The sequence below is a fragment of the Lagopus muta genome, chromosome Z, assembly GCF_023343835.1.
Source record: "Lagopus muta isolate bLagMut1 chromosome Z, bLagMut1 primary, whole genome shotgun sequence".
Taxonomy (NCBI): Eukaryota; Metazoa; Chordata; class Aves; order Galliformes; family Phasianidae; genus Lagopus; species Lagopus muta.
Window position 1 is genome coordinate 18,005,894 of NC_064472.1, and position 72,089 is coordinate 18,077,982.

The following is a 72,089-nucleotide window of genomic DNA, read 5'->3' on the forward strand; positions in this document are numbered from 1 at the left end:
TGTGGAAAAAAACAGACACTTTAACAGGAAAGGCCAAGCACAAAAATATTTTTAAAGTTTCAAGTACTAAATTCTCAAGATCATCCAAGGCTTTTCTGATAAATATCCTACACAGGATGTCTTGGATACATAGCAGGAGGGTGAATGAACATTTAAGAAGCTCCAGATTCCCAGACCAGAACAAAGTACAGCTATGTACTTTGTTCAGGTGTTAGGAGTGGGACAGAATGGGAAACAGAATCCCCTTATGGATTAATTCATCATTTTAAGAATTTAGTGTAGTTGTTCTCAGTCACAAATCTCTGCCTTGTTTCCCAGAGCCTACTATGAATAGTCACAGAAATAGAACATGACTGGCAAATTTTAGAAATAGAAAATGTTATCCATACTACTCTATACTTAGTAGGTTTAGCATTTCTTATTATTACAATTTATATTTCTAAAATTTGGTGTTTGGAAGGTCACGTCCAAGTATCTTTATAGAACCACTAATAGTGACATGTGGAATGAGAAATCAGCAGAAGGCTGTGCCAGGTAGGTGTCTGCAGAGACTAGACTCAGTAGCAGTAGCTTCAGAAGACAGACCTTGACAGCATTGGCTAGAAAGAAGGGAACGCTTTCTGGATGGACTTAGACTTTACTTCTTGGCTAATGGCTGCTGCTTCACATCAAGTAGCTCCCAGTGCTTTTGGTTAGAATTGGCTTTGATGTTGAATACCTTACAATTTTAACTGGTTTGCTGGTAATCTTGAGCTTTTCCACCAACAGAGATAACACAAGAAAATCTCTATTTACTCTGAAACCTAAACCAAGGAACATAGGAAAATCTTATGAATGTTATGAGAGAAAAAAAACCTTCCAAAATACAAGTCACAATAACATGCTATTGCAATATTTCTGTCTTCTTCAAAATTGTTACTATAGAGCAGATGTAGTGTAAGAGGTTTAATGAGAGAGTATGATCAAATTATGGAGAAGATTATTATAGTTATCAAAAAACATTTGAAAGACTGCACAGTCACTTGTCACAGCCAACACAGGTTCACAAGGGAGAAGTCTTGTTAAATTCAGTTTCCTTTTATGACAGGGCTAATCATCTAGTTGACCGAGAGAAGTTAGTTGACGTAATGTTTTCAGATTTCAGGAAAGCTTTTGATACTGTTCCTCACAGTATCCTTCTGGACAAAATGTTCAGCATACAGCTAGACAAATACAAAATGGGATGGGTGAGCAATTGGCTGATGAGGTTACATCAGCCTGGCAGTCAGTCATTAGTGGGGTTCTGTATTTCAGGGCCAGTTCTCTTTAACATTCTCATAACTGACTTAGTTAGGCTATTATATTAGACTAGAAAGTACAGTAAATAAATTTTAACATGATGCTAAATTGGGATGAGCTGTTGATTCCCTCAAGGGGCAGAGTGGCCTTGCAGAGGTCTTGAATAATTAGAGGGCTAGGAAAAAATCAACCCCATGAGTTTCAACAAAAGCAAGTGTCAGATTCTGTACCTGGGGCAGGACAATCTGGATGTATATACAGACTGGAGAATAAGAGGCTGGAGAGCAGCCTGATAGAAATGGATCTGCAGGCACTGGTTGATGGCAAATTGAACATGAGGCAGCAGTGTGCCCTGGCAGCCCAAAGGGCCAACCGTACCCTGGGGTGCCCCAGGCCCAGCACTGCCAGCGGGTGAGGGGAGCGGCTGTCCTGTCTGCTCTGTACTGTGTGGCTTCTCCTACAGCACTGGGTGTGGTTCGGGTGCCACAATATAAGGAGTACGTAAAGCAATGATAGAGTGTCCAAAGGAGAGCTACAAAGCTGGTGAAGGATCTAGAGGACAAGGCGTGTGAGGAGTGGCTGAGTCGCCTGGGTTTGTTCAGCGCAGAGCAGAGGAGCTGCGAGGAGGCCTGATGGCAGCTGCAGCTCCTGAGAGGGAGCGGAGGGCAGCGCTGAGCTCTGCTGTGTGTGACAGCGACAGGGCCCAGGGCACGGCATGGAGCTGTGCCAGGGGAGGGCAGCTGGGGGGTGGGGACAGGGTCTGCACCAGAGGGTGGTCGGACCCTGGAACAGGCTGTGCAGGGCAGTGGTCGCAGCCCCGAGCTGCTGGAGTTTAAGGAGCGTTTGGACTGCGCTCTCAGAGGTGGGGTTTGGATTTTGGGTGGAGCTGTGTGGAGCCTGCAATTGGGCTCAGGGGTACCTGTGGGTCCCTTCCAACTGGGGATATGCTGTGATTCTATAATTCCATGATTAGATGAGCTCTACAGCCTTTTTTAGAATTGTCTGAAAAGTGGCTGTTCTTTTTTGCTTGAAAGTGGTAATTATGCTCTTGATGCTTTGCAGTAAAAGTGTATAGATTGTGTAGATTTTCCTTTGGTGATAAATGAGTACAGGTCTCCAGTTGTGGGAGGAGCAGAGGTTTTTAAAATACTTACTAGAACGGAGTTTTAGATGAAATAGCTTACAGTTCAGGTTACTTATACTGAAAGATTGGCCTTTTCATCACATACCCTGTTCATTGGCAGAATAGATTTGAAAGATCCCCATAATATTGTACATTTTTTTGTTTTACCTTTATTTTGAAATAATGAAACAGTGTAAACCTCCTTCACAATTTTCTGGAAGGGTGCAACTCTGCATTCAGTATTAATCTATACGTAAATTATCCACTGGGATAATGTCAGTGCTGTTTTCAAAATCATTTTCCAGTTTTACTCATATTAACGATATGTGGTAGGTGCAACATGTTCCAGTAAGGAAGTGTATTATGTTTTGGTCAGAAAATGTATGCTGTATATTTATGATATGTACGTATATGTAAGATGTATATTTATTTTCATAACTCTGTGCCAAGCCAAACTCCCCAGACGACTGAGTACTGCAACACTATGAATTAACATTCAACTAGTGCTACAAGAGAGTGTGTTAGAGATGCTTAATCTCTTGGGAAAACATCTCTGCTATTACCTACTGACCGGATATTTCTTGGTAATTGCTAATCAGCTTTGTTTTCTTTTTATCTACCCTGCAATTATTGTTCAGGAAAATAGCCAAGAGGTCAATATGGCTTAAGTAGGTATTGGTTCATTTGTTATCTTTTGTGCAGTGTACTGCAGTGAACACATTCCTCTGGAGGTGAAAGACTTAACACTGTTTGACAAGTTTATTTACCATGGAACTTGGAACTTGGTTACCCAAGCACAAAGACAAACACAGCTGATGGTGGGAACATTTTGGAGAATAACTTTCAGTGCTTTCTTAAAGCATTATTTTTTAAAAGGATCTATATTTGGTAAACTGTGAACCACCATTTTACTAATGCTTTAGAGAAGAAATGCTTTAGAAAAGTGACCTGGATCTTGGTTCAAATTACTACATATTTAAGATTGTTCAGGGAAATACAGCAGTCTACAGGCAATTAGTTTTTCATTCCTTTCCTGAAAAAAAAATTTATTTTGTGTGTTAATGACCCAGGGGAAAACATTACTTCTTCCCAGAAAAGAAGTGGGATATGATAGAAAAAAAAACCAAACAGCTAGCAGGTATCTCTTACTATCTGTTCACACAAGTTGATTGTATAGATAGGAGGCAGTGCTGCTGTATTTCTTGATTCAAGTGATTGCATCTGAGGTTCTCATTTTTTAAGGAATTTCTTTTGAAAGATAGCATTAACCTTGATCAAAAATAGTTCCTTATTCAGGTTTGTCCACACACGTTGCATTAACAATAATGTGTGTATTGCCTACAGTGACATTTAGGATTAATACAGAGGTTACTTGCTGTCATTCAGTGCTGAATGAACAATCTTTTCCTTCTTATCATTTCAGTCTTCACCAAAACCATCTTCTCTGTGCCACTGATTTTTCAGCTTTGACAGTGCCCTAAGAATTGCACTGAAATTTGAGTATTCTACAATGTTTTAATGTGACTTATGGACCACTTGCCTCTCATGTGAGGTGCCAGAGGGATGTATAAAGAGGTTGGAGCCAGAATGGAGAATTTGGGGGAAGCAGCCGATGGGCTTCCCAGGCAGAGAAATTTAGGGGCACTGGAGAGGAGTGCAGCTCAGGTAGAGGCCCTGTGGAAAGGGCACCAGTCTGCACTAGCAGCTCTGGATTTTCCAGTGAAGTTGGACTAAGGCTGGTCATGTGAAAACACGCCAGATTTTTCCTTTGACAGGGCATGCTTTTGCCATGCAGTATTTTTTCCATCTAGCCTCGGGTACTGGGTTGCCTGTCAGGCACAAACACACAAGCTTTTTACTCCTATGGATTTCAGCAAGAAGCTAGATGCGTACGTCACTTTGCTACTTTAATTTGATGTTTAGAAATAAATAAAACACCACATTATTTTTAAGTAAAAGTTCTCTTTTCTCTTTTTGTTGCTTCATAACAGCTGTTATACTTTTTGCTTTCTGGCCCATGATAACCACCAGCCATTCTGCTTACACTCATTACCTGAAGGCATTTGAAAACTGTAGCTAGAGAGACATGATTATCTCCTCGTTCATGCTAGGCTTGTCTTTTACAGTGACACAGCAAAAGAAACATTTGCACAGATAATAAAATGTTTATCTAGAGACAGACAGAAACACCACATTCTGGTTGGAGCTCTTGATACAGGACAGATTTACTAGCAACACTGATACAGAATGGGTGATAAAAGGGAACTGCCCTCCCCCTTGTGCAGCCCACACTATTCTTTCCCCAGTGGTATTTGGTTGGTCCTAACAACCTCCTTCGTAATCAGAAGTGGAGAAGCCTCCTGGGTAATAGCAGCAATATTTAGATAAGAATTCTGAGGCAAGAGAAGGCGGGTGTCTTTGCTGGCCTTTAGGACAAGACAAGCTTGTGAAATGTTTAATCAAAGACTCTTGCCATAGCTCTTGAACTAAACAGCTGCCTATTTAGATTTCCTTCAGTTTGGGGGATCAAAGCACTAAAGGGATGCCTAATAACGCAGTACCATATAATCTTTGTTTCAAGAAAACAACAGTGAGCAACTGCATTTTTGTAACCGAGGAACATTAAATATTAAAAGAAAGATGTGTCAATCTGTCAGTGCAAAGTACAGTTTTGAATAGAATGTGCTTTAGCCCTGTCTATCCCACAAGGATTTGTGTTTCATTGTACTTCTCTGGCTTGAAGAAGTCACAAACTTGAAATGTAGAAGAATGTGAATATAGAATAGTAGAATGTGAGAAATAAAGACTCAAAAAAAGTTTGTTAAAACTTCCTTTTATTTTGAGATTATTGTTTTAATCTTAAAATGCTAATTTTGATAGCACACAGCTTTGGAATCAGCATCTTTACAAAATGTAGAGAATCCCCATCAATTTGTGTTTCTTTAATTCTGAAATGTAAATCACACAGAAAATCTTATTCTTTCTTCCATTTTTCAATGGAGGGTTTAACAGTGAAGTGCTGCAACAAGATTGCATGTTATAAGGATTCCATTCACAAAATAGATTTATGGCACATTAAATACTTAGTATTCCCATAGAAATGAAAAGTATAATGAGAATGCCTATATAAATACACTGTGCAGCATTTATTATGTGCAAAGAAACATCTTTGCTATTGTTCATTTATACGCCAGCTTACAAGAGCATCATTAGCACAAATTAATGAGTTTTTACTATATACTTATCTTGTAACAAGCTGAGATATATTTCAGCTGATGTGTTTGAGGCCAATGCAATGAGTTAACTTTCAGCGTCTGGGTTGGTGAGGAATTTTTCAAGCTGTTCTGCAGGGTTGGATCTCTTTTGGCTTGGGATTGCAGGTAGGACAAGGCTTGGTTTCAGAGGCTCTCCTGATAGATTAGGCAAGAAAGAATACAGCAAATGATTGTGAGAATGTCCCCTTTTCTGAGGTCTGGAGGGTGGCACTGGTGGGAGAACAACTGCTCCAGTCCTTAGGGAATTTAAAGGCAGGGATATAAACTTCTTAGCACCCTGAGGTGGTAGATGAGCTATAGAAAAAAAAAGAAAAGAAAAAAAAAAAAAAAGAAAAAGAAAAAGAAAAGAAAAAAAGAGAACGAGAGCAGAGAAAGTGAGAAGTGGGACATTTTTACAAATAGTAGGTTTGCTTTTTCTTGTGTATATACTTAGACCTGCTTGTCTTGTGTATACTTAGACCCTGCTTTTGAAAGAAGTGATAAAAATGGATTAAAAATGCCTACGGCCTTTCAGGTCTAATCGTCAGCTGTAAAAAAGAATTCTAATATCAGGAGATTTAGTTATAAATAAGACCAAAAAAGTTCTACTGTTTACTTTTGATTAACATGGAATTCACTGTTTGAAGGATATTTGTTGTGTTCAGAGAGACGAGATATCTTTTCTTCAGAAAACAGGCTGCATGAAACAGAACTCTTTTATGGTAATATATTAGTTTTAACAAAGCTTTTGTGGGAGAATGCTTTATTTTTTTCAAGAGAAATTGCAGAAAAAAATTGTAGGGGGATGAAATGGACACTTGGGATGCTGTGTGGGTTTCTTAGGTACAGTCAGCCATGAACGTAGGACCAAATAAATATATGCTCTGCATGTCACAGGCCACAAAAGCAGCTAGTACCCTCAGCACACTTAAGACTCATACTGAAACATGAGAGCCACAGCTATTGTGTGTTTTGTGTATTACAGGAGTCATGGAAGAGGATGTGGATAAAGCATGTGTAACTTTCAACTTGCAATCAGCACTCTAACAGTGCTGTGTTTTGAACTTAACACAGTTTTATGCCTTCCCTAAATTCATGTCCTCAAGCTGCTTCATTCAGGCAACTTCTTATTTCACAAGTTCTTAAAAGGAGAATTCAAGACCTTAATAACAGACCTATTTTTCTCTACATTTGACTTTATTTTATTCTTAAGCATTTAATTTAAACATTCATTGCACCTTTGTTTTTCATTCTGACCATGTAATGAGTTTCCAACAGGAGTTAATACCATCCCTATTTTGGCTACAGTTTCTTCCTTGCTATTCTTTACATTAATATTTTCCTGATCACTGTCTCAATCCATCAGCATTTTCCTTCCATCTTCATCTGTCATACAGAGGTTATTAATGTTTGCATCTGAGATGTTCTATTTTTTGTTTCATCCTAATAGTCATAGCAGCTTCCAGGAAGTTACGGTGTTTCTCTATCTTTTTTGGTGACTTCATCCTTTGAAATAAGCCACAAATGTTTCCTAGAAGTCAGGTACTCACAGCCATTCTGTGATTGGTATCCACTGGTGTCCTGATTCTTAACATGCAGAAAGAATTTCATTATTAAGCAAAAAATGACTTTTTCAGCCTTCTTCAAAAAGATAATTTTCCTGGTGCAAGTAGAAGGAGATTCTACAGAAGTTTCATAACAATCTTGTGTAATTCCAGAGAAACTTCTGAAGTTAATAGTGATTTAAAATGTTTTAAAAGAGGTTTAAATGAACAAATTTTTATTAGAAATTACAGTCCACGTCATCAATTGGTGTGAAATGGGTAACTACTGCAGTCAGTGCACCTATGGTAAGATGGACCTTACAAGTTAATTTTAATCTTAAAATTCTTCCTAAGCAAATTAAACCTTTAATACACTTGATGAACTTACAGACAGAATAATGGATGGAGTGTCTTATGTGCTGTAAATTAAAAAGACAAGAAAACAGGACATAAGAGATTACAGATAAGCTGATGTAACTTTCCTACCTAAAAAATTTCCATGCTAGATGTTTCTCAGAAGTAAGTCTTTGAACATATGAAGTCAAACTTCTCACTGCTCATCAAGAAACGTTATAAAGATTCACTGGGACACTGGCACAGAGGTTGCAGGAGAAGTGAGAAATTATGTAATTTTAACAAGGAAGAAACACTGACTTTGCCACAAATTTTCAGAATAAGAAAAAGATGCATCCTTTCGACCTGTTGAAAAAGGCTCTTGAGGTGAGAACAGGTTTACAATGTAAAATTGCCTGGATAAATTGGAAAAATGGCAAGAAATTCAGGTAATGAAATTCAGCAAAGGAATATGCAAAACACTTTAGATAGGACATTTAAGACAAATAAATGAAAAAAAAAAAGAATCCTAAACCACCAAATCAGCAAGAAAAATGGAAATAATTAGCTAGGTAAGTAGCAGTAGCACAGCTAACAGGATGCAGTCTGTGCTCAAGTGAAAAAAATACACTGCGATATTTCAAACAGAAACTCTGAACCTTCCACGCCTCAGTAAAGAGGAAGCACAAAAGTCTTGTCATGCAAGCACTTCTGTATCTGTAGATTTATCAAGTATATAGTTAAGAAATCAGAAATTTACCTCATTGAAGATATGTCTTCAGTGGGCACTGGAAAAATTTTGCATCTACCCATTTTTGTGCTGTACACCTAGGTCACCCTGAAAGTAATGCCTCCTATTTATTTCCATATAAACTACAATGGATATAAACAGCACGATAATGCCATTTGATAGAGCATGTTTTTAGCTTCAAAACACTCATTTTCAACATAGTAACTACCATTAGCTATGCATTGTCACCTGAGATGAAAAGGAGCCTGCATGGAATGCTTGTAAAATAGATACCAGTGGAGATGCCACTGTTTCACAACTGCTGCAATCTCATCGTTGCTAGGACAATGCTGCACATGCAGCTGTTTTTCACTGGCCTGAAAAGATGGAGCTCAGAAGGCACCAAATCTGGACTATAGAGTGGGTGTGGTAGGGCAGTTCAACCAAGACTGGAAATGTGATCCACAGTCTTTACACTCGTATGGGGCCTGGCATTATCATCTTGCAAAGAAAAGTTGTCTTCTTTGGCTTGATTCTGAAAGTTCAAGCCTTCAGCTCAGTCAACTTCATGATGTAGCAATCAGAGTTGGTGTTTGTCTGAGTTTTCCAGGAAATCCAGAAGGCCCAGCCCTTTCCTAGCCCAAAAGGCAAGGCACATCTCACATCTTACATGCTGAGGCCTGTGTCTTTCTTTTCAATGGGGTATTCGTATCTTCTCACTCCTTCGACTGCTATCTTCAGTCTGGCTTGTAGTGGTGACACCACACCTCATCACTGGTAATGATGAGATCTAGGAGCCTTCAACCTTGTGTTTGTTCAATACGTACTGGCAAACTTGCATGCAGTGTTCTTTGTATTCCTGTGTAAGCATTGTCTGACCCACCACATGCAAACTTTGTGATATTCTACCACTGCCACCATCATTTCCAATGCACTGAAGCAGATATTCAGCTCCACATACAGTTCCCCAATTGTAATCTGCCGCTTTGTGTGGAGGAGCTGATCAGGATGGCTGTCAGGAATGTGGCCTTTCACACTGCTGTTGTCACTGCTATGCACAGCCCACCACCTCACTGTGCTCACATCCACTGTTTGGACTCCATAAATGTTGAGCAAATGTCAATGAATGTCAGTGGCTGCCATTTTTTTCTACATAGAGGAATTCAATGGCACTTCCATGTCAGATGCCATTCCGCTGCCATCACCCACTTGGCAACAAAATGGAATGGAATGCTGGTGAGAAAGTTCCACTGCTACTGCCACAACACCAACATCTGCCTTTGGTGTTGAGGGCCAACATAGTAAGATAGGAATTACTTTTGGAGCATTCCTTGTACACTGTAAAAGACTAAAGTTCTTACCATCTTCCCTTGTACTGTGTGCCATATGATCATGTCAGTATTTGTTATTTATTTATCAAGACTCATCAGGTATTTAATTGTGGCAAAGCAGAATCTTCACCGAGAGGATTTAATAATTTGGAAGATATTTTTCCATTTCAGACTATTTTCAGTACAGTTCAAATTTTGATTCCTTGGCAGGCAACATTGTATGTGACTTGACTGGATCTTGGCAGTTTACTTTAATTCACTGACCATATTCAAGGTTCATTCATGTTCAGAAGTTCAGAAAATGGCTTAGTTCCCCTTTATTAGAGAAAAAAAACAAAAAAGCTTTGCTTTAGTTTATATTGAATTTGCATGAGTCAGAGGTTAACACAAGATGCAAGACCATATGCTGTGTGACACATGGTAGAGTACTTTGTATTCATTGACGTTTTGGCATGAAAGCCAAATGCATAGTGAGAGGATCAGTTGTTTCCCTATGTTCAAGTATTCAATGTTTACATCTGTGTGAAAAATCTCTGGAAAGCTTTATGAACTTGATAAGCCTGTAATGGTAGGGTTAAGTAGGGTGAAAGCTTTATCTTAATTTTACCCCTATGCACTGGGTAGCCATCACAAACCCGTCTTCCTTCAATGAAGGGAAAACCAGCATCTAAACATCCATACTGCCCACCTCGTTCTACATACTACACTCAGGACCTTTGGCTTAGGATGTGCTATAGGAATTTCAGGACTAGGTCACTGATGATTTTGAAACAGTACATATTATGAGAAGTATTATTATTTGTACTGAAACACAGGCTACTGAACCCAGCACTGGAGTCCCTGAGATACAGAACCATTTAGTTGAGTCACCACACTTCCTGAAGTTATATAGAGCAAAAGCACTGGTAATTATTTGTGTTCAGAAGGCAGTCAGCTACCCAGGAATGAATGATACTAAAAGAGCTACTAATTCAGAAAGCCTTTTTCACACGGAAGACACTCTGGACCAGCTGTTGCAAATTGCAGAGACCAGAATAGCACTGTCAGGAAGGCACTGCTGAAGGATTATATGCTATCCAGAAGAAGGGATGCTCTTTGACTCTTTCCCTTTACAAACAGTGAAACATGGTGACCCTCTGTAGGGAGAAAAATGCTTCATGGAATGCTTTGCTGTTAACTTGGGAAAGAAGAAATTTCAAATAATGAAATATAAAAGTAAAAGCAGCTACTAATCCTCAGATAACATTGTTAAATGACCTGCACAAATAGATCTTCCTTTTTTTTTCTTTTGTTTTTTTTTTGCTCAACAAGTAATAACCTCACAATGGTTTCAGACCTTTCTTGCCACATGAAGAAGTGAGAGAAACAGAGAGTTCTTTTGAAATATTTCCGTATTTGCTTGGAAAATGGTTCTGGCATGGTGTGAGCAATGTGTAACTGCTTTTAAATGTGTTGTTCAGGGTCCTAGGGAGGGGTGTGTGATGAGGTAGGAAGGATGTTTGGGTGCAAAGTAAGAGATGTCAGTTCATGACAAGGCTACTCAGAAAGATATTTGAAATAACTCTTCGGCCCTGAGAACATCTGCAGTATAGGAGCTTATGGCTTAAAGTCACTGAAATCCACTGCTAATATTGTCCTACTAACTTAAATTTTAAGATGTATTTACTTAAAGGTTAAAACATCTCTTTTGTTTTCATTGTCCTTCCTTTTCTAGGAGATGTTTCTTCTTTTTATTTATTTTTGACAAGTTTCAGTTCTCTTTCTAATTTTTGCTTGCTTTATCTTTTCAGTTCCCTGGTTGTTTTTTTGTTTGTTTTTTTTTTTTTCCTCTCCACTGGTTTTGTTGCATGCTTTTAGCACACATCTACTGCAATGAAACTAGTAGAAAAACACAAATGTTTGTACTCAAACTTCATTGCTGGAGCCATTTGCCTGAATAATGTCTGTGACTGGAAAAGTAATATTTTTAGGACTGGACGGAGGGTGACTAAAATTTTGGCTCTGACATAGATATTTGGAAAGCTCCAGGATCAAATAGGTCGTTTATGTTAACAAAGAAGAAACTTAATCTATTTGAAAATAGAATCATAGAATCATGAAATCATAGAAAGGTTTGGGTTGGAAGGGACATTTAAGGTCACCTAGTTCCAACCCCCCTGCTATAGGCAGGGACACTTCCCTCTAAATCAGGTTGGTTAAAGCCCCATCCAGCTTGGCTTTGAATGCTTCCAGGGAGGGGGCATTGACAGCCTTGCTGGGCAACCTGTTCCATTGTCTTACCATCCTCTCAGTAGAATTTCTTCCTAATATCTAGTCTGAATCTACCCTCTTCCAATTTAAACCCTTTTCCCCTTGTCCTGTCTCTATATGCTCTTACAGAAAATCCCTCCCCAGCTTTCCTATAGGTTCCCCTAATCCTAATCCGTAGTACTGGAAGGCAGCTGTAAGGTCTCCTTGGAGTCTTCTCTTCTCCAGGCTCAAGAATCCCAGCTGTCTCAGCTTGTTCTCACAGGGGAAGTGCTCCAGCAACCTGATAATCTTCATGGCCCTCCTCTGGACGTGCTCCAACAGCTCAGTGTCCTTTTTGTATTGCGGGGCTATGTAACTGGATGCAGCACTCCAGGTGAGGTCTCATGAGAGCAGAATAGATGGGCTGAATCACCTCCCTCAACCTTCTGGTCATGTTTCTCCTGATGCAACCCAGGATAAGGTTGCCTTCTGCACTGCAAGCTCACACTGCTGCTCATGATGAATCTTTCATCAATCACCACTCCCAAATCCTTCTCCTCAGAGCTGCTCTCAAGCCATACTCCGCCCAGCCTGTGTCAGTACTTGAGATTGCCCTGATCTGGATGTGGGACCTTACAGCTTGCCTTGTTGAACTTCATGAGCTTGGCAGGGGGGCCCGTCTCTCCAACCTGTCCAGGTTCCTTTGGATGGCATCTCCAGTGTGTCAACTGCACCACTCAGCTTGATGTCATCTGCAAACTTGCTGAGAGTTCACCCAATCCCACTGTCCAAGTTGAAAGCAAAGGTGTTAAATAACACCAATACCAACTTTGATCCCTCAGGAATACAACTCATCACCCATTCCACTTGGACACTGAGCCATTGACAACAACTCTCTGAATGCGACCATCCAGCCAATTCCTTATCCAGAAAGTGGTCCATCCATCAAATCCATTTTTCTCCAATTTGGCAACAAGAATGTCATATGGGACAATGTGAAATGCTTTGCACAAATCCAGGCACAACTTAAATAACTTTTCTTTTATTATCTTGAATTGTTGTTTGGGCAACAGTGACACTTGTATAAATGTACTTTGTTAGTTCACTATGTGATGATTATTAACTCTAATAAGCAAATCTTATTCGCAGACCATGTTTTCTGGCACGAGACTATAACTAAAATCCCAGTTGTTTGTGTGAGTTTCTACAAAAATACCAGTGATTCCAAAACATTTTTTTAGAATTTTGCTTACAACAATATTTTGAGTAGAAGACAGAGAATGTCAGTAGAAAGCTTGAAAACAGAAAGAAAGCTTGGAGCTCAAGTTTCTGAAGCAGTTGAAAGATTTTCTTTCTACCAACGAGGCAGAAATACCACCTCAGTATTCCACAGCCTTTCTCATTTACTGTGCAGCAGCATGGGAGGATTCTGTATTTCCTGTACACAATCTGATGTTCTCTGTAAAGTTACCTCTGCTGTTTCATTTTTAGTAATGTTGTCATAATGCAGTATTGCTTCATAAGCTCAGATCACGAGAGGGAAAGGATTTTATATTTAGCTCTGAAGACTAAATGCTTTAGAATCTGGCTAATCTACAGAATGACAAATAGTAAACTACAAATCCTTATTCAAAATACACTGAGGGATTTGAACACAAGAAAGTGAGGACGTGGAGTAGTGTTTGCATGCAAAGGACATCCCAGTCCCTGGCTAGGTCCAGACTGAGACGCTCACTGAGTTTTGACACTCTGCGTGGGCTGTGGGAGCGGGGTGAGGCATTCCTTGGCCTTTGGGTAGGAGCTGGCTTCTAACTGTATTAGGAATGAGGAGCTGGCTGACACTGCAGAGGAAAAAAGGCTGCTGCTCTCTCTACTCATTTTTTTTTTTCCAATCTTTTTCTCTCCAGTGTTACAGAAGCTTTCCTGAAACCACAGTTTTTAGAATGAGAGAACTGAATGATTCCCACTCTCAAGTAAGAACTAGTCTAGTGTTCAGGACAGAGTGGGATCTGTCTTGGAAATTAAGAAGGAACTTCTATTTTGGAAACTTGATTGTCTTGATCTAATCCTCTTCTCTCAAACTTTCAATAGCAAAAGGACACAAGTGCCCATTATGATATTTTTCACACTATCTGTAGAAGGGTCACTGCTTATTTTGGCTTCTGTCTAACATTGCTAACCTTCCTATGGTGTGCGTTTATTAGGGTGTTGTCATCCATCTCTAGTGACTCTTCGCATATTGCAAATCACCTCGTTACATCATGTCCTTCCCTGGTTAAATGCTACCATAGACCAACAGGCAAATGCAACCTTTTCTGATAGTGAAAAATCCCACATTTATGAGATTTGCAGTCTCCTCTGCTCTGGAAAGCAAAGGTAGCACCCAAACTCTCCTTTCTGTTGGTACAGATCACTTCTGTTAGATGAGAACTACAAAATGAAGAGGAGAAAAGAATTGTGATCAACAGTATAAAGTCCATCTGGAAGTGAGCCAGTCAATAGTGAAATAGCCTTGGAGCTGATACAGGGGCCAGCACCGCATAAGATCTTCATTAATGGCTTGGACAATGACACAGAGTGCATCCTCAGCATGTTTGCAAGCAATAAAAAGCCCTGAGGAATGGCTGATACAGCGGGTGGAAGTGCTGCCATTCAGAGAGCCTAGATAAGCTGGAGATGTGGACTGAGAAGTGTCTTGTGATGTTCAGCAAAGTGAAATGCAAAATCCTGCCCTTGGAGATGAATGGCATCCTGCATGCAATACATGCTGGGTGGGATCAGCTGCATGGAAAGCAGCTTGTCAGAAAGGAACATGGTGTCCTGATAGACATCTAGCTGAACAAGAGCCAGCAATATGCCATTCTGGCAAAGACAGGCAACAACAACCCAGGATGTGTTAGGAATTGTAGCCTGCGGGTTGAGGGAGGTGGGGCATCCACAGCTGGAGTACACAGCTCAGTACTGGGGCTCTTGCCACCACAGAGACACAGACAAACTAGATCAAGTCCAGTGAAGGGTAATAGGGATTAAGGGACTGGAGCATCTGATATCAGAGAACAATCTGAAAGAGTGACTTTTTAGCTTTGAGAAGAGAAGGCAGCTCAGAGGAATCTTATGTAAAAGCCTGGCAGGGGGAGGTAAGGAAACGGAGCCAAACTCAGTGACATCCATGACAGGAAAAGACTCAGGGAGCACAGATTTAAATACAGGAAACTCTATTTAAACAGAAGAAGAAACTTCTTCTGGGGTGGTGAAACACTTGAAAAAGTTACCCAGAGAGATTGTGCAGTCCCATCACTGGAGATAATCAAAACCTAACTCTGTGGTCCAGAGCAATCTACTGTAGGTAACACTGCTGTGAGCAGGGGCATTGGAGTAGGGATCATCCAGTAGTGCCCTTGAGACCACCCATTCTGTATTGCTGTGAAGAAGGGGAACATGTGAGCTCCCTCAAACCCTCAGGTGCCACTTATGGAGTGAGGGTGATACTGTAGTGATACTGATCACGCAGGGTGATACTGTAGTGAAGGTTTGCATGTACTTACATCTGTGAGCACAGTGGTTGGGTATAGGAGCCAGACTGCTCCTCACAGGAGTAAGTTCTTTTATTTTGGGTTGGTCTATGGATATCTTCTGAAAATTTTTACCTGTGGAAGAAAAATATAATCTGTTATTATGTGAAAATAATTGTAAGCAATAAGATGCACAGCAGATCTCTGGTTTCTGGAAAAAAAACCAAACTTCTAGTAATTCTCAAAAACATGTAATAATAAGAAATCACCAGCAGAAAATAACTCTTTACACATTTAAATTATGACTGATTTTTTTTATAAGCTTTTCCCTTGCTCTTCTATAGTACAGTAATTGCTGTTCAAACATCCAAATTCCAGTAGCCAGATCTACATTAAGGATATTGGGAAAATAGATAAAGTGATTTTTTACACAGGCAGATAGAGATTGAATAAGGGGGAGTGTTTTTAAACAAAAGGAGAGGAGATTTAGATTAGGTGTTAGGAGGAATTTTTTTATTCATACCATGATGAGGCCCTGGCACAGGCTGCCAAGAGATGCTGTGGGTGCCCCATCCCTGGAGGTGCTCAAAGACAGGCTGGATGGGTCCCTGGGCAGCCTGAGGTGGTGGTGGGGCAGCCCTGCCTGCAGCAGGGGGCTGAAACTAGAAAATCTTTGAAGTCCTTTCCAACCCAACCAGTTCTATACAAATGGAGTTCAACTCCTAGTTGGAAAGTCAGGCTAGTGGTAGTCTACCAGCAGTAAAGATGAGCTTTGAGAGGGTTTTGCTGCAGGCGAAATATAGCAGAACTGACATAAATGGATACAGATTCTTATTAAACAATGCTTTATAGCAATTTGTTTTTATCAAGAAAAATAGATGCTGGGAAATGGAAATGTCTAGTTGTGTTTTTTTTTACTGGCTATGATTACAATGAACTCTGGTGTTGTACAAAAAGAAAATACAATGTATTAAGTGATATGGTGCATTTCACTTTATAAATGCCACATCAAATATAATAAAAAAAAAGAAGTAGGAAATCAACCTCCAAGTCAACATTTTTCCCACATCCTTTCCCTGTCTTGATCATATTCTGTGATGTCTGAGTCTCTCAAAATTTTACTTTTTGTTATTCCTAAATCTGAAGTGAGTCTTGTGAGGAGTCTCAAGCTGTCTTGGTATGCTCCTTGCCCAGCATAGCATTGCATCACAGCTCTCTGCAGAACAAGCATATGCTCTGTTGGCATGCAGAGATAAGGGAAGACAGAGAGTGGACAAGATTCTGGTCCAAAGTGGCAGCTGATAAACGTTGGATCACTCCATTGGCTCCTATGTTTAAAGTTAATGTATGCTGGGCTAATGCATGAAGAAAGTAAGTGTTAGAGATTACCTGTGTCTAACACGCTTTGTTCTCCTTTTCTCATGTTTTATTCTTTAGTTACACTTTAATACCTCTCCAAGATAATCGCCGTGTATGTAAAATTAGTAAATGTCTTTTATACAAATTGAGTCCTCTGTGCACAAATAAATAAATACATAGATAGCAGAAACTCAAGTCAGCTGCTCCCACTGGAAATTCAAGTTATATTGGTTTTATTGTGATGCTTACTCTGAGAACTAATAGCTTTTTATATATGTACTGTAACTGCCTTGATAAAGGGGAAGTTGTTTTTTCCTGTAACGGAATATGTTTATTTCATAAACAGGGATATCTGGCAGGAAAACAAAAGTACAAAGCGTAATTATGTTTTCAAAACTAATAAAGAAACCCTGTATACAAGTTCTGGCACCAATAGGAACTATTCTTCTGCTCTTCCTTCCTATATGTTCTACATGATATCTGAGAACAAAAGCTTTTCCTTCTTCAGACATCGTCTTTGTCACTGTAAGTGCATATTTATGATGGCATTTGAAATGGAAAAGAGGTTATCTCTTGATTACAAAATGCAAAATTCTTCACAGGTTGTTCTTCAATTTTAATTTTTGTTTGGATAAATTAACTACATTATCCTCTGGTTTTTTTGTTTGTTTGTTTGTTTGTTTTTTGTTTTTAAGATGCCTTCTTTTGCCCCTGTCACTTGGAATATCTTCATTTATAAATTTTTCCAATAAAAAGCAGGTGCTAGTTTTGCAAAAAGGGATAATTGCAATCCTCGCAAGTACAAAATGCTTCAGGTAGTGGATGCCAGCTCAGCCATCTGACTCATAATGTCCTCTTCCAATATTGGCAGTAGTTTTTGGTAGAATTCGTCCTTGTTCTCCTCAGCAGATAATAAGACAAACCACAATAGGTAAGTCTCACTCCTAGTCACAACAGCCGCTCCTTTGAATAAGTGTCAGGACTCAGCTACTCAGCTAGTAAATTGACTCATCTTTCATTTCCAGCAGCACAGAAAACAGAAAAAAAAGGCCTCTAGAAATTCCCATCTGTGTGTCAAGTGCCTTAGTAGCAATATGCACAAGAAAGAGCTCTGACTTTATGGCATGGTCATGCAAGACAGTTAACACTGTGTGTCAGCTGAAAAAATAATTTTTAAATTGAGTTCCCTTAGATTATTGATGCCCATGATCCTCTTCTGGATACTCCATGATTAGAAGATGATGTGGAGCCACCACAGTCTTGAGAAACAGAGTATCAAGAGTTCAGGGTCCATCAAAGACCAGATGTTGTTTTTCCCTTCAGCTAGGCCTCCTGCAGTAAAAAAGCAATGAGGAAATGTCTTTCTGGGAGAGCTGCCTGCGCAGCACTGCAGGCTGGGTGGGAGCCAGGCTTACTCTATTCCTGGTCTCTGCAATCCATATAGGCACAGCACTTACGGGTACGCTGGAGACCTGGAGGCCCTGAAGCTCATAAAAGCCCTTGTAGCTCTAATTCACAGTGAGGGAGGTAGTTTTAATTACAGGGGCAAATAGATTTAAACCACACACGAGCATGAAAAAGGGTAAGCTGTTCTTTTTATTATGAAAAAAATTTAGCCAGTATCTCAGCTGTGCAATGCACACCTGCCAAACGTTCTCTTGTTGCACTTGCTTCAGCGGAAGTCCTTCATGCTGTCTGTAGGAATCTTCATTGTTAGAAAGTTTTGTTGAAGAGAGCAGGTTACACACAGTACTAAGGTTGCAGCAGTCTCAGGCTTTTTTTCTTCAGAGGCAGATAATAAACTGCCAGAGGCCTGTTCTTTCTTTGGACATAGAAAAACAACTCCCATTGTAATAATTAGAAGGTAATTGATAGGTTTTTGCTCTCATTCATGCATACAGACTGCTCTTCCTCTATTGAATCATAGTGCAAAGCATGAAGCCCTGAGTGTTTTCTCAGTCATTTGCCTGGCTGTGTTTTTTTTGTCATAGCATGTTCATAGAAAATCATCTTTCCTTCTGTCCACTACAAGCAAGGATTTAATCATATGATATTCTACAGTCATAAGAAAAATCTATAATTGTGTATTAAATACCATGGTAGGTATTTCCCCATAAAATGTATTCATAGTCTAACTGATTTCATCAAGAAATATTCCCCATAATCATCCTCAGGTTTAGTTTATCCACCTTAAGCTCATTCCTCCTCCTGCTGAACACACAAATGTTTCATTATATTCAGGTTGTAAGGTAGCCCTGCAGGTTTTCTTGTCTTCTACATGTGAGCTGAAGCTTGCGGACCTCAGCGTAGGATGAATTATGCTGGAACATTCCTTGACAGACATGTGGAGGTTGGGGTTTGTATGGCTGAATGAACAGCTGAAGAATGTACAGTAAAAAAGTAGTTATGCCTATTAACCAGGTCTGTTTAGTTTTCAGGAACTTGGCCTGATGTTCAGGAAGTGGAACTTTTTGAATAGCTCCTTTTTATGCTGGAAAACTATTTCCAGCCTTGATTTGCACAATGTAAAATCACCTGAAGTTCTGAAATTGCCTTATCTTCTCTTACTATTAGAAAATTGAATCCAGATTTGCAATTCTACCAATCTCTTCACTTACAAGTTAGTTTGCCGTGCCACGCAGAGCTTGATGGTTACCTGACTTAACCGTGGGCTCCTCTCAGAATGGGTTTCAGTTCTGTTCTCAGCATGTTTGCTAAGAGGAGGTTAGATTGATTTGTTGTGTAATGTTTACTCCTTGTAATGATGTACTGGTAAGTTTGGCAGCTGCTCTTATTTGCTTCATTTTCAGCTGGATATTACAGTGGTTGGAAGGCATGCTAGATGTGTTTAATTTTGGCGTGTGACTAGTCTCAAAGGAAATGAAGTTCAAGAAACTGATATGTTGAAGTGGACTCCAGTGCATATAGGCCATACAGCAAGATTCATTCAAACATAGATATGAGTCAAAGTACTAAATCCCAAACCGCAGTTTCAAGCTTCCTTCAGAATTCTGATACTCTGCTTCAATTTTGCTACATTATCATTTCCAAACCACAGTATAAAAAGCATTTACTCTCCCTGTAAATTTAGCAACCTGAATTCATCCATAAGGAAACCTAAGCATAGCAGATTGAACCAATGAGTTCTCAGGGCTGGGGAATGGAAAGGGGTGACACTGTGCCCAGGAGTTAGCACATGCTTGTAGGAGGAAATGGATACACTGCAAAGTCGCCCAGCGTGGCACACCTGGGCTTACCTGTTTGCATTGAGAAGCAGCTCCTGGCACAATTAGAGATTCGAATACAGCACAGCTCCCTTGCATATCCAGTTCCAGGGTTAAATACAGACACAAAACAATGTGTGGGCCAGCACGTATTAACTTGCAATTCATGAAACATGTATGTGATCTGCAGGCACTTAGCTTGCTCAGGTACCTTACATGTTTCTTAACGACTTGTATTTTTGCTGTTAGGCATAATCAGATCTCTGATTCTCATAACTAGAACTCTGATATCTATTCAGATCTCTGATTTCCTATACCTAAGCTTGTTGCTTTTAGCTGTCAGCTGATATTCTATACATACGTTATCTGCAGTTATGACTGCTTAAAATCATGGACTATCCCAAGTTGGAAGGAACCCCGAAGGACCACTGAATCCATTTCCTGCATGTACGAGGAGAAGAAACTGAAAAATATATTAAGTAGAATTGTCACAAGAGTGACTTATCTATTTTTTTCTATCTCATCTTTCCATATCAGTAGGAATTATACGATAACAGAGAGATAGAAGAAGGAAATTACCTGATGGAGAACTAGGAAGTGAGGGAAGGTGGGGAGAGCACAAATGCACATGGTGGGATGTATCAGAGTTTAAGCCATTTATCTCTTTGTCTGATGGAGTTCTAGTACAGGCTTTATAGGAGAGTATTTGGTTAGATTTTGTATTCCAAGGCTTATCCAGCAAAGACTGGCAGCTGCTTCTGTGATCCAGCAAGTCATGTTCACTCCTACTCTTTTGAGACTTGTGTGCAAAATGGTGAGTGCTGGTCTTGGAGGACATGCTTGATGTTGTGCTCTGGGCAGCAGTTAGGAAGGAATTGCTGGCAGTGATTGGGGGGAGGCTCTGGGTTCTGATGGGCAGAAGTCCATGACATTCTGCTGGCTTCTTTTCTGGTATAAGGTACTTTGTGTCTGTGGTCCTTCTTTTAAAGTCAGTAGTGGTCACACACTCATCTGGAATGTCTTTGCAGCTTGTATCCACAATGCAATCAAAAGTGGTGATGATGTCGTCTACTTCGGAGGTCTCCTCTGTAGCATATTGGTCTCTGCTTTTGTCTTTCTGAATGGTTTTCTGGATTTCTTTTTTCTTTTTGCAGAAGATGTGGTTCAGCATACTGAATCTTCCTTCTTTCTTTAGGATTTTATTGTTCTGAGAGGGAAACTGATGAACTAACTCCAATCTACTGAAAGTACAAATCAAAATGTGATGCCATTACTCATCAAATAATTAATCAAATACTGTCTTTGTTAGCCTATGAGATGGGGTACATCCTGTTCAGATACATTTCTAGGGGTGGTTCAAGGAGGCAGAAAATGAAGATTACAAATTCATAGTTAACAAAGACTGATTATGATAGTACATTACTTCACTCTGATGGGGTTTGTTGCCTTACCCTTATGTTAAAGCAAGCTCAGCATAGCTGTCAGGAACAAGAACAAACTTTTCTGGCTTCAGCATCTACCAGCTGCAAACTTATTATTCTTAATAGTGAAGCAAGATCCAATAATTAGAAGAACACCCTGGAATCTTTAAGACCAAGTGGTCAGTGTATTATGTCATATTCAGAAAATATGATTTCCAGCGGCACAGTCACTGCTAACACTGTGAAAAAGACACTACTTCACATTCTTTTCTTTTCCTTTATTTTCAGTTCTTGCCTTGCCTTGCTTTTATTATCATTATTATTTTTTGAAGTTGCTAACCCATGTACTGAACAGGCAAGCACAATTCCAGACCTGTCAAGATAATCACCTACAGTGGTGTTGCTGTAGTGATTTTTAGATGAGATTTTGACAAATGAACTTTGCAGGCCTACTCAGAGAAGCAGAGCTTAGCACAGCAGGAGGAGGAGGCAGAGGTGTAGCATTACCCGTGTCTCACCATTCCGTAACACGGGAAATAATACTGACAGCTGACTCGAAAGGAGGGGCAAGCACAAAGGAATGTGACAAGAAGTGTCTTTGTAAGTTTGTGCTCATTTGCCAACATTGAAAAACTGAAATGAATTAAATGGCAGCAGTTGAAATCAGAGAAATATGAAGAGAGAGAGGAAAACATAAACAATGGCAGAAGAATTATACTTTTTAATAGCAAAAAAAAAAAAAAAAAAAAAAGGAAACTGGGTAAGAAGAGATAATTGAAGTAGGCAACTAAGGAAGGCAGGAAATTACTTGGAAGCTCTTATTCTGAGGATGAAAACATGAAATTTATTTCACTGTCTGCCTGGCAAAGCTGCTTTTTGTTCAATCCCTTTATCTGATTATATGAATACACAGCTAATGTATATAGATCTCAAAAATGTGGAAAGCGTGCATCTAAACTTTGAAACTATATAGATTTCATGCACAAAGGTGACCGAGAAACATCTATGCCCACATTTTCTTGGTTCAGAACCCTCTGCTGACTGGCATACTAGCACTGTAACCGCAGAGATGAATCTTCAGAAGATGACTAATTTTAGTGTTGCTATTTTGGTGGAAAATTTGGGTTGTGTATTGCTTGTGAATTGAACCATCACATAGGGCTCAAACCCTTCGGTAGCATACAGAAATAATACTTATAATCACTAATACTTCTAATGCTTATATAATACTTATAATACTAATAAACACTATTAATTTCTTTTCTAGTCAGTAATAACATGTGAGGAAGATGTGAGCTTCTGCTTTACCTGTTTTCCTGAGACAGCAGCTTAATGCATGCAGTGTGACCACAGTACATTGCATATGTCAGAGGAGTGTTTTCATTGATGTCTCGAGGGCTGCTGTCTATCCCTAGCTCTAGAAGTGTCTTCACACAGTCAGCCTTCCCTGCTGCTGCAGCCCAGTGCAAAGGTGTCCTAGGGAAAAGTGAATATCATTAAAACAGATTAATAAATACACTATTGAAGCTATGACACGATGAGGCATGTTTTTATACTACTCATCTGGATGCACAACAACCATTTTAAGCAGTTCACACTAATTTATCCTCCACTGATGTAGCTCCCAGTAAAAGGAGTAAAACCAGAGACCAGCATCTGTCTACATGCATTTACTTAGCTGTAGTAAAGATAGATGTGAGGCTGGCAGTAAATATGAGGCTGGCAGATGCCTGTATGTGGTATGAAGTAGCATCAGTTTCATTTCTGGGGTTGTAGAATAGAAGGAGCACCTGAAGTTCTCAGAGCAGAATTTGAAAGAACTCTTTGTGCTGTGTACTGCATAGGGACAAGCCCTTCTCACTCTTAACAATGAACACAGTTAAGAGTGGCTGGCTTATGACTCTTCAGGAAGGTAATAGCAGAAAAAACCTCCCTAGAACAATGAGAAAAGCTGGACATCTACCAGCCTGTAATTTCCCTTTTGATAATTTCTGTGCTCTTTGTTGGGCACAGACTGAACCAAATATAGTTGTCTTGAATTTGGTGGGAGAGTCAAGCTGATTTTCTTGTTGGCAAAGGATTGCACACCATTGGAAACTTCTGTCCAGTTTCAGAATTGTAGTATTAGACACTTGTAAAATTTCTAAAAGCACAGAAAGCTCCACAAGGAAACTACTAGGTGAAAGAATAAAGATGACTTTTCTATGCCTGTTGCAGTCCCAGTCATTCCAGTTGAATGGAGTAGGAAACATAATAGAATGGAAATATACTATGTATTTATTGTTAACAGCTTATCTTTCCCCCTCTCCAAGTGTGATACCTTCTATGGAAGTAGCTAAGAATGCATGATAGGAGGTTTGGTTTTTTTTTAAACTAAAACTCTTAGGTGTATATAAGCTCCTCCCTTCCTCTTTTCATAGAAACAGAACCTTCTCTCTTACATTTTTCTGATGTTTAGAAATGTCTACAGAACTGTTGACTTTATTTTTGTTCCATTTCATTGGACTTTTCCATAAAGAATGCCATTATTTTAAGTACCTGAAGACCTAAGCCAAGAAAACTTTGGCTTATGCTCCACAGAGCAGGATAGTCAACTCAGAGTGGTCAATTGAGTCTGTTTGCTTTAATGAAATTGGAAGCGAAATTCTGGGGAAGGCCAGCATGGTTTGATACAAGGATTAATGATACAAGGATTTAATCATGGTAAGGATTGAGTGAGAATGGAAGGGATTCCTAATGGTATCTTTTAAGAATACTCTGTTAGCATCTGAACTGTAACAAGGAAATGTTGACATTTCTCGAATGCAAATAGCAGCAGATCACAGCTCCAAGCAGCAGGATCCTGTTCCATTGTTTTGAGAAGAATGTCCATTTTGACTGAAAAGAAGTCAAGTGGTGACAAGGTCCTTTCATACATAATCTTATCATTTCCTACCAGAACCACAAAGTTAAAAAACATTCATAGTAGCCAGTTATTATATTCAATTTGATAGATGTGATTCGGACTGCTTTGTGGGGCTTCTGAGCAAACACACCATCTCTGTAAGTGCAGTTCATTAACTAGGCCATGGCCTGTGAAACAGGAAACATGATTATAGAATAAACAGACCTAGTCTCAGGTTAATAGAAAGGAAGCAGCAATTTCAGTTTCAGGGTTTCCATGGTTACCTGTCATCTACATCAAGGGCCTGCAGGTTGCACTCCGGGACTTTAGCCAGCTGGCTGATAATATCACTGTAGCCTGCAGCAGCAGCAATGTGCATACAAGTTTTGCCGTTCTCGTCATCGTAGTTTATTATTGATGGTCCTTGGTAGTGGTCCAAGATGATGGAACACAGAATCCTGTTGCCAGTCTGGGAGGAAATTCAGAGGAGAAAAGCATTTTACAGTGGAGCTTATATCAAACTGCATTTTCTCTGCTAGAGGAAAGTTAATAAAATGATAGTATTTTGTTTTATGTATACTAGCCTGTTTGAATATGAAAACCAAAAGCTTCTAATCTCCTGCTGAGAACAGGATTTTGCTTTATTAATTTCCTAGCTGCAAAAATAATAAATAGTGTATCACTGCAAATATGTCCAAAAGTTACAGGGTGTAAATTACTCATCGAGTTTCTTTGAAATAGCTTGGGGTTTTAGCTGTTTTGCTAAGACAAAGTGTGGAACAATATGAGCTGACATATTTCATAGAAATTCAGGATTGGAAGGGACCTCAAAAGGCTTACTCCTGTAAGCCTGTCCAAGTGTACCCAGACAAGCCATACCAAATATTTGCTAAAGTGGTTCTTGAAAAATTTCTTTGCAAATTTGCTCCAGTGCTTTAATATCATAATAGAAAGTTTACGCTGTTCCCTGACACCCAAATAAAACCGAACATTTCACGTCCTATCTCTGTGGAAATAGATTTAAAAGATCCTGATTTTTTAAAATAACAATACGGAAAAATTAATATGGAAAATTCTTCTTAGATCATAAAATTGGTACCAACACCCCTTCCTAAGCATACTGTGTACATTAAAAGCAATTAGTTTTTTGTTCCCATTCTTCTCAATGCAAGGCAGTTTAAATATTTCTTTGCTTTAATGATTAGTATCTCTGATTTCTCTTCACACTCCTGGTTGATTTATGTCTCTTTGTTTTTGTGCCAGTATTATTATTTAGATTAAATACTTATTTCCTCTAATTATTATTTATTCCTCAGATGTATTTACAATCAACCATTATATCCCTTCTCAGCTATTGTCTTGCTACTCTAATAAACCAAAGCCTTTCTAATTTTGCTTGTAAAATGTTCTATTTCTCTCTACTAACTTTGTCCTTTTATGTTTTAATTGTGTTTCCTTGGGGAGTGATAATTAAAATTGTACCTAGTCATACATAGAATTGTTCTCATGTCTTTGTACCAGCTCGAGCTCTTCCCTTTATCTGTTAGAAGTATCGCTTTTGATATGACACAGAACAACATTTGCTTTATTCACAGCTGTGCCCCATTAGAAGTTCCTAATTGTTTCGTATGTCTACTTTCTTATTTTCCACAGACAATTCCAAATGTAGATTTTCCACTTTCTATTAGGAAGTTTTGTTATTATTACCAAAGTACAAGACTTGAATGGTCTATGTATTCAATTTTATCCTATGTGCATTATTTAAGATTTCAAAATGATGTGGCTTTCCTTGTATGATATCTCCATTCTCTCCTGTAAATGTCTTCCATTCTTTTCTTATTGTCAGATTTCACTAGAAAGGCTCTGTATTTTATGCCAAGTTATCAAAACAGTATTAAGCAAGACAGATTTCAAGGATTATCCATGCCAATATTTTTTTCCAGCCTTGCTTCAACATTAATTATTAATTACTCTGTACTTCCTGATCTTGAAGATATATCTTTGCTTCTCAGTACCTTTTCCCCTTATTTTCAAAAATGTCTGCTTGCTCCAAATACATTGTTGAAATATAGTCAGTCATCCAGTTATATCTGAAGCCTCTAATGCATGAAAACTCTATTTTCTTTTCTCCTCTGATATGATGCAGATTCCTGATAAAGTTCTCAGCATTTGAAGAAAAATTTCAGGGTCGTGGAATCTGTAAGCCCCAGAGCTTCTCTGTCCAGCTGAGAATTTTCTTAGTTTATCAAAATGTGTCCCTTTGAAATCAGGAGTTTTGCTTTGTATACACTTTGCTTACTCACCTATTCAATGTAGAGTACTTATGGTCATGCTATCCAAGTTTATTTTCTATCATCAGGCACTTTATAATATTATTAACCATCTTAAAATTATTCTTAGTATTAATTCTTAGTTGTCTGAATAGTTAATGAAAAAGGAGTATTGGTCTTTATGTCCAATAACACCTGCATCTCCTTCATAATAACTGTCTTTATTCTCCAGTTGCTATGCTAACTATCAGTTTTTTTCCATACTAAAATAATTCTTGGATACATTTATTTGGCACTTGCATCAGAGAATTCTCTAGTCATGTTCAGGGCTAGCTGAATTTATTAGTCTACTGTATACTTACATAAATTCAAATTTTACATTCAGCACATCAGGTTCAGTCTCTTAATAGTCTTGTACAATTCAACATTTGAATACAAATTTTTTCCACTCTTTTTACTGTTGTTTTATCTATTCACACACTATTTTTTCTCCAACCGATCTTCCATTTTCTAGACTAAACAAACCATTTCAACCTCTCTTCATGGGTCAGGTTTTTCATACCACTTACATACTTGGTGCTTGCTTTTGGCCTCTTTCCAATTTATCTACAGCCTTCTTCAACAACAGCACTCCAAATTACATAATTATTCCACCATGACTTTCATTCTGCCATGAAAAAAGGAAATTGCCACTTCCTGTACCCCACATGTATTACACTTCCGTTAGTATGTCCAAGAATTATGATTCTTTTTTTCTATCAACACCGTAATTTAAACCCTACTCAATTTGTTATCCACTTTGTTACTCTTCATTTTTCGTATCTTTTGCTTTTCAGAAATCTGTGTGGAGTACTATTTTACTAGTTTCTGTTCATTCCTAAAATTTATCAGAAACATTTTTAATTTTGCATTCTACCAAGCAAGTCCACTGTGCTTGGTGCCTATTTGTTTTTACCTTTGGGTTATATACAGGTTTTATATTTCATTACCTTACTAAATAAAAACAGTCTTATCAGAAGTCATTGTGGAAAAGGAGCCAGAAGTACTGATAACATGAGGTTGAGTATGAGCAAGCAATGTGCTTTTCCTACTAAAAAGGCTAATGGTGTTCTTAGCTGCACGTGGCACAGTATCAACATGACAAGAGAGGTGATCCTCTCTACTCAGCACTGGTGAAACCATTCTTAGTGTACTGTGTCCAGTTCTGGGTCCCCCAGTACAAGACAGACAAGGACATATGGAAAGAATGCAGCAGAGGACCACCAATGTTGTGGAGTACTGTTCCTGTGAGAAAAGGCTGACAGAACAGGGACTCTTCAGCCTGGAGAATAGGAGGATCAGAGAGTAATCTTATCAGTGTCTATAAATACCTGAAGGAAGGGTGCCAAGAAGATGAAACTGGGGCTCTTCTCAGTTGTGCTTAGTTCCAGGACAAGAGGCAATGACCACAGACTGGAACACAAGAAATTCTTGTTTGAACATCAGGAAGAAGATCTGTACTGTATGGGCAACTGAACACTGGCATAGGTTTCCCAGATAAGTTGTAAAGATCTACAAAATCCACTTTTACGTCATCTTGGGAAGCCTGCTCTGGGTGGCCCTGCTTGTGCAGGAGTTGGACCAGATGATCTCTGCAAGTCCTTCCAACAGTAACCATTCTGGGGTTCTGTGAAGATTTTGTTGGATTATCAATGAGCTGTCCCCCACCAAAGAGTATTTGATCTGTCCTGGATGAGACTGATATGAACTATATAACGTGTAACATAAGTTTCCAAGAGGACTTTGATTATGTTATCCCTTCACATTTTCTCAACTGGGATACCCTATCAAGGTGTTACTTTGATTCACTGACATTCAAACATACTCTATCTAACAGCTGTTTATCTGAGAAAAGCTATTTATCTGAGAAAAACAATAATAGCTTTGAAGATGGCTAATAGCCCTTTGTGCTGTTTTACGTAAGTAGCTCTAGAAGTAATACCTCCTGTATATTTCCATAGAAACTACAACAGATACAAAGAGCACAATAACACTTCTTGATAGAACAGTTCTAAGCTTCAAAACACACTTTTTCAACATAGTCACCACCACTAGCTACGCATTTATGCTTAAGATGAACAAGAGCTTGAATTCTGCAGTTGTAAAGATCTGCACCAGGAGAGATGACCCACTGTTTCACAGGTGCTATGGTGGCATCACTGCTGTACAGTGCTGCACACACAGTAAGCTGAAGAGATGAAAGTCAGAAGGTGCCAAATATAGACTATATGATATGTGTGGTAGCACAATCCAGCCAAGACTGAAAATATGATCCACAGTCTTCATGCTGGCACGTTGCTTGGCATTATTATCTTGCAAGACAAAGGTCTTCTTCTCTGGCCTGACTCTGGAAGTTCAAGCTTTCAGCTTAGTCAACATCATGATGTAGCAGTCAGAGGCAATGGTTTGTCCAGATTCCAGGGAATCCAAAAGGATTAGTCTTTTCCTATCCCAAAAGACAGAGCACATTAATTCACCCTCTGAAGTTTGCATCTTGAACTTTTTCTTCAAAAGAGAATTCACATGTTGCCATTCCTTGCACTGCTGTTTTGACTCTGGCTCCTAGTGATAACCCCACATCTCATCGCCAGTAGTGATATAATCTAGAAAATTGCCACTTTGAGCCCTGCATTTGTTCAACAGGTCCTGACAAACTTGCATAAGGTGTCCTTTCTATTTCTGTGTGAACATCCATGGGTACCAACTAGCCCAAGCTTTGTGGTATTCCAGCATTGCCACCATAATTTCCAATGCACTGTAGCTGATATTCAGCTCTTTACACAGTTCCAAGGTCATAATTGCCTGATTCACGTGGATGAGCTGATCAAGATGCTCTGCATTTTGTGGTGGGACATTTGTGCATAGCCACCCAGAATGCAGTCTGTCTTTCATATTGCTATCATCACTGCTGGCTACTGCCATTTTTTCCATATGGGGGAATTCAATTACACACCTTTGCTTCATGTGCACTTCCATGTTAGATGCCATTCTGTCAGACTGCTCCTCTGCTTCCATCTGTCATGTAAAAACAAAGTGTAACAGAACATGGATGGGAAGATTCAGCCTCTATTGCCATAACACCAACATCCACTTCTGATGTTGTAGACCACCGTAATAAATTAGGCACTATGTTCAGAACAGGCATCATAAAATTCAATTTTTTTTTCTTTTTCCTTTTTTTTTTTTTTTTTTTTAAATCATTCAAGGGTGCTTTCTAATATTTTCTGCAAAAACTTGTCTTTTCCTTTTGCAAAAACTGTGGCTTTTCAGCTCTCTTTTTTTAGGAATGCCTTCTTATCATTACATTTATCGTGGTTTTTTAAAGTTGCACACAAATTGTATTGAAATGCTTACACTGCCCTTATTCTTAGACCGATAGCTTCAAGCTGAGATCACAAAAAATGTAGTCTTCCTGTTTAAATTTAGCACAAACCCACAGTATTATTGTTAGACTAGGGTGTTCAGTGGTAAATTTACCATAGGAAAATTATATGGTTTTGCAATCTTTCTATATATCCCTGAATTTCTTTCTCCGCTTTTTTCCATTCAAATTCTATTCAGCAGTGTTTTCTCACATTATTATTTTTGGTTTTATGTCTTTATATCATTCTCCAAGGCTCTCCCCAGTTTAGTTCTTACTCACATCTTTATCAGTTGCCAGCTGTTGTTCATTCCCCTCAACAACCTATTTCTTAGGTCATTCGTCTTGATAAACTTCATTTGAAAGGAGAAATGCACTAATGCTTGCCTTTGCAAGGTGAATTCCCATTGTGCTTTATGCGAGCTTTTATCTCAGACAGTGACAAAGAAATCACTAACGTAAGGTTCATTAGCGATCACTTTCACTTGATTACAATTCATTTCTCTTTAGGTTGGATAATATAAAGTCCAGATTCTGGTAGTGCTTTCAATGTAAGATAATAGTTCTTCAAGAAATATCCACTGTATGAAATACCATGAGGAGAATGGTGAATATTCAGGATGCTTTTCTTGCTTTGACATTTTTTCCACTTGTGTCAGCTCAATTTATCATCACTGTTGCTGCAGCCTTTCTTCTTCTAACTCAGTGCTTGCATCCACCCAACTGATATGAAAAGCTAGAATTTTAGTAGGGTATTCTATAGGCACTTAGCTAGTATCCTGTCAGAACATTACATTTTCTTCTCCACATCTTCAGTCGTAAATAGTACGGTGTTTTTAATGTTAAATGCACTGTATAGATGGTTATTTTTTTCCCCTTGTCAGAACTCTGGTGAAGTAGGTGATACAGTATCAAAGAGAGAACTGTAATGTGAGGGAACCTGCAAAACTGGCTTGTGGCTACTTGTAACGTACAGATGGGAGGCAGAGAGAAACAAGTTATGGGCTGCTTAATTATTTTCAGGAAATCCTCACAAAGTGTTTTTCTTCCAAGTGAATGTCTCTTGAAATTATGTGGTTAGGTTGTATTAGTTTGCCTTTGCATTTAGTGTGAATTTTAAAATATTTCTATATTTTTATACATTTTTACTGGATAAAAATTCCTTACCAGCAGTCCTCAATCTTGCTTCTTAACATTAGCATTTCACTTTAGGGCTTCCACCTTCTTCCACCTTCCCTCTGCATCTGTGAATACAAAGCTTTCTTTTTGATGTCTTTCTTCTCTGACCTTTAACAACTTGACTTTGACAACAACTATAATTTCTCCCTGTCTGTAGCAGTAAGCAAATACTATTTTAATTCCTACTCTGGGAGGTAACTTATTTTCATAAAGAAACACTATAAATGACTATAGGTTAAATAAAATTTTCATCAGTATTTCCATTTTCCTCCTGGAAGCCATCCCTGTTCATCGCTGGTGCTCTCTGAATTGTGTGTAGTAGAATGCTGGCTCATCTCCCAGTGCTTTCATCCTTCCTCTTATCTCTCACAGACACATATTTTAATATGAAGCTGACTGTAGCACCAAGAGGGCCCCTGAAGAAAAGAGCAAATAATGTCTTCTCCTTCACTGAAATAGAGTCATGTGAGCCACTCCAAGGATTTGTTGAGCAGCCCATAGCAAAATGTGAACAGGTAGTTGGTCTGTGGATAGTTTTCAACTTCAGCTGAAATGATTACATTGCTAAAACGCCTTCTCTCTCAAAGTCACATTTTTTGATTTTGAAATTCTGTGTTTACTGAAAGCAAAAACCACTCCACAGACTTTTCCCACATCATTCTGCTAGTTGAGGCTTGAAAAGTCTTGATTTTTGACTCAAGGCTTTGCTGTCACAATTGTTTGTTCAGTTACAGCCATACAAGTAAAATAGAACTGTTCTTCTAGTATAATCTTTTCCCTTATAGGGCTGATGCCACTGAAATGCAGTTTTTCTGGTGTTTATGTTGTGAGTACTATGGCTGTGTGTATATATATGTATGTAAATATATCATTACCATAACACAAGTCCAGAATTTCAACTTAGAATAAGTGCAAGATAAACTGAGTGCTGCTTTAACAGTGAGGAAAAGCCTGGTTGGAATCAGATATTAAGAGCTACGCATCCATATCTCATTGTAAAGAACCATGTCACTATTAAGGAATTTTATATTTCAGCTGAAAAGATGCAATGTCTGTGATGGCAGCAGAGAACGAGTGCAGAGATAGGAACACCCTATTGTTTCTCTGCTCTCAGGGGAGAGAGTCAACCAGGCCTCATGCTGGAAAGGAACAACCCATAACACCATCTTCAGCTTTCTTCCTGCCAGTGATGCTTTGCCAGGAGTTGCCTGGAAGCAGCCCAGGCACTTCACAGGGTGTGTTTCTGATGGCAAACCAACATAAATTAACAACAACTCTACTGACGCCGCTGTAGTTACACTGGTGAGACGCGGCCAGCTAACAGAGCAGCTCATTTGTCTTCCCCTAACCCTGGTGCTTCAGACTCAGACACCCACTGAGACAGTGTTCCTTCCCGACACAGGGCAACTGAGCTTGGCTTGACTTTGTGGTAATTTTGGGAAGAGAAAGTGTTCTTGTACAAAATACTTTGTCTTGTTGTCCTTAGAGCACTGCTTGCCTCTGGTACAAGAAGGGTACACGGTGTTTCTAAAATATTTATGCTCTCAACACCCTTGTTGGTTGTTAGAAAAAGCTACCAGGTGACAGCCACAGAGGCATGCTTGCATGGCTACCGTATGTTGCTGTCCCTCTTGCTCTCTCCTTGCTCAAACAAAAACCTGCATGACATACTGGCTAAGTCTCTCTGAGAATTTTATTTTCACTTGGATTCTTGTATAATAAGTGCGTATGATTTATTGTGTTCCATGCCTATGACTAAAGTTACTTGGCAGTTTTCCTCTGCTAGTGCGTTGTTGTGAGGACTGATTTCTCTGGATGAGCTATTTGTTTACGTGCTTTGAAAAATAGGTCATATTTTTTTTTCTGCAGTAGCAGAAGGATTTATCCCATTCTGCTATCAGAGAAATTGAAAGCTTTACCTTCCAGTGCCTTTTTATAAGCATAGAAAATTAGGACATTTACAGATAAACAAAAGGTGCGGTGCATGCACATGACTCATGTTCCAGCTTCCACTTACAAAGTTAAACATACACTGTGTGCTAAGAAGACATCTGGGAATGACTCTATGCTTCCCTGTGGCTTTTGTCCCCACCCCCAAATTCCTGCTAAGCTAAGTGGGAGTTCTGCAATTGATTTTCATAGAAATTTGATTGGCATGAATAGTTATCTTGTCAACAGCATGTTCGTGCTTGAAGAATCTACTGCTTAACAGTCAGTTATTTCATGTAAGGGCAGTTTTTTTTTCTGACGGTCTTACTGGGCTGGCAAGTTTGTATGTCAGTATTGTGCACTTCAGTGCCACTTACAAATCACAAAGGGTGCTTCAGCTTACAGGCTGGCATAAACGTAAGTGGGGAAGTACATGATAGCTAGGAAGGTAGGATGGAATAGCACTGAGGAATGATTCTGGGGATCAGAAGTCAGTTGACCATAGTGTAAAATTATTATAATCCTCCAAATTCAAAGCTTGTGATAGTACTGGAATATATTTATTTCTTACTCAAAAGTATCCTTTTTGCAATTCCTCTTTCTCCTCATTTTGCAGCTTGACAGCTCTCTCTACAGAGCCTTATTGCCATGCATGAGCAGCAGCTTTACCTTCAATGGAATGACAATATTTACCCAAGAAAGGAATTTTTTAAGGATATGACTAAACAAAAAATATAAAATGAATGTGTTTTTCATTTGCTTCTTAGCAGTCGAAATTGTCTTCTAATGTCAGTGACATGAAAAAAGAAATTGTTACTGTCCCTTAATAGCTGTCTCCAGGAAACAGCATGTAACATGGAGGAAATATACCCGTTTCTGCACATGCTATGCAATGAACTCAGTTTGTACATTTTAAATAGCCTTTTGAGATGCCCTGAAGCAACATGGGTTAGTTCCTAGACATCCTGGAATGTCCGTGAGTTCACACCTTCCAAGAGATACAAATATGTTGCTGTGCCTTCCAGCTGAAGGCAAATGAGTAACTCTGCTTTTCTTTTATAGTACATGTGAGATATTCTGGTAGTTCTGCTCGCAAGAAACTGGGAAATGAAATAATTGCATTGTTTCTATAGAGCAAATATTCCAGGTTTGTAATTTTTAAAATATTAATGCTGCAAATCAAAATATTAAAAAAAATCAGCAGTGTAGCTACGCATGGCAGAAAATTATATTTCATGGTTTCTTTTAGTTGCCGCTTTCTTTTTATCTAGAGTTTCACATTTCTTAGCTTTACAAGAAAAGATTGCTAGAAATCTTGGTTTCATTGTTTGTTCTTAAAATGAAAGCTGATATTTTTACATAATCATATGACTTTGGGAGCCAGAGTTTTAAGAAAGAGACAAAGAAACTTCTGGTAAAATTCATGCCAACTAGCAAAACAATGTAGGAAGCCTCCAAATCTTCCCATACTGTTTCTGAGATACTGATGATACTATTATGATATAGTGGCATGTAGTATGCTATTGTGTAGTAGTATTGTATATATTGTATTTTACTGGGATTTCAATGACATCGTTATTTAGGACTTAAATAGACTTTACATTTCATTTCAATACCAATTAGCAGGTTCTGGTTTTAAATATGATTGCAGGATCCCATCATTTGCTGATTGGAATGAAAGGAGAGGAACACCTGAGACACTCTTACTATAGCCCAATCTGTACCAACTCATATTTTATGAGTTATGAAAAATTTGACAGAAGCCTCTCTCGCTTCAGATGAAAATGATGTGTGTTTCCAGTAGCATTATAACACATTTGCATTGAAGGCATGAACTCAGGCAGGGGAAAGTTGGTAGAGCAGACCTGAGGCAGGTGAGGCCTCTGCAGAGCTGAAGCTCTGCAGCCTCTGTTTGCCTGGTGGGACACCAAGCACAAACATCTGTTCTTGGAAACAGGGAGTGTGGAGCAATTGTTCTGTGCAGAATACTCAGGGGAACTGGGCTTCCAATAGTGGATGATGGTTTTTATGTGGTTCTGCTCTGTGTTTCAGCCCAGTGTGCACTGACTGCCTTTGCCCTGCAGCTTCTGAAACAAGTTTCTGTGCTGTGCCTGGTCTTTCCCTTACTGCATTTTTAAAAAATGAAATTAAACACAAGGCCCTATTCAGCCGAAAACAGGCCCCGCAGCTGTTACTGCCCGAGCTCTGTGAGGCTCTTGTGCTCTGGAGATATAAATGCAATTCTTAAAGGAAAAATACCATCTTTCCAGGGGCTATGAGTGAAGTTATTAAACGTTTTCTGACACGGTCTCTTCAAAGAGCATGATCCTGCCTTCGTCCTGGAGAGAACACTCATTGAACATACTAAAATGGATATGCGAGAATGATGGTCCCATGCAGCAGAGATGTAGTAGCAGAGAAAGCCATGGCTGTCCAGAGTGCCTCTTTCCCCTGGGCCTAATAAGGCAACAGAGAGTACTGGCTGAAAGTGTTTCCTCTTGGAAAAGCCTGTGTAAGAGAAATGCTCACAGTTCTATTCCGTGCTCTGGTATTTGAACCAGCCCTTCTTGACATGTTGTATGGAGAAAAATGTGGATGGAATAAATGATTTATAAGGCTTCATAGCAGGAATCTGACAAGAAGATGAGAACTAGAGTTCTCCTGCTCTTCTTTCTTCTAACTTACGAGAGCAGCTTGGGGAGAAAGAAGAGGAATTTGTAATTTGCCTCCAACTGAACCAACACAGACTTTGTGCATTCGCAAATTTACCCCCTTTTAAGAGTTGTTTTGCCAATCTGTGGGACACAGTTGGAGGCAGGAGTTAACAGTGGAGTTAAATCATAACATTCATAAAACAGAATCATCAAAAGATTAAGATGAGTGTCACTCAGAGGAAAGAGAGCTTTTCAATTTCTTTGGTAACACTGATTTTTAAGGATTTGGATCAGGTGAGAATGCAAATATTTAGTCATTGTAGGAAAATGTTACTGAATTTTTGTTTAAGTTCTGTTTTTGCTTATTTGTTGTGCAAGTGTTTTGAGCACTGATATCAGAACTTGCTATGGCAAATGAGCAAGTAAAAACACATTTATGTGACTGCTCTCCCCTTTTCATCCAGGTTGTTTCCTGCAGTGAGGCTTATGCGTAACTTCTTAAAACAATGTTTTATTTTATATCAGTTACTATGACACATATTACCGATTGCATAATAGTGTTTAATCTCATGTGCATTTATTTATCTGTGTTTTCTTGTTTGTTTTTCTTTCCCTTACAGTGACCTCCCAGGAGATTTTTATCAACTTGACTTTTTTTTTTTGCATAGAAAATAGGGACACACAAGTCAATGTGAATTATGTTTGGCTCTTTTACTTCCCTAATTGCCACAAAACAGGGGCCTAAACGTTCAGCCAATTATTCCACAATTATAGCTGTTTAAATATGTTTTAATTTGCATTTACTGTGCTTTCTTACCACAGGTTGTTTGTGAGACTTTAAGTTGCTGATTTCTGCAACCTTGACTCTATGAAAAAATGTCAGCATGAGTTCAGCATGAAGCATATGGGTAGTCCCTGTGGGATAAGAAGTTATTCCGGAGCAAGAGTGCTGAGCCTATGTGAAGTATGCCTTGCCCTCCGGAGCAGGCATTAGATCCTCGTCTTATGCTCACCAGCAAAATGCTGAGGGTGTTTATGAGTGCTCTTAGCATCCATTTCTCTCTGCTTAGTTCAACTTGGTGACTGATTCAGTTGAAGCAACAGTCCAGTGAAACTGTGGTTGTAGCTTACCTGTACAGCCCAGTGCAGAGCGGTTTTGAAGTCTTTATCCACTAGAGTCAGGTCTGCTCCCTTGTGCAGCAGGGTCTGTGCATGCTGTGGCCTGTTGTGGAAAGCTGCCCAGTGGAGTGAAGTCATTCCCTGAAAGCCACAAGCGCAGAGAGTAAATAAAGGTCATGCACAATAATGGCCTTTGCATCTCCTGTAGCTGCAGAAAAGCTAGACTGTTCTGAAACCACTGGGGATGGATTGACTCTTTTCTCTTTGCCTTGAAGTGAAATAATTACTTGCAACTTGCTAACTAGCCATAATAGGGAACCTTGCAATGATCTTTTTAGAGTCAATGCAGACAATCAATACAAATACAAAGGCTTCTTTCATACCTGACAGTAACTGTCTTAAATGACGTGTGATCAAGACCATGATGGCCGGGGAGGTGGTTCCTCACTACTAAGCTTGGGTCCAGTGAGAGAGGCCTGTTTCAGGCGTGTGCTTTGTCATAACACAATATGGTGTTTAACTCAGACCTTATCTTTAATTCAAAATAAGAATTATAAGCTGACTCTAATCAGCAAGCTAAAGAACTGCCCCAGTGACTCACAAAAGGACTCACAGTATAAACATCTAACAATTACAGTTTGTATTCAGAGAATCATAGAACCAAAGAATCATTAAGGTTGAAAAGACCTCTAATATGATTGCAACCATCAACCCACCATCACCATACCCACTAATCATGTTTCTCTCAGTGTCACATCTACGTGTTTCTTGAACATCTCCAGGGATATTAATTCCTCCTCTTCTGTGGGCAGTCTGTTCCAACGCATTACCACTCTATCAGAGAATAAATTATTCCTAAAATCCAACCTGAACCTCCCCTGGTGCAACTTGAGGCCGTTACCTCTCATTTAGGAAGAAAACATTGATGGATCTGCATTTTCATTCCATCTCAGGAGTGTTCAGTCTCTATTAATAGAATTCATGATGTGTTAATTTCACCTTCATCAACACTGTTTTATACACCTATAGTTTATTCTATGTCCATAATACTAAAGATGTTTCTAACTCACCTTTTCTTAAAATTCATTCAGATCATTCAGATGTGGTAACTTTTTAATTTGAGCAGATTTGCTTACTATCTTCTACTATTGAAAATGTATGTCAAGGGTCTTTCTTCAGATCCAAAATGGCAAAAAAAAAAACCCCAAAAATGTAAAGTGGAAAAGAAATTGAAACTTGAGTGGAGCCTCATAAATCTAGTTAACAACAATTTGGGTTAAACACAAGCTATAAGACATTAATGCAGACAAGCTTATTAGTGCATAAATACTAGAAGTGGTTAGCAGTGATAGAAGTGAAAGCTTGAACCCCTTAACTTTTATTTCTCTGAACTATCAGATATAGTATAACTGTTTTCAAGTCCCCAAGTGGGTTAAATATGGGTGATGACAAAATAAAACAATTGAACAAGAGCAGTTTTGTTTTTAGTTAGGTTTTCCAAATCTTAATCATGGGGGTTTTTGTTTTGTAAAACCAGAAACAAGAATTTAATCCTGTCTCACTGAAATTAATGAGAGTTCTACCATTGATGTCAGTGGACATGTGTTTTGGTACTAGGGACCTAGTATCCTTGGTGGGCTCCGAAGACTTGTGGGTGCTGTTAATCACAGAATCACAGAATCACAGAATTGTAGGGGTTGGAAGGGACCTCCAGAGATCATCGAGTCCAAACCCAAGTTAAGTGAGAATTCAGTGAAGTAATCTCCTTCTGGGACATGGATCCTTGCACCTTTCTCTGAACAGTCAGAACAATCACTGAAAGAGGGGAAGCTCCAGTTTATCAGGCCAGATTTTTGTCATCTATGCTCAGTATGTCGATATGGGCAAAAGGCAAGATTCTTGAAAAATCAGATTTCTGTTCTTACTATTGCTATCAGCTGAGCCAGATATAACATGAGAGTGTAAGAACTGTGCATAGAGATCAAAGTTCTCCCTAGTCCAGGCTCAGTAGAAAATAGAGGGAGACATGAAGAAATAAGGCTTAGTGATACACAATAATGTAACATCTGGTAATCGTACTAAGGACTTCCTATGCCATCCAGACCTCCACACGATAACCATGGATTTTGTGAAAAAGCATTTTCTTTTCATTTTTTCCTGTAGAACTGTTGTCAGATGATTTCTTTGGGTGTCCCCATCATTTTAGATGTAAAAAGCAGTGAATAATCATGCTCTTCGCATCTTCTCCATAGCATTTATGGTGCTGTGGACTTACATTATATTGCCCCTCTGACAGAGCTGAACGTCCTTTCATAGTTTGTGTGTTCTAGTTATTGACCTGCCCGTGAAAGGAAACCATTCTATAATAATCTTTGCAGATCTTTTCTGTTCCTTTTGCTGCACACCCTTTTTCAGATGACAGTTGCAGCGAGCATTAAAGGTGTGGGCATACCAAGGATTGAGACAGAGCACAATGCTGTTTCCTGTTTTGCTCTCTTTTTCTTTTCTAATAATTGGTGTGTTCCACGTGTCCTTTCAGAGCGCCCACAAGAGCACAGGGGACTGAGCTGGTGGTAGCGGCACACCCACATGTGGGCCTGCTGTGGTGGCAAGGGCCAGCCTGCTCATACCCATCTGACGTGTACACCTTCGGTGTCATCTGTGCTTTTCAGAGGGAGCATGGGGGTGATAACAGAAATGTCGAAGCTGCAGGGCTGTGAAGATCTAGAAATATGTAATATTAAAATAATAAAGTTCCTAAATAGTGCATTTATGAAAAAATGTAGGGCCATAAGATGCATAAAAGGAGAAAAAAAGAAAAATAAATGGATGTGGATGATTGGTTAGCAGTTTGACAACCTCAGACGGAATCTAGCAAATGGGGACCAGATGCAGTCAGCAGCTGTGTTTGCCTCTGCGAAGTATAGTGTGACACCAGTTATGCTCAGATTCCCTGCTTTTTCAGGGAATGTTTCTTTCTATCGTGATCTTAGAATATTTTTAAGCACATCTACAGAAAGCGATGGTTGTGGAAACCAAATGAAACTTTCAGATGTATTTTTTACTGTGTGTGTTTCTGTAAAGCAGACGATGGGAAATCTGAAGTGCTTTGCTTTTGCCAAGAGACCAGCTCTGTTAGCTGAAATCATCTGTGAGGATCCACACTTTTCAGAAAACAATGAATATTCAGGGCTTAATACTGAGAGTTGAACAAATGTCTTCCCTGTGACTGTGAGCTGGATAAAGTTCCAAATTGCATTCAGTGATGCATTGCAATCACTATGGATTGAAATTATCATCCATGATTTCATGCAATTCATTAGCAATGTAACTCTATGCCAAGACAAACCAGATGTCTGGTTTAGGTTGTTGTAAACAGGGTCTGCAAACCATCCTGTGGACATGGGAGGCTCATGTGAAGAGGGAAAATTGGCAGCCCAGTGGTGGATCTGGCACCGTGGAGATAAGAAGCATCTTTGAGTGTTTGCTAGTGTGAAGAGAAACACGTGGAAGGACATACAGAGTCTCTCTTGTGCCTTGGCTTCTCTATCTGGACAGTACATCTGGGGAGCTGACATTCTCCTGTGCATGCATGCAGGGTGCATGATTTGAGGATCAGACAATTTTTTTGTCTGATTTGAGGATCAGACAAGTTTTTGTCTTTCTGTAATTCTCCGGTGCTATACCAGGTTTCTGATATTTTTCTTGAGAACTTAATTCTTGGTGATGGAACGTTAGGAAAAAATGAAAATTAAGCCCATTGTCTAACTTAGGAAGAATCAAAAGCGGTTTATGTCTTGGCAAGTGAAAGAAGAGACTGGTTAAAATAATTGACAGAACATGGAGAAATTTTATTAGTCTTAAGATGCATCATGCATGGTGGGAAAAATGAGATAGGGCTCTGCAGGGTTCAGCAAATGCATTATGGAAAAATTTGGCTTATGCATACTCTCATCATAAAGTTCAGTGGACTGCTGAACAGCATGAACTGTATGATCCCAGGGCCTGGGACAGTGGTTTATGGCACCAGCTCACTCACCTCATTGTCCTGATGATTAATTTCGCTAAGATTCGACTGCTGCAGGAGCACGTTCAGAAGCCTGTGGAAGCAATGACAAGCAAATAATCAGTGTACAGAGCTGCTGAGTAAACCTGAAATTTTGACATCATTTGGGAAAGAAGACGTGCAATTTCAAGACAAAGCAGTCTTAGTGATGGGCACAGGTCAGAGTCTTAGGTCTGGGCTAGAAAAGCAGTTAAGACTTTATAGCATACTGTAACAACTGAAGTTTTGTTCTGGGAATCAAAAGCAGATCCACTAGGAAGTATTCTTATGTCGATTCTCAGGGTGAATCAGAGTATATTATACTAAATGTATGCAATTTTTTTTAGACATTCATCCTCATTCTGTTTCATAAAGTTTTAAACAAACAGAAATGTTAATGTTTACAAAAATGTTTGTAGTGCTCCTTAAATGTCAGAGTAATGCAATATTGTGTATGTGCTGGCGTGTTTGTCTGTATACATGCATACAAACTGTAACAGTTACACATGTACTAACCAATTGCATTTGCCAAGGTTTTACAGTATTTTTGCTGGGATAGAGCCACTGTCGTGGTATAAAATAAGCAGTGCACTAGTTTGCTTTTGTTATGGGATATCAGACTACAAACACTCCCCTCTGGTGGAGGGATCAGCTACGATAAAATGGTCACTGAAATATTAAATGCAGTGGTATTTTTAATACTGCAAAGGCTTTGCTTTTCCTTATAGACTCCTATGAAGATATTCTGAAATCACTATAGCTTTAGAGAATGGTTATGGTTATAAAACATGGTTATGTTTCATACTGGAAGAAAAATTGTTTCAAGTAGATGAGTAGATGAGTAGACCACGGAAATGACATAGTCTGTAACAAAGCCAAATCACATGGATGCTGTGGTAGATGTACTGTTCTTCTGATCTTAACAAAAGGAAAGTGAATCCTTAAATAAGATCATAATGCAAAAGTGTGGCTCATCTGAAGGTGCAGATTTGTAATAAACTTGCAAAACAGACTTTAAAAACCTTTTTATTATTATGTATATATAATAATATATACTTTATAATATAATATAAATTTATATATAATATATATTTATAATAATATAATTATATATATATATATTTTTTTTTTTTGCAAGGATGTTAATAGAAAATAAGTACCACCTTGAAGTGGGAATTCTGATAAATGAACAGATAATGCACAGATGAATGTATGCAATCATGCATTGATTCTCAGACCTAGGATACTAAATAAAAATCTTTTGTTAATTTTTTGTTAATTTTTTTTGTTAAAATCATCAGGGCAAACTTCCAGTACATTTTTCATATTGAACTGTGTTCATCAAATCTTGGAGTGTTGCATGAGAAATTATTTTTTTCTTTTCTCAGAAATAAACAAGTAGATATTATTCGAAAGAATCTACTGTTGCTTAGGGATGAGTTGTCTGTTCTGCTGAGGAGAAATCTGAACTGTTTGTCAACTGTTTGTCCTTCAGCGGACAGGAAATCCAACTTTATTTTTTTTCTAACTGGCATATCTCTAAAGGGTGAAGACTGTGTAGATCCCAGCACTTGATCAGGGCATCAAGTTCATTTACATATGAATGCATTCACTTGTAGTAAATGGGTGCTACACCTCCTTTTCTTAATCACACGATGAATGAATGGTATTGTGGTGTCAAAGAATGGAAACTGAAGAGAAAGAATTTTTATAATTGTTGAGATTAATTTGAAAAAAGCAAAGTGGTAGAACAGATTTTATAGTCAATTGGGTCAATAAACTCCAACCAGAATCTAAGAAATCCACTGTTTGAAAACAAGTCGAAGTAAATGAGGGCTACTGAGGAAAGATAACATGAGATTACTGTAGTATACTTGTAAAACCCCTTTATCACAGTTTTGTGATCAATAAGTTACACATTTCTGTAGTTTTGTGATCAATAAGTTACACATTTCTGTAGTTTAACCTCAGAAATCTTCAGGGAAACCATTGTAGAGAAGGACATGTCACTCTTTGACTGTAAAGCATCTGTCAACAACTCTTGGCTCCCTTATATTCTCTATGTATAGATATTTGGCCACCCTGACTGAGATTTCTCTGTTATCTGTTCTAAAAGCTAGAGAGCAGTAAGTTCATGGAATCCCTTTCCACCTTTTCTCGAATGTAGGATATATATTGATGCAAATGAATCCATTATCATATTAAGATGTAGAATCATAGAATCACAAGGCTAGAAGAGACTTACAAGGTCACCTAGTCCAAACTAGCTGATCACAGTCTCTGGCATTCTATGTGGTTCATGCACTGGAAACACACGGGGTTTAGCAGAGCATTTCCAGATTTTAAAGTTTAGCTGAAAAAGCATTTCCTAACACACCACTACATGTGCCTTTTTGGTAATGACACAGCGTTCAGGAGAATGGCAATGGCCAGGATGGAAAAGCTTGGCATGGGTAACCCCGGATGGCAAATGGTGTAAAATAATTGAACTGATGACAAATTCCTATTTAGAGTAAAAGTCTTTCCGTGTCCATGAAGAGTATAGAAGATGTTCAGGGAGTGCTGTGTGTACTGCTAAACTATAGTTGCACCCTTCTGAGTAGCAGCATGGCAGAAATGTACAAATGCAGTTTTCAGTTGGAATATGATAATGCACTCATACTATCGCAGAGGCTTCGAATTATTTCCTCAAAGTAACGCACGAAAAACAGTGATGAATGTAGAAAATGAAAATAGCTGTCAAAAAGACTGTGAAGTAAGATCAGCAGAAGTGCAGAGAGCTCTGATGTAATATGGTTACAACAAAATCATAGTCTCCATGATTGAGTCGCAATGATATTTTATATCTGCTAAATGTTTTACCTGTCTCCAATGTCCCCAGACATGACTTACGTAGGAAACATGTTTGAACGAATTTATTCAAATGTACAAATCAAGACTCAAAAAGCCCTTCCTATCATCACGGATGAAAATGAGACAAAGAATCTTTCTTACAACTTCTGATCTACGCATGCTTTAGTTTATTACATCACCATCAGTAAGAGTAGTTAAAAATCACAGAATCACATAATCATAGAATGTTTTGGGTTTAAGGGACCTTTAAGATCATCTAGATCTTAAGGACACCTGCCACTAGACCAGGTTGCTCAAAGCCCCATCCAGACTGGCCATGAATGCTTCCAAGAGGGGGCACGCACAACCCTAACAGTAAAGAATTTCTTCCTAATATTTAGTCTAAATCTGCCCTCTTACAGTTTAAAATCAAGATAGTCCACCAAACATCTGCTTCCCCTTTACAGGGGCTCAGAGAAATTGTCGTGTGGAAAATTTTTCACACATATGCCATACTGCTTGGAGGAGACATCCAGAAATGAAGCTTCTTGTAAAATTTCTCTTGGAAGGTAGAGAAGGGCTGAGGGAAACCTAGAGTTTCAACTTCTTTTATATATATATCTTTTTCTTGCTTTTGTGGCTTTGTATTGGTCTCCTCATTTTTCTTGGCTATATCTGTTATAGAAGTGTTGTGCAATGCTTTTTCTTCTTTCTATCCTCTGCTCTTTATGATAACCATTAAATGGAAGGGCAAATAACAAGTGTAACTGTCAAGGCTAACCTTGTGACTTAGTCTCTCCTTTGAACTGTGAAACTGAATTGAGGACTACCTGCTGAGATTCAATCAGCAAAAGCTGCGGGATCCTCAGACATACCTCACGTCGGGCTCTGCAGTAGCAGCGTGTAGTGGCAGCCTCCCGTTTTTATCAGGTATGTTTTGCTTAGCACCATTTCTGAGCAGGCTGACACAGCCTTCCAACCAGCCCTAAAAAAGAAATTGTATTATGTCAAAGGGGAAAGTAAAATACATCAGGCCAGGTCTTTGCTCGGTGGTTCTTGCTTTAGCATGTCACTGGCTGTTTCAGCCAGCTGAGGAAATGGTCCTTGGTTTCTCCAAGATTGGTCTCAGCACTGAGAATATTTTCCTCTGGAGTCTGTCTCAGATTAATTCATCCATTAAAACAAAGTTTTATTTACACCACCTTCTTTTTTTCTGCATCTAGGCAAGTACTGAATGTGTAAACAGTCATTAAAAACCTTCTAATTCCTGTAAACCTAACAAATGCTACACAAATTCCTGCGTGTGAATTTAAGTATGCCAAGTTAAACCAAGAAGTGAACACTTAATCTAATTTCTTTTATGGTATATTAGCAGGGATATCAAATCAATACTAATACGCCTTAGAGTGTAGTCTTCTAAGCATTGTTGCAGAAGTTTGAATCAGTGACAATGTTTGACTGAAAACAGCACCAAAACAGATGGGATGAATCAGTTCTTGGATTAAAACCTTGTATTGATCACCTCAACAAAACAACAAATAAACAATCTGATTGTGATTGCATAAATCTTTCGGTTCCAGGAAATGTTCCAGGAAAAATGAGTGTGTGTTTAAGTATTTTCTTAGAACCTCTGCAAGCAATCAATAAAGACCATTTCATCCAGTATGATCTATGTTGGATCAGCATTACCAGCATTTATAGAGAAAAAGAACAATGGAATCAGAACATATCTGCTGTGGTTCTTGGTGGAAGTATGACACTACCAAATTCTGCATGGGATTGTGAGCACAGAGCTCTGTTCAATTCGGTTCTCTGGACAGACATCACAGCCAAATGCTCTCAAGACCTCTGATTATATCCATCACAGAAACAGAAATGGAAACTTTGAAGCCTGGGTGGCTTAAATCCTTTCCAGTCATTTCTTTTTCTTCCCAAAGAATATTTTTCCCCTGTGGGAAAAGAGGGAGGAAAAAAGGAGCATGATACTAATTATGGGAATTTTTTTTTTTTTAAGTATCTGGCAGAGGAAATGTTTGTGCTGAAGTAAGTGGGACATGCTCCTTGCACTGAATGAAATGGTCTGTTTTGCCACTTTCTACACATATTTTCTGGCTAAACATCTAACAGCTGAGGAGAAGCATCATTTTCATACTGAATTTGCAGGAAGAAATTAGATGCAAGGGATATGATTTAATTAAGCTGCCACTATTTCTGCTCAAAAGTACAGGCATTTATCCAGTCTGTGGTCAACCCCTCTGACCAGCTAACATGGTCCCCTCTCCATGCATGCTGAATTCCTTCCAGTGTGGAACAGAAGACCAGGGAGAAGAGGACAATAACTGTGTGCTTCAGATGGAGAGCACCAGAGCACCACATCTCCCTTCCCCAACCTCTTCGTGGGATGTCTTCCTCTACTGTTGCTTGTAAGTGGGTTAATTGGGAGATTGGATCACTTAAGATTTGCACTGACACCTGAAGCACCTTGCACCTGGCCATTCCAGGTCCAGCTCTACAGTGGAGAGAAAAGCAGTGCTCAGGTGTGCAGGTAAACATGCCAGCTGACAACCAGAGTTGAGACAGAAATGCGCTCCCTGCTGAACAGTGAAAATCTGATACTGAGAGGGAGAAGGGAGAAGTTAATCTGCCTATAAAGAAAGGAGGGAACTTCAAGCTCTTTTCCAGTGCACAGGAAACCACTGGCTTTTCTGAAACCATGAAGAGGACCCTGGACGTTGTGAGATTCCCACGCCACATGTTGATTTTGCAACCAAAAGATGAAGGACACTCTGAAAGCAGTTCTGATTCAGAATCTTACAGAGCTTGCAGCTTTGCACTATAGTAAACTTTACATTTTCACTACTATCTAGAAACAAATCATAGAATCGTGGAATCACCAACGTTGGAAAAGATCTCTAAGATCATCCAGCCCAACCATCCACACATCACCAATATTTCCCAGTAAAATATTTAGTCCTTTTTTTGATTTCTATATACAAATGGAAATCTTATTTGCTCAACCCGTTTCTTCCTCCACCCCCCAGTCCTGATACCAGATAAGTTGCCAGAGATAAACTGGTACGTCCACATGCATCTTGTGTGTTAATATTGGCTCCCATCTTCAGTAAAAGCTTCACTGTATCGACCTGGCGCCCTGACACAGCATGCATCAGAGGTGTGCAACCTGGGGAAGAAAGTCAAATCACACAGAATGACAGAATTGCAGGGGTTGGCTATTCTTTTACAATTTTTATTTAGTCAAAGCCATAAGATAGAGACATTTTCTTATTTGCTGAGGTTAGCGCTGGCAAACTAACAAGGCTTTTCTCTCGCGACTGTCCAACAGCTGTACTCAGCTTTTTGCGGGCAGGCGGTAACTCGGCAGATTACCACTGATTACAAGAAATAGCATAGCGAAAACACTGCCTCATTAACTCTGCATCTGGAGAGAATATTCCTTTTCTACTCTCAGGATTCCTGCATGAACTATTGGTTTCAGACACTGAAAGCTGATATCCTTCAAAATGAATAGTCACCAGGTCACGCTTGGCTAATTTTCTCAAACCCAGTTTCATCCTGTGTTCCTGTGTTCAAAAAATATATGAAATCAAACCCTATTTCATGCAAAGATGTGTGTGTGTCCGATGATTTTTAACAACTTAATTTAATGAGTGGATTTGCTTTGGGATAGTTTTCTCTTGGTGAGAACTTATTTTATATTCAGCAAACCACTTCTGTGCTGGAAAAAGACTGAAATCCACCTTCAGACTTATTATGCAGATTTTCTTAATGTTCAGTGTTATGATATTACTTAACTGCTTTCCCTTCCTTCCATTCTTTTAACTGCTGAATAACAGCAAAGATTTTCCTGCAGAATCTGATAGAGCAATTTAAAATTACTAAGCTGGGAATAAACCTGAATGTTAGAAACCATAATATGCAACCAGGCACAAGTGAAGAATAATAATCCTTTCTGAATTCACTGAGATTGCTGAGCAAGTATACACTACTCAAAGTTATGTCATATCTGCAGGATATGGACACATGTTTTGTCTTGCAAGACTGATCTTAGTTACATTTGCTCATACAAACAAGAAAACAAGATTATTCTGAATCTGCAATGCTCCTCTTCGCTGATCAGTCTGCCTCCATTCATTGCCCTTCATATTGGCAAGGATTGGAATATACAGGGTTAATCTCAACCCTTTGAAAGAAGTTGCAATAAAATTTTTTTGAATAAACAAAGACTTCCTTGAGAGAAGCTTTCATAGATCTGTAGCTTTAAATCACATGGGAAATAGATGCATGTAAAAATCAACTCAGGAGAGTGCTTTGTAGGAACATTACATAGTAAACCGAGCAAAAAGGAAAAGGAGTGCAGTCTCACGGGTTATTTAGATCATCACACATTGCATGGTTTGCCTATGGGCAAAGAAACACAAAGCAAAATATTGTATTTTTTGGTGCGTGTCTGTGCACATGCTATTGAAGTGCAAATTACTGGAACCCTCTGCTCTAAGGATGTGTGGAATGTATGGCATTTGGCTTTGATAAAAACTCTGTAATGACAGAAATTTCTCAGCATCTTCTTAAAGGAGATAAAATAGCTTCTTGTTAATGTTCTGATTATATCAAAACAGCTTATTTCTATCCGATCGTGCAAACTCAGGATGAAAGAGTATCTGGATTATGCATTTCTAGGGGATGTTCCAAAGAATAACACAAGTTTCTCATATCCTGCTACTAAATATAATTTTCCAAGCACGAGAATCAGGACTTAAAATGGAAAATTTAATGGCAATCCAAAGCAGGGATTCTCCTGAGAAAAAGCTCAGCCTTGTTTACCCTCACTGTCGCAGCACTCCAGGATGGAGGGATCTTCTCGAATGACTGCAGTCAGTGTGTTCACATCACCGTTAGCTGCCGCCTGGTAAACCACAGTCAAGTCAGTCTCTTCTGCTGCATCACCTACAGGGAGGAGTGTGCCCATGAGTAAGCTGGGAGCAAGTACAAATGATTAACAGTGAAAATAACAACACATTTCACTGGAATTGTATGACTTGAGATGGAACAAAGTGTATCCAAAGAGCACTGTGGCTTTTATTAGTCATTTCAAACTTTCTTCATCATTTGCTTCCTCCAAAAACTGTTGGATATAAATGTTGAAATGGCATAACAAAACCTCTTTGAAGTTTCCACTTCTCATGAGAAATCAAAAGAATATTAATGGAACATAACTTGAGAAACAGTGAAGTAAGGACTGAACTGGCTCATCTTGTGCTTGACTGCACTTCCATGAGAGAGTTTGGTATTGAAATACAGGTATTCTCAGCTCCTGCGCTTTCCTTGCACCCCTGTAAAGATGGAGGATTTATCCCTCTCTCTGAGGTGTTTGGGGAATGCTCTCTGCATGGGAGTGCACCTCCAGCAGCTCTGTTTTGTGTTAACAGTGCCTGTGCAAAGGAAATTTAACTATTCTTGGAACCCGTGACTAAGGTATATTTCTTGTACAGTAAAGAGTACATTTCTGTTCGCTCTGCAGCTTTACTTGCATGGATAGAGGGAAACTAAATAACATAAAACTCTGTAAGAGTTCATCCCCATTAACCTTGCATTAATTATTTACACTAACTATAATAGCTAATTCTAGCTACTGTAATAACTGGCTATGAACTTCAAACACAAAAATGTTCCATTTCAGTTTTGGTTTCAAACGTTTTCCTGTGTTTCCAAATAATGATGTTGGACTCTGATTTCACAGGCTGGCACTGTCAGGCTGGGGGACATTTCTCAGCCTGTCCCTGGACCTCAGTCAGCCCCGAGCTCATCTCTCTGAGTGCTGTGTCCAACGAGGACAGCCACAGTCCTGCCACAGAACCAGTCAAGGGCTGGCTAAAGAATGCATTCAAATGCATTTTTCATAGAAAGTATCAATACGCAACAATGTGACTGTCATTAACGGGTTGGAAGGGCATAGTTCTGCACATTTTCTACTAGTGATGGCTGGTGGACAGCTGCAGCTAATAAAAAAAGCCCCAAGCTCCATATTCTGAATAATATCTCTTAGACAAAGTGCTATAAAACTGTCTTACTCCTCAGCTTCTAAGTTTTCAGAGCAGACATAGAACAAAAAGCAGAGCTGCTTGAAATTACAAAGGCCATGCCAAAAGGAGACATGTCCTGTTTAAAATGAGGAGTGATGCAAAGCCACATGCAGTCTTCCAATGCCCTCAGTGAATCTGTGCCTGTGTGACATTTTCTCAGTCCCCTGCACTTGGATAGGAGTACAGCTACCTGCATGAGAGAAGAATGAAATGGCAGAAAGGCACAGTTCCATGACAGAATATATATATGTATGTGCATGAAAATGTCATTGGTATTTCATGAGATTGTGAACTGATATTAAAAAAAAAGGGTTTCTATTTTCAGACATAGGCATTGACCATGTGTTAATATGTATTTAAGCATCTATCCAAATATAATATTCACAAACATGAAGATAGATGTTATGAGGTAAATTTTTAGAGAAGGCAAGAGAAGGAAAATCTCTAATCTGGTTGTGAGGCAAACCGTGGGAAAGAGCTGAGGAAAGCTGAATTCAAGCAAAATCTGTTTCAGAGGCAACTAAAAACATCCCTCACTTAGATGGTTAATTTATGGAGAAATGATGTTTCGGCCTGTTGTAGAGTCTTTCCTAGGCACTCAGGAATCAATGGCAATCAATGACAATCCATGACAATCAATGACACAAGTTCTAATTTTTCTTGTTAGAGTAGGTTACTAAATTACGTTTTAATGTTTATTTCTTGCTTTTTTTTTTTTTTTTTTTTTACATTTTAGAATTTGGAAACATTTATTGCAAGTCAAAATGATTAGCTGCCAACTTTTAGTCATACTCTCTTGGTTGGGATTGGGATTCTGTGCTTTTAAACTCTGAGAGTTGTGCAAGTACGAGCAATGTGGAGCAGCATGTTGCCTTCATTACCTTGTAGAGATCCCTGAGTTCAAACTGCACTATTCTTATGACCTTCCACCCCAGTGAATTTAATAAAAAAATAATTATTTTATATGGCTTTCTCAATGGAAGGGCAAACTTCACAAGCCTATCTTAGTCCTGGATTCAACCTTTCCTCTCTACAGGTAATGTTAACACAACAGATTTTTGTTTCCAGAGGAGTGAGTGAGATGACTTGTGGTAGCAAACTCTTTTGATCGTAACTTCCTTCTGGGCTGCACATCCCATGCTCCACATGCCTTTTGGCTTCAGGTGGGCTTTCAGACTCCTAAATCCAGCAGTCAAACGAGTTCATTTTTTTTTGTTTAAATCTGCTGTTACGATAAAATGCTCTAGTGTGCACTGTTGGTCAGCTACAATCTCATCTTTAATTTTGAAAAGAGAAGTTTCTTATCCCTGCTGACTCAAAGGGAAGTACATCTGCAGTGAGCTGTACCATTCACCATGGCCACGGGCCAGTGCTAAAGAGCAGAACTGTTGCCCTGCTGCTGTGCTGCTGTGTTAGCAGAAGTAAAGCTGGTTTCTAAATAACGCCATAGAGTCAAACAAAGGAAAGACAGGTTAAAGACTTTTCCTCATGCTTGTGTTTTCTGGAAATAAGAATTTGTGAACTGTTCAGAAAAAAAAAAAAGAAAAAGATAAAAAGTAGATGTTTTAAAGAGAATTTAAAAAGAGTCAATAAAAAAGTCTCTTTCATAATCAGTGTTAATATTAGCACATTAACATAAATTATATTAATTTTTTTTGTATCTTTTTGAGTGGTAAAAGATCCTTAAAGTTGATTTTAAAATATTTGCCATTCTATTCATACATGGAAAGGGAATCTGGTTTAACTCCACACTGGGCTTTTTGTTGTCACCCACAGGTGGCCTTCTCTGCCTGCAACAAAATCATCACCCTCTGCTGTAAAACTTGGCTGCCATGGAAAAAATGCAGTCAGCTTCTACCCTGGGAAAGGCTGGTTTGTCGGATCTGGAGCCCTGGATTGGAGCTTGGGAAACTGGAGATCTGATAATAAATCTGTCTTCAGTGGTGCTCAGATTCCTATTTCCTCTCCACTCCACTTATGCAGATTTCCTTTTTCCTCTCCTGACTCGTCTTTCAACTTACACCTTTGATACAATTCTTGATTTCTACTCTGCTGGAGATTCTGCCATTTGTAGAACTAGACATTTCTCTCAGGAACTCTGACCTGTGAGCTGCTGAGACAGATCCAAAACAAAAAGCGTGTTGTGCAGTGCGCTACATGGAAAGCAAGGAACAAGGCAGAGGATCATCACAGGTGTTGTTCCTGTTGGCCACCTTTCAGGGTTATGCAGGAGGTGCCATGAGCACTGGCACACTGCCTCTGACAGCTGCATCTGGTGGCTGATGTATGGGAGAGGTATGGAGAAGCTGGTGTGGGGGAAGAAATCAGGTACAGACTGTGTAACAGAGTGGCTGTCACCTCTGATTCATGTACATTTACAATTTTTGCTGTTTAGAATCATTGAATCATTAAGGCTGGAAAAGATCTCTAGGATTATCAAGTCAATGCATCCCCACCATGCCCACTAGCCATGTCCCTCAGCGCCACTTTAATGTGTTTCTTGAGCACATTGTATGTTCTGTTTTCCTACTGTGAGTCAGGAGCAGAGTAATCCAGTAAGAAGAGGAAATTCTTCATCTCCTGAGCAGAACAGTTGCTTACCTGAAGGGCAAACTGGTAGAAAGATGAAGGCATGGAAACAAATCAGAATCTGGGACAGATTCCCTCTGCCCTTTTAGATTCAACTGCCTTATCCCCTGTGCCTTTGCTTTCCTCTGAGCAATTGTCCTCCCATGCAGAGAGATGGTGCAAAGCTGAATGAATGACGGATGACTGAATGAACAGTCTGCACCTGCTCTAGCAGAGCATGAACTCCAGTTCTGCTCAGGAACAGTGGCATGAAGCCAAGATTAGGTTTTGCCCTTCCTCACCAGAAGACCTAGCTGTCAGAGCAATGAGGTGCATGGGACATGCTGTTCCCTTGGTGACAGGGGACACTGGGCCAGCAGAAACTAAAGAGAACTTTGTGGTGCATCTGGAATAAGAATGGGCAGACACTAATTCCAGTTCTGGAGCATGACCGAGGATGGGGATGGAGTTTCCCTAACACAACCTATGTGGCTTCGGTGGGGAGAGGAGCGGAAATGGTTATGTGGTATTCTGATGCTTCATATGGCAGGGACTAGGGAATTCCAAGAGCTCCTGGGTGTCATTCACCAGGCTGCACCAGGCTGCAAGTGATGTAGTCTCCTGTTCTATCCTCCTTTAGCTTAACCCTCCCAGGAGTGAGGGCACCTGTCCTCCATTTGCAAACGTGTTAGCTATACTTCTGTGGTTTTGCTGCCCTATAAATGCAAAGGAGCACTTAAGCTGTCTTATATATGTGATATTTTGAAAAATATTGTGCCATTCGTGAAAGTGATCTTCAGGAAGTCCATCTCACAGCCTGTGTGTGGAGCAAGGGTAGGGAAAAACAGCTGTGAAGCTTTCTTTCATAGCTAAAATTCTCAGTAAGAATCACAGCTAAAAGCCAACCTACTTGAAATGAGCTGCAATATTTTAAAAATGTGTCATTTGTCCCAAGTACAATAAAAGCCTTTTGGTCTGAAAGGAGGTGCATAAAGAGACATACAGAAAGATCACAGGATTCACAGCAATGAAAGTATACTCAATTAACACTCCTCTGACTTTCATGTGACAAGATTGTGCTTTACGCAATTCGTGATGTCGGCAGAACTGTTATTTTACAAAGTGGCTATTAGGTGTTCGTAAGTGCCTGCTTTTTACTGCACTGGATTTGTAAGATCCAACTAATGTCACTGCATGTTAGCTGACTGTACACAGACTTGGCAATGATGGATTCAGACCCTGATAAAATTAATGGGCTTTTAGAGCTGAAAGCTGGATGACAGGATAATTTATGTTCACCAGCAAGAAGAAATATTTATACATACAATTTTCTGCCCTCTTTCAGTAAGCAAACATACTGTATTCCCACCCTGCACCCAGTAGCCAAGTGCCATATATCATTTCCCACTGCTTATCAGCAGATGCTGACAATTGCGTGATTTCACCAAGAAGACGCTGCTTACTTTCACCAAAGCACAATGAATCCCGGACAGCAACTGAAATGAGACAATGCAGTCTCACTTTGCTGCAATTTACCATTACAAAGGTCTGCATCCACTGAGCATCCTCTTATCCCCATTCTCTGATGTTTTAAATAATACAGCCACTCTGGCTGTACTGGGCTAACCGATGTCAGCATTGGTGGGCCCCTCCTGGGCTTGGCACATGGGTGGATGAGTGCAGATGTTGGAAAACATAACTCAGTCTATAATATTAAAGATTCATTGATTGTTCAACAAAGTAATATAATCCCTGTGTGTATGTGGCTGTGAATGTGGCCATCCAGACCTTTTCCTGATTCCTTTGTTTAATTGTTAAATATCTCAAGCCAGGTACAGCACCTGAATGGCACCGAGCAGTACTGAGAGAAGAGGAAAGGCTTAGCTTCTGGAAGTCTCGCTCTGCTACCATTATTGCTGTTCATAAATAATATAAGCTACAGATGAGGGATATCAAAAGAATTGTTGCAGAGAGAGTGTGATTTTTTTTCTTCACCTGTTATGGGAAGAATTTTCTGATGACTGGGATTGAGATGGGATTGTAGGGGAAGATATCAGACTGATGTATGTTGATCGGTGCGTTTAATACATGGTCTGCATTCTGTCATTCTCAGAAATCTCTCCAAAGAGTAACAGTGCTTCCTCTCCTTGCAAAAAGCTCTTCATTAAATTGGTAATATGTCAAGGCACTCGATGTTATTTAGCGAAATTCACCATATGCTTTGAACAGAGCTGTCTTTGCGACTGGGTTCAGTGTCCCTTAAGTGCTGCTTCTGCTCGCCCGCGCCCCACGGCAGCCTGCGGGAGGGCGGACAGCGAGGCAGTTCCGTGAGCCGGCAGTCCCGCGGCCGTGTGCTGAGGGGCAGCGCCGGAGGGCGCCGTTTGCTGGGAAGATGCTGCACGAGCAGAGGAAGGTGGGGCTGGGAGATGGTGCTGTAAGGGAATAGTGATAGGATCAGCGTGGAAAATGTCCCAGCGAGAGGACAGCGGCAGAGCAGGAGTCGGGAGGGTACTGGCAGGTGTTGCCTCCCCGTTCTCTCAATTGTATTGGCGGTTTGGATCAGCGGTCTCCTTCACTGCTCTCTGCTCCCCAGCCCTGTCTGCTCCTTCTCCGACCCTGCTTACACTCCATCCTCCTTGTTGGCACCAAGCTCCCAGTCCAGCAGCCAGCCCCGCAGTTCCAGAAGCGCAGGGTGTCCCCGTGCCCTCGCTGCGCTCAGAACAGCGCACAGCGCTGCGGCAGCTGCAGGGCAGCTCCAGAATGGCTGTTGGAGCTGCTGAACATCGGACAGACCACCACCTCCGTACTTCTGGAGGAAATGTTCTGCGCGTCATCTGAACATGACCCACGAGGTCCTGTCCCTGTTTGTGTGGCACACAGCCCCTCAGTACCCTTGGTGTGGGGCTGGCATGGCCACATCAGCTGGGGCACTTTGCGAGAGTGTGCTGGAAACAGCGGCGGCTGCTGTAAACAGATAATTTTGCAAGCTGACTTCGAGAGACATTTATTGCAACACAGATGAGCAAACAGTGACTGCTTTCTGCTTTGAGAACATAAGAGGAATACTACTATATTTTTGATAGTGCATTAAACAACAAGAAAGAAAAGCTTGTCTAGGCAAATAAATACACAACGTTCATTCATTTAACTTAAAAACAGACAGAAAACAGGCATTAGTATTTCCATAGCAACCTTATCATGTAGAAAATCTTCACTTCGTGGCATTTAAGGATATCTTAAATTCATAATTATGGCAATACTTACCTGTACGGCTAACATTTACTGAAGCAAAGTCAATCACTCATCACTGCCTAGTCCTCTTAGTGTATACAAACCAGCAGATATAAGAAAATAAGCTATTCTTATTTTTTCTCCATTTTAAATTACTTTGTTTGCTAATGTTTCTGTTGCCATATAAATATGCATGTTCACAAAAGCACAAATATGCAATATAAGCAAAAAATCTGTATGTTCATTTATTGATGTTGATGTAAGAGCAACCAAATACTTTAGTTTATCTGCTAAAGTATTTTATTTCTGTATGTAAATATAGCAATAGGCTGAAATATCTGTTTCTGAGATTGACAGAATTTACCATCTCTGTAAGCAAAACCAATTTCCATGAGACCTGATCTTTTCCAAAAAATCTTACCATTCATTCTGTCAGGGAATCTTAGTGCATCTGCATGGGAAGCATGGGAGCACCTGAGGTTTTGAAATCAGAAGAAGAGACTTACCTTTGTGCTGGTCAAATACAGATGAGGAACTGAAATCCATTGTGATCTACCTCAATATATGCAACCGGACCGGGCAAACACCACCTCCGGGGTTGTCGAGGAGGAATCCCATATATTACTATAAACAATGGTAGCTGTTGCCAACCTTCTTGTCAGAGAATTAAACTTGCTTTATGTCTTCAAGTTGTTGTCAGGGCAAGGACATTACCACCAGCCTGATGGGAATAGTATAATCTGTTTGCTGTGCTCTTAAAATGACATCCCTGGAAGCTTAGCTTTTACAGAACACCTCCAGTGAGTGAATTTGTCTGTGAGCATCTCTGAGAGATGCTGCAGCTCGCCCAGCCTCAGCAGCAGAGTGCTGCCTGTAGACAAACAAGCCTCAGAGCGTGAATGGGATTGTGCTGGTGCACAGAGCATGTGCAGAGCTGTGGTGCCGTGCGGGTGCAGCCGTCCTCGTTTTGCCGGCATGTGCTGCGCCCACCTGGCCCTGTTAGTGTGGTGCTGCGGTCACCGTGCCTGGGGTGCTTATCTGCATCATCATTTCAGAGATTACCTATTTGCTGACTTAACTGTGGTGTGCAGAATGTAAATAAGGAAGCTATTGCTATACCTAATTAATATGTAAGGTATAATGAAAGAGTGGTTCTCGAGAACTGTGAGCGCATTACTATGGCTGAAGCGGGTAGTGATGCTCCAACAGAGCAGTGCAACAAATGCAGCAGTTCACACAGGGTGTTCCAAACCCTCTGCATCCACCAAACTGACAGCAGATTCATGTCTAAAAGCTGCCTTTTTGGCTCGGCCTGTACCTCCCTAAGTTGGGAATTCAGATCGTGTGCTGTATAAAGGAGGTTCCCCTGGTGAACTTCATACTAGGATGTTGCCATGGCAGAAGTAGTAGTAAGTAGCAATAAATGGGCTGATACTCTGTTTATCTGAAGCAGATATTTGCCCAGAGTAGCAAGTGGGGCTGGCAGCTTGGCAGCGTGTAAATAATTTTGTACTTGTGCAGTGGAATAGACACGCTGCTACTGCTGAGTAAAGCAAGGCAATGCATGAAAATTAAGGAAGGCAAGGCACTTTTTGTCCATGTTTGGTCAGCGTAACAACCCCCTGGATGTTACATATTCATTATATTCTGCCGAATTGACCAACTCTATTGTCTACAGCAGTTACCAGAAACATAACTTACATGTAGGCACTGTAGGAGTTATATCTGCAGCTGATTCACATCCCAGGTATGTGAGTCTGAACCTAGATCAAAACTGTTTGGAAAAAGATTATATTAAAAGATATATAGCAATACAGCCTTGACAGGTTGAACCAAGCTGAAATTCTCCAAAATGTGACAGTGAGACAGGCTCTGCCTCTTTTTCTCTACCGCTGTCCTTGTACTTTGGCTCTGCCTTTTTTGTATTGAAGAGGGATCCATCACCTGGCGAGTGCTGGCCATGCACAGATCTGGGAATGTGGCACAATGCGAATGGTTGGCATCTAGCACAACTTCACCAGAAAGGTGGCCTGGTTAGTGGCCCTTCTGCCCCCTGGCTCATGAGCGACGCCTGTGGGCTAGTGCCTTGGGCTGCTCAGATAGATGGAGGGAATGTGGCTGGGGACCTCCAGCTGCAGGTTATCACTGTGCTCTGTAGTTTTCAGAAGGCACCACATCTGGCTCCTGCTGTTCATGTGTGGCAGAGGCCCTCTGTCATCATGGAATCATAGAATGGCTTCAGTTGGAAGGAACCTCAAAGATCATCAAGATCCAGCCTCTCTGCCACAGCAGAGTTCCCAGCTCCTAGATCAGATTGCTCAGGGCACCATCCAACCTGGTCTTAAACAGGTTCATGGACAGAGCATCCACAGTCTCTCTGGGAAACCTGTTCCAGCACCTTCCCATTCTGAGTGAAAAACTTGCCCCTGACATCTAATCTATATTTCCCCTCCTTAGTTTAAGACCATTCCCTGTTCTCCGATCACTACCTACTCATGTAAAAAGTTGATTTATCTCATATTTATAAACTCCCTTTCAATACTGGAAGGCACAATGAGGTCTCCCTGCAGCCTTCTGTTTTCCAGGCTGAAAAAGCTGAGTTTCTTCAGATTATCTTCATAGGAGAGGTGCTCCAGACCATTGGTCTTCTTTGTAGCCCTCCTCTGGACCCTCTGCAACAACTTCACATCTTTCCTGTACTGGGGGCCTCAGGCTCCCGTACTCCAGCTGGGCCTCACAAGGGCAGAATAGAGCAGAGGAGGACAATCACCTCCCGCTCCCTGCTGGCCACCTCTCTTCTGATGGAACCAGGGTATCATCGATCTTCTGGGTTGAAAGTGCACACTGATGCCATCGAGTGCAAGGCATTTCCAACTTTGGGCAGAAATCTTCTCTCCCTATACTGACTCCTGGTTGTATTTTGGAGCTACATCCTCAGTGTTATGGAGCGCACCAAGTACAGATGCATCTGGAGAAGACAGAGAGACAGAAGGACTGGCTTGTGCCCTCTGGAGGGACTGACCCAGGGCTCAGCAAACAGTGACAATCTCTCCCAATGTGTCAGTAGATAAACAGCAACTAGAGCTTGGAGAATGGGACCACAGCTGCATCCTAGATCTTTCCACATGGAATGCAAGACAGAGTATCTGTCCTACTCTCCTTCTTTTTTCATAAGCTCAAATAACATCCTCTGCTAAGTCAATGTGAATTTTTGGCTATGACTATAATGGGATCAGGGTATCTCTTATGGCACAACTGTCTGAGACACCACCAGCATCCTATGAGGGAAATTTAGCAACAAGCCAAACACACCTGAGAGTCTTTTCTGTAGTTATAGAAGAGCTGCAAACTAGTAACTGCTTCTATATGTATTGATTTCTCAAATGATAACATGTGTATTGAACTAAAAAATTTGTAAATTTTGCTCGCAATGGTTGTTGTGCATAATTTAGAAGAAGTGGGAAGTCTCCCAGTGGGTTTTTCACCCTCACTATGCTGTAGCTATCACTCTTTAACCTCCAAAGTCTTCCCTGTGATACTTTCAGGTTTAAAACCACGTTGAATGCCTCTGGCATGGAGTAAGGAAGACGGTATGTGTGACTAAGGGGTGTTGTGTTCATGGTCTTATGTGTAGAGAGAAATTTATGCTCAAACATTTGCACTACAACTACTACTGTTTGGTATTACACTATTGCTTGCTGTACAAGACAACATAAGGGAAAATCATTGAATCATAAAATGGCCTGGGAAAAGGACCACAATAATCTTCCAGTTTTAACCCTCCTGCTATGCAGGGTACCTAAACAATAGATGAGGCTGCCCAGAGCCACATCCAACCAGGCCTTGAATGCCTCCAGGGATGGGGCATCCACAATCTCCTTGAGCAACCTGTTCCAGTGCTTCACCACCCTCTGTGTGAAAAACTTCCTCCTAATATCTAACCTAAACCTCCCCCCTCTCAGTTTAAAACCATTCCCCCTTGTCCCATCACTATCCACCCTTGTAAACAGCCGTTCCCTTTACTGTCTGTCCTAGGTCAGATCAAAAATTTACTAGTCCAGTAACTGCAGTGGCTAAATAGCACTTGGCTAGCTGTCTGGTGAAATTGCAGGCCAAGCAGTGCATCCAGTGTTCTTCAGTGTGCACTCCAAAGCAGCACTGTAGTTTCACAGAGTCCCAGTAGATGGTGGGATCTGATCAACACTTCGTTCTTTGAACCAGAGAAACAGCTCTACACTGAGATATTCACTTTTTTTTTTTTTTTTTTTTTTTTTTTTGTAGAATGCTTTTAAACAGAGAAAAAAAAATTCATTTGCAAAAGAACCATAATCTCTGACATTATGCAGCGCATTAAGAATGCTTGCAAATGAAACGTCTCATTCCAAATATCAAATAACAGTACAAAGCATGACTAATAATCAGTGAATGGTAAACTCTGAGAGCCTCTTTACAAACCTTTGTGATTGTACATTTTCACTGCTAAGACATGAAAGGCTTAACATGTATTTAACATCTTCAATTCCATAAACCTCTATTTTAAACAGGGAAATTAGTCATTTAGGGGCAAACAGCAAATTATAAGTGGTCTGAGAGCAACATGAACAAATCTGACATGTGTAACTGTGTCTGTAGGGTTGAAGTGCAAAGGAAGAAAACCATGCCTTACAGTGCTGTCCCAGAAGAAGCTGTGGGGCTGCCTCTTTCCCAGTAGATGGGGATGAGCACACTGGGAATCCCATTCTGACTGCAATAAAAGACAGTGAGGTCAGTTCATCTTTCTGACTGTGTTTGGAGCAGCAGTACCCCACAGATGCTTGATCTTTTCTCAATGCTGTTCACACCATTCTGCCATTGTGTATGTTCTTTAAGAGTCTCGCTGTCAGTTGCAGAGAGCAGGGATTGTGAGCAGCTTGTCAGTTGTCTGCAAGTTGCAGCAGCAGCCGTGTCTGCTCAGTGCATTCGGGCTCCAGGGATCACTCTGTAGCAGTGCAACAGATACAAGCAGGCCATCTACACAGAGAACAGGAAATTGCAGTGATCATTTGGTTCTGAGGGAAATGGGTTAATAAGGAAAGCAGTTCACACTCTGTTTCTATACACTTTAATATTATGTGAAAGGCAAATATAGAATACCGAGTCCAATTAGCTTTTCTTGTAGAAACACCAGGAATCACTTTTCTTTCTTTTTCTTTTTTGGTCATAAGATTATTTTTACATGTCAATGCCCTGTTCCTCATTAGTATTTACAAAATACCAAATATCAGACAACTAGGCTTCCTCTCCTTTATGTAGTTAGCTATGAAAGTACACACCTTCTTCTAATCATGTTTGTTTGAATCTTTGCCTTTTAATCCAGAAATCAAAGGACAGTAACAAGTTTATATTCCACACAGTGCTCTATCTGTTGATTTCAGTTTCTTGTAACTGCATGCACTTAGGATGGTGAGTCCTCCAGTGACACAGCTTTCAGGACTCAGCCAGACATCCCACAACCTGGACGCTGTGTCATGCTTCAGGAAAGCTGGCAGGCATTGCAGGGCAGTAGTCAAGGCATGGCGACAGTCATGACAAATCAGCTTTATACACAGGAAGAGTACAGAGACTGCAGGAAAAAAGCAGTAACGTGACCAAGAAAATTTGCATTTTAAATGGGCCACATTGCGATAACAGTTACCATGAAAAAGCATCACATTGTAAGCAGAAAAACAATTCCTTCCTCTGCTTATATCTTGTTATTGTTCCCATGCTTTTTTTTTTCTTTTTTTTTTTCTATTTCTGACCACAGCTCTGATCCTGTGCATCTTTTTTGTTGCTGGTCGTTTTCCTACTATGCATAAATTTCGGCATATGTCAGCAAAAGTATGATGCAAAGACAAGTGTTAGATTTTACTTGTGCAACTTCAACAACGTCCAGGGTATCTTGCATCAAAATCTGCTCTGGTGATTCTCCTCATTGTGACTGCAGTGAGGTCATGACAGTGTGACATGGAGTGATGAGCTGATGGTCTCTGTCTTTTTGCAGCTTGGGGTGATCAGAGATACATACCCACTGAAGTCTTTCATCAGCTATATTTTACATGACAATGCCAGGGTATGTAGAAGCCCAGATAAAAGGAAAAAAAGTCTGTGGATTGCAAACTGCAAATTGTGTCCATCTTGCATTCTTTGCTCACCTGGGACTGCCATTGGTACCTAATCCCAGATTAAAGTCTTCATGGAGACTTCTGAGTTGCTAAGTGCAATAGCAGCAACAATGCACACAGGTCCTGTGGTTTGGTGTGAGTACACTTACAGGGAAGAGGCAATTTAATCATGTGCCAATGAAACTCAGACAAGTGTGCAACTCAATACTCACGATGCACACACTGTCAGAATGTGAAAGGAAAAAGCTGAGTAGGCCACAGCACCAGAAGGAAGCTCAGAAGAAAACCAAGCACATTTGACAGAACATCATTTTGTAAGACTTACACTACTGCAGGTACTGAAGGAACATCAAATCTGCAGGGCTGCAGGTTGCAATAGCATTTGTTATTGTTCTGACAGAGCCAGAATAAATATCAGACTTACAAATTTGCACATGGGACCCTGAAACCCATCGCCTGTACAGTAGATGCTGTATTTATTTTGAAATTATGTTGTTACTGGAGGGCCAAGCAAGTGTGGGGCTCACATGGTGTCCTGCAGGGCTGAAAAACATCTTGAGACCTGGGCCCTGCTGTGCCAGTGTACTCACAACCTCTAAGTGGAACAAATAATGATAGCAATCATAGAATTGCTCAGGTTGGATAAGACCTTCAAGACCATCAAGTTCAACTGCAACCAAACCATACTACTCTAACAACCGTCCACTAAATCATGTCCCTGAGCACCACATCCAAAGTCATTTGTAGGAAGAATTCATACACACAAATTCTGTGGCTTAAAGTGCTTCAGTGGAGATGCAAGAAAGCTGCTGTAAAATTTGCTGATTTCTTACTCTGATCTCTGTAGTTTCTGTGCAGCAGAAGCTTAGAACCCTATTTTGCTGCTAACAAGTGGCTTTTATATGGAGTAGCTTTTGAAACTCAGAGGACTCTTCAAAGAACACAAAAGCTGTTCCAAATAAATCAAAATGTAGCTTTGAACTATGTGGGTTCTTTAACTGGCAACAGAAACTGGAAACTCACTGGGACCACTTGGTGACCGTGTTTTTATTTGGCATGTGATGGACAGTGGGAACTTGCTTGATTTATACTCTGATGGAAGAACAAACCTGGCTCAGGCTCAGCACTGTGAAAGTGCATGCTCATCTTTTAGCTTTGATGTCTGTCCACTGTTTCACTTATAGATACATACTTTGCTACTGTTGTTATGCCTTGTAATGCCTCCTATTTATTTGAATGGAAAGAACAGCAGCTATAAGGAGTTCAGTAATACTATTTGATAGAACAAATTATGAGCTACAAGACAATATTTTTCAACGTAGTCATCAACATTAGCTATGCATTTTTGCCTACATGCCATGCTTGTAAAAATCTGCATGGTCATCTGGAACGTGGCTTTTCTTTAATGTCACTACTACTGAAATGCACCATCCACAGCCTCACTGTGCTCACATCCACTATTTGGGCTCCATCATCATTCAGCAAGCATCAGTGAATGTCAGTGGGTGCCATTTTTTCCACATGGAGGAATTCAGTGACACTGATACTATCACTTTTTGTGCAAGCAAAAATGCAATGGAATATCGGTGGCAAGGTTCATCCTCTACTGCCATACCACTGCTTCAGCCACAGGAGTGCGCCCACCACCATGACATGATGTACGTCTTGTCAGGGTGGTGCTGAGCTGGCTGAAGGGTGGGGGACATCGGAGAGGAAGGCATGGGTGACACCTCCAGCTTCCATGGTGCAGTGAGTGACACCTGAAGCCACAGGTCCAGTCAGCAGACTGTGCTGCCCTGGGTGCACACACCTTCCTGCCACAGCTGCTGCTCTGCTGGTTATTTTCAGTGAGAAGAAAGTATTTGTCTGGTGTGACAGTCTTAAATTAAAAATATGAAATAAAAGATCCTGGGTAAGGTTGAGAGTGTAGATCTTTTGGCAACAGACAAACAGGCATCACAGTGTCTTTGGAGATGTAGCTGGTAGGAAAATGTCTTTGCTGCAGGTATCCACCTGAGAAGACCTGTTTTGGAGGCAGGCACCATCGAAGGCGGCATTGCCGACCCGGCCTGAGCGAGCTTGCAGTTGCAGCAGCTGCCAGCTGTTGTCATGGCAGGGCTTCTTGCGGCTTCGCTGCACGCTTCCTGCAGGCTCCCAGAAAGCTCCAGCAGGCTCTCTGCAGTTTCCCAGCGAGATCTCAGAGGGCTCCCAGCGAGCTCCTAGCGAGGGCCTTGCGAGGTCCCTAGCAGGCTCCCTGCAGGCTCCCAGCGAGTTCCCCTCAGGCTGCCAGCGGGCTCCGTGTGGGCTCCGTGCAGGCTCACAAGCCTCGGGGCTCTTCTCATCCTGAGTGCCTGCCTGGGTGTTATTGAATAGTATGAGTTGTTTTGTCTGCACAAACCCTTTTTCTAGGTGAGATGTGTTCTGGACAGCAGGGAATTATGCAGAGGAAGGCAAATGCTCCCTGTGCCCCAGTAGTTCAGCTTTTCCTAACAGAATCCCTAGTTTTGGTTGCTGTGCCAGACCTCTCTCACACAGTCAGTTTTGGGGCAGCACTGTGGCATCCTACAGCAGATGGGCAGTGGCAGCAATAGATGTCTTCTCACTAAATCAGCCACTAAATTTAATGTTGTCATTTTGAAATTGTGTAATTTCTCTTCTAACTGGAGTAAATCTAGCAGTCTACAGACTACTTAAGTCCTAAGCTATAACATCAGGTCCATGTTGAAGACAGAATAACATGAATCTTCATTACTTGAAATAGAGGATCTTATGGGATAGGCTTATATATTTTTTTAGTAGATGAAGTGGCACACTGCTTTATCTTTGTTAATGTTTCATTGGCTAAAGAGTAAAGAAAGATTTTTTTTTTTTTTCTGTTTCAGTGGTTGTTCGCTTTGACTTGAAAGGTTGGTTGTAATTCACAAGTGGTGTGGCAGCTGCAAGAATATGCAACTTGCATCTGCAAAACATGAAGATGTTATGAATCTCAGTAAGGACAGATAAGATGTTTGAGTTAGTCTCTACTGTTGCAGTCTTCTAAAGTATCAGTTATTTTCTGCTTTTCTGACTTCTTCTGATGGAATAAGAAAGTTTATGGAATGTGGAAAAGGCATATGGCCATTTAGGAAGAATACAGGAATGTTGTCAGGGCCTGTAGGGATGTGATGTGGAAGGTTAAGGCCCTGCGGAAGGTTAAATCTGACAAGGGAGGTCAAGGACAACAAGAAGGATGTATTTTTAAGTATATCAATAAAAAAAAAAAAAGACAAGGGAATGAAGTGGGTTCTCTGGTAAAGGAGGACTGAGAAGACTGAAAAGGCGGAGGCACTGATCATCATCCTTGCTTCAGACTTTATTTCTAAGACTGACCTTTAGGAATGCAAGACTCTTAGGAATAGGGGATAAGAGAGAGTATGGGGAATGGAAAAATATCCCTTGATCAAGGAGGATTTGGTCAGAGATCAACTAAGCAAAATCAATGCATACTAATCCATGGCTCCCAGTGGGATGTAGCCACAAGTGCTGAGGGAGCAGGTAAAATTGACTGCCAAATCACTGTCTATCATCTTTGAAAAGTGTCTGAGAATGGAGAGGTGCCTGAAGATTGGAGGAAAGACAGTGTCACTCCAGTCTTCAAAAAGCACAAGAAGGATGAGCCAGGAAGTACTGAGAACTGAGGCCAGTCAGCCTCACTTCTGCCCTGGGAAGTTGATGTAACAATTTACTGTTGATGTCATCTCCAAGCAAGTGGAAGAAGAAACAGTTATCAGGAGTAGCCAGTGTGAACTCACCAAAGGGAAATCATGTTTGACTAACCTGGTAATCTTACATGGTGGAATGGATGACTGACTGGAAGATGAGGGGAAGGCAGTGGATGTTGTCTACCTTGACTTCCAGCAAGGCTTTTGACACTGTCTCCAATAACATCCTTGTAGATCAGCTTAGGAACTGTGGGATAGATTAGTGGACAGTGAGGTGGATACTGTCTGAATGGCAGGACTCAGAGGGTTGTGGTCAGCAGTGCAATCTATTTGGAGGCCTGTATTTAACAGTGTTTCCCAGGGGCTGATGCTGGGTCCAGTCTTGTTTAACAATATGTTAAATCATTGACCTGGGTGAACGGATAGAGCGCACTCTTAATGAGTTTGCTGGTGATAAAAAGCTGGGAGGACTGGCTGACACACCAGAAGGCTGTGCTGCCATTCAATGGGACCTGAATAAGCTGGAGAGATGGGCAGAGAAGAACCTAATGAGGTACAAAAAGAGTAAGCATAAGGTCTTATGCTAGGAAAGGAATAACTACAGGTATCAGTACAGGTTAGGGGCTGGCTTGCTGGAAAGGAGTTCTGGGTGTCCTGGTGGGTAGCATGTTTGCCATGAGCAGCAGTGTGCACTTGTGGCCAAGAAAGCTAGTGTTATCCTGGGGTCATTAAAAAGAGCATGGCCAGCAGGCTGGGGGAGGTGATCCTTCCCCTCTGCTCTACCCTGGTGAGGCCACATCTGGCTTTTTGTGTGCAGTTCTGGGATCCTCAGTTCAAGAAAACAGGGATCCTCTAGAAAGATTCCAGTGGGAGGCCGCAAAGTGATGAGGGGCCTGGAGCATCTCCGTTATGAGGAAAGGCTGAGAGGTTTGGGGCTGTTTAACCTAAAGAAGACTGAGAGGGAATCATATCAGTGCTTGTAAATATTCAAAGGGTGACTGTCAAGTGGATGGGGTTGGTCTCTTTTTGGTGATACCCATCGCAGGAGAAGGGTTAATGGGCACAAACTGAAACACAGTAAGTCCCATCTGAACATCAGGAAAAGCTTTACTTTGAGAGTGACTGAGCACAGGCTGCCCAGAGTGACTGTGGAGTCTCCTTCTCTGGAGATATTCAAAACCTGCTTGGACACTTTCCTGTGCAACTTAGTATGGTGAACCTGCTTTAGCAGACAGACTAGACCAAAATGATCTCCAGGGGTCCCTTCCAACCCCTATCATTCTGATTCTTCAATTCTAGGATAACCCTGATCCTGCAGGAATTTATGCAAGGAAGTTGTACCTTGACAATTCCAAACAAGCATTTTAGCAAGTAAATTTTGTTATACACCAGGCCGTTATATTATCACTCAAGAACAAATAGTCAATGGACATTTGCCTGCTTAAGATTTGGAAAATCACACATAAACACACATATGTTATATATCTGCACAAACACACAGTAGGACCTTTACCTCTTTAACTGGAATCTAAAATAGATTACAGTACAAAAAAAAAAAAAAAAAAAAAAAAAAAAAAAAAAGAATTGCAGAGGACTCTGATGTGGAAAAAATATATCTACATGAAATAAAGACAGATAACAGACAACCTTATGCTGAATTTACATAATCCAGAGGGGATTTGCTGGTAAATGGCTGGGAGGTAGTAGAGGACTGTCTTTGCTCCTCATACATGGCACACATGCATGGGGATCAGCTGTGCATCCTTCAATCCTCCCCACGGCTCCAGTGAGCTCTGCTTAACCCATGCAGATTTATAGCTCAGCCAGGAGGATCCATGTAAAATCACTTCATCAGAACTCCATCAATCTAGGAAGAAGCATCTGAAAGTAAGACCACAAGTGTAGACACAACATCCCAATTAATGAAGCTTTAAAGGACTGTGTAGCTGACTGGAAGGAGGGCTTATCTGAACAGGGACTTCATGAGGTATCATGCATCCATACTGCATGACGATAAAAGAAACGGTGGCCTTAACTTCAGAGATATTTAGACCATAGGAACTATGGTTTCTGCAAGACTGGTAGGCCATCTCCAGCAACCATGAGAAGCAGCAACTTGTAAATGTAGGAAGTGAATTAATCCAAATTTTTTTTCCTGTGATATGTACCTAGTTACCAGCTACCTACCTGTGTACTGGGGGCTTCCTGTTCTGGATATCATCCTCAGATGACTATGATAAGTGTAACAAATGGAGTAGTTCATCATATTGTTAGGTTATTGGACTAGCTTATACTTCTAGATTCTATGCCATCTTTAAGTACTTGTTTAAATTTGTTGTGCCCAGTATTCTTGTACTTTCAGAAACAGATTTCTACTTGCTGCAGTATTTCTCATTTTATAGATCTCTATCACTGATGGCCCTTCTATATAGATGTTGCTTAAGCCAACAGCCAGTGCAGATGTTTTGAGTCCACAGTAGTGAGGAACAGCAAAACTGATTTTTTCCAGTAGAAACAAACAAATCTTCTCTGCCAAGGTTTTATAACTGAGAACTCTGAAATAAGATAAGCTGAAAGAAGTTATGAAAAGGTATTCCTGAAATAATTTCTTCTTTAACAGAAATTTTCATGAGTGTTTTTTCAGGTGACCACAGGGTCAGTGTAGAGCTGAGGCAGAACAGGTATGGCAGCTGCTTAAACATGGGGATAGATTTTTCCAGGAGGGCTTGCTACTGAATCAATCTAGTTCTAGCAATGATTAAGTTATGTCAGTAATTAGTAAAGCAGAAGAAAAACAGCAGCCATAGGCATAGTATAAAATACCCACCATTAGTATCTGTCGTCATGCTAGAAAGGCTTCTGAAGTATCTTGGAGCAGGTTTACCTTCCTCTGGAAGGAGAATACTCAAGAGAGAAGAGGAGATAAACTTCTTTCTTAGACTGTAAAGAGGCTAGAAAGCTTAGGGTGCTTAAAATTGCTTAGCAAACACCAGCAACTTTAGCTTACAGTAAGGCCACTTCTTGTGCAATCTGCTGCCATATTTTGCTTTGGATGGGGAAGACAGTATTTCACAATGTTTTATCAGAGGTGGAGTAAATATACCCCCAGATGTGACTGGGCCACACACTGCATGGCAGAAACTGTATGTTCACAATGCCAAAACAACTGCAAAAGCTGAAGTGTAGGCTATATCAGTTGTTTCATGAGTTAGAACAGTCCTCAGCTTTAATTCTTCTGCTACCACAGATGATAGCATTGCAAATAATATGATATTCTCATAATTTTTTTTCTATCCTAGGTGCTGAACATCTCATAAACACATTGGAACTCGTGTATGTATGTATGCAAGTTCCTATGGGGAAGCTCTGAAAGTAGTACCTCCTATTTTGTGACATTGATCCACGATGTCAGTTGGTGATATGGCATTAGAGGCTGAACCTTCCCACCAATATTCCATCACATGTTGTTGCAGCGTGACAGATGGCAGCACAGGGGCAGTCTGACAGGATGGCATCTGACATGGAAATGCATATGAAGAAAAGATGTGCCACTGAATTCTTCCCTGCTGAAAAACTCACTGAGATTCAATGATACTTGCTGAACATTGATGGAGCCCAAGTAGTGGACGTGAGCACAGTGAGGTGGTGGGTTCTGTGTTTCAGCAGTGGCAACAGCAACAGTGGGTCACTTTTCACATGCAAGGCATGCCTGCTCTTGTTCATCACTGGCAAAAGTGAATGGCTAATGGTGATTACTATGTTGAAAAATAGTGTTTTGTTGCTGAGAATGTGCTCCATCAAATAGTGTTATTGTACCCTTTGCATCTGTTGTAGTTTCAATAGAAATGAGTAAGAGACATTAGTTTCAGAGTGACCTATCTATGTGTGGATGCATGTCCGTCTCTGTACCTGTACATTCCCACCTTTTCATAGACATTTGCACACATATGTAGTGGGTAGCCTAGTATGTATCTGCAGTTGATATATGTCCAACACATAATGCAACTATTTGAGATGCTACTGAGGGCCTGTAAGGTGCTGCAGCTACCTAAAAAAAAAAAAAGCAACAACACTATTGCAGTCTCCTGCTTCTTTTTACATATTATATTTGAAGGTCCTTCAAATGTAGAAAAGCCAGGATTTAATTATTTGGGAATAATTATAAATCCAGATTTTCTTAGAATCCATGTATTTACTCATCCCATTAGATGTTGGCTGCCTGGATATTTTAATCAGGATTATGGTGTCTGATGAGATTAGTTAGATAACACTTCTTGTTAATTAGGGTGGTCTATCCACTAGACCTTTTCTGAGGTTATGTTGGTGCATGAATCAGAATTCTTTGGAGGACAATTGACTGTGTGAGACCAAAGTCAGAAGTAGGATGCTGCAGGGTATATGAGAGTGAAAACATTAGAGTTACACGGAAGTGTTTTTTAAACCAATCAATTTAAAAAGCGCTAAGTAGGAAAAAAACAAACAACAAAATGAACATGCATTCTTTTATAGGAGTCATTGTATCTACTCAGCTGATATTCAAATGATAATCAACTGTACTCACTGAATCTGAAGAAATTAAGTGCACAGAATGCAGTCAGGAAGAAACCGAAATGATGATGAGAGGTGATAGAAAATAATGGCTTAATTTATTGCTCAGAATAACTCAAAGTTAGAGGTGTTTGTACTCTGATGAACAATATAATTATTTGAAAAAGTTTAAATTTTGTGTATTTGAGACCACTTACATTTTCTGTCTGTATGGTTTTTTTTTTCAACACATGAAGTCAAGTCTTTTTGCTTTTCCCTGAAAGGCAGAACACAAACGAGATCCAATTTTTTTGCTTTCTTGGTTATTCAGTTAGGAGGAAGGATAGCAATTCAAAATATGTGTAGTAAAATGTAGGGTGAATATCTGAATAGATATCATGTTAGTAAGATACGTTAAGCTGTAAAAGTCTGATGAAAGCCCAAGATTTATTTAACTAGCGAGAACAAAGCTGCCTGAGATACGCTGTAGAAAACCACCCTGCATTCATGGGGAGAAACAGAGATGACATCATTGTTATTCTGTGATAAAACATAGTTTAATGGAGAGTAATTTTAAGCCTAGGCGCTGATATTTGGATCTAGTTTAAAGAAGTGTATATCAGTCACAGGGAACATTTCCAAAATTCTAAGATATGATTCAAGACGAGCTGAGAGGTCATTGTGTTAAATAGCTTAAAAAGAAGAGGCTGCCTAGGAATTCGTGTCTTTATAGAAGCTAGCCTTATAGTGCTCTGTTTGCAGTTGGCTCTTCTGTTTCTTACTGAAACAGAAATCATCGTTACGAATTTCAGGGTACTGTTTTTGTGATGCTGATAGCTGAATCCAAAGCCTCCAACCAAATCTATATGTGGATCTTGCATGCTGTGGTTTCAGAGTATATGAAGGAAAAGATTTTGTAGCACTGGAGTTTTATCCTTTGCATAGATACAGGACAGCACAGCCATCTTTTTCTAGTGTCAAATGAATTAATAAAAGTTGCCAAGAAAATAATGGTCTCTGGTTACTTCTTGACCTGTGCAATTGTGCTGGTTTGTACACAAGAATGTGTACAAAATTGTTGCTGGTCTGTACATATGAGAATCAGAATACACAATGGCCTTTTCTTTTTGTTTTTTGCTTGTGAAACTATAGCTATATTTCCTTTTCAGTATTACAAAAATCAAAAGTCATGTGTATTGTGGGAAATTATGTACAAAATTTCCTTATACATTTTTACATTTGTTTTTCTTTTATTAAACAAAATCTAGCATGTATGAGAATATAATCAAACAATATTGCATTTGTCTTGTCTAAAACTCATTGATTCTGTAAAATATGTTAAAGTACAAAGAACTGGTGACTTAACTTCAGCCAGTTTAAAAAAATAAACGTTTGCAGTCAATATCTTTACAGGAGAATGAGATGATATCCAGTCAGGATGGGATTCTTCAAAACATTCAGCACAGATTTAGCCAGACAGGCAAGCCAAAGTCATTGCTTGCTACTTCCTATTTATTGGCTTCTGCTCCTCAAATATCATCAGAGACAAAGCTCGTTTCTCTCACTGATATCAGCCTGAGTTATATGTTTATTTAAAGCAAAATTGTAAAATACAGCTTTTTCAGTCCCACTTCTGGTATGCATGCTGTGGATAACTCTTTTTATTTCTGAAATACCAGCTTTGGTCCTCTGCACAAAACAGCATGAGTGATGAGATGTGTTGCCAGGCATGGCCTTCACCAGGGTCAGGGCACCCATCTTCTGTGCTGGCTAACTCCTCTGCCATATGACTCAGTGGCATGAGTCACAAGCTATACTGTGAAACAGGCTGACCATTGTTGTCTTCGTCTGTGGTCGTAATACTTTATTACTAACTTTGTAAGCTACAGTTTGAAGTGGTCAGTTAGTGTTTCACTGTTTGCACAGACCAGTTTGTGTAACAAAAATGAATAAAATAAAAATTTCTAAAAAATTAACTCAGAAAAGAGTGAACCTCATCACTACGTGTACATTTAGTCTGATTTCACCTTTTCACTATATTTTTGCTTGAACATACCTTAAAAAGTATCTGTTGATATCCCCTATTTTTCCAGTAAATGTGTAGCTCCAGAATAAAGTGCTTTCATGTATTAACAGGATTTACAGTGGTTTACCCTAGAAAAATGGTC

The 72,089-nt window shown here is 40.0% G+C and overlaps 1 protein-coding gene across 1 annotated transcript; it reads right to left on the reverse strand.

Moving 5' to 3' along the window:
• Positions 1 to 5,332: 5,332 nt before the first annotated feature.
• On the reverse strand, positions 5,333 to 56,418 carry ANKRD55 (ankyrin repeat domain 55). The gene is made up of 11 exons (XM_048931272.1): positions 56,057 to 56,418; positions 48,493 to 48,615; positions 46,701 to 46,831; positions 44,526 to 44,635; positions 40,813 to 40,873; positions 36,786 to 36,914; positions 24,507 to 24,691; positions 22,647 to 22,814; positions 20,497 to 21,155; positions 15,368 to 15,469; positions 5,333 to 5,970 (listed from the first exon to the last, which is right to left on the reverse strand). The coding sequence occupies exons 1-11, from the start codon at positions 56,094 to 56,096 to the stop codon at positions 5,702 to 5,704; spliced, it is 1,977 nt and encodes a 658-aa protein (XP_048787229.1). The 5' UTR covers positions 56,097 to 56,418; the 3' UTR covers positions 5,333 to 5,701.
• Positions 56,419 to 72,089: the final 15,671 nt, after the last annotated feature.

Excerpts from the sequence above, each read along its gene's own strand:
- ANKRD55 (XM_048931272.1), bottom strand. The coding sequence starts at position 56,096 with ATGGATTTCAGTTCCTCATCTGTATTTGACCAGCACAAAG. Across the intron at positions 44,636-46,700 it reads TATCTCTGGCAACTTATCTG|GGCTGGTTGGAAGGCTGTGT; the intron begins GTATCAGGACTG and ends TTTCTTTTTTAG. Across the intron at positions 40,874-44,525 it reads ACTGCAGAGCCCGACGTGAG|GCTTCTGAACGTGCTCCTGC; the intron begins GTATGTCTGAGG and ends TTGCTTCCACAG.